At 38.9% G+C, this 60,948-nt stretch overlaps 1 protein-coding gene across 1 annotated transcript; it reads right to left on the reverse strand.

Moving 5' to 3' along the window:
- Positions 1 to 26,299: 26,299 nt before the first annotated feature.
- Positions 26,300 to 48,096, reverse strand: Fhl5 (four and a half LIM domains 5). The gene is given in 7 exon segments (XM_042055952.1): positions 26,300 to 26,553; positions 32,682 to 32,868; positions 36,937 to 37,106; positions 40,351 to 40,564; positions 41,341 to 41,367; positions 41,369 to 41,513; positions 47,951 to 48,096. Coding segments are annotated over 7 exon segments (1,053 nt in total). The 3' UTR covers positions 26,300 to 26,389.
- Positions 48,097 to 60,948: the final 12,852 nt, after the last annotated feature.

Genomic DNA, 60,948 nt, shown 5'->3' on the forward strand with positions numbered 1-60,948 from the left:
TGCATTTAGGAAGAACAGAACATGCCTCACAGAGACACCGTTTTCTAATTTCAGTTTTCCAAACAGGTAACTGAGTTATTTCATCTGCCTACAGAGTTGTAGGTGTGTGTCCGTGTGTGTGGTGTGTGTGTGTGTGAATACTTGAGACTGAAAAAACTATGTCAATATGTGAAATAAATATATATGTAATGAAAACTGCTTAACCTTTAGTCAAATCAGTTACAAATAGCAGAATAAAACACAGTATTTTATCTCAGGGTATGGCGATGACATTTCTTATAATAACAAGAGATAAATTTGCTCAGCCACTGGAACATGGCTCCTATGTTGTGGTCCTTATTCCCATAAGCAAATTTTGTAGCTACTATAAATAAACATCACAGGAGAACCACTCTGCCTTTCTTACACCCGTATCTGTTTAGTCACCGCAAATGAACTATCACTAATGTTGAGTTTAAGAACAATAGAAGGCAATGGTGAGAAGATTGTGGCAAGTATAGAGCCAGTCTGATCTACTTATCAAATCCCAGACAAGTCAAGGGTACACAGTGAAATTATGTCTCAAAAAACAAAAACAAAAACAAACCCCCAAAGAATGATAAGATTATTTTTTAAAATTATTTTGAGTATATCTTCAATGTAAATGTTGTTTGACATTCAGGGTAAAGCATTTTTCTATATGTCACCATGAGAGCATCAGAGGAATTTTTAATAGGAAATGTATCTGTGATTCCCAAGCACACATCCTTTCAGGCAAAAATGATGCATGTGATCTGGGTTAATTGCACCAGTTATGATTGTGCATTATCTCTGCATGTAAACCATTTAATGCTTTTAATAATTATAGGCTGTGCTGTTGGAATCACATTAGCTAGCAGAGGAAGAATTTAAACCTCTATTTAATGAAATCTCTATACTCTAAGAGTTGGTATAAGGGAATTAAAGCTACTAGTGGGGAGACTTTCTAGCAGTCATTTTCTGGGGCAAAACAACTAAGATATGGAGAAAATAGTTTGCCTCACTAGCTATTTGTCAAAAAAGAGCTCTTATATTTAAGAAATTCTTTTATCTAAAATGCTAGCAAGACACCACTCACTGTTCTGCCTGACATTTCCAACCATGCATTCATCTATGTCACCTGAACTCTTTAGAGTCTCCTCTTTTATGAATTGATGTAGTCCTTAAAAACTGCAGGCTAAACACCTACAACTCTACTTAAAAGAGATACTGACTGTGACAATCTGTTAAAGAGCAGTTTTATAGCATCGGAAATGAATGACCACTTGCCAAAGGAACATGTTTGTGTTTAAGTAGCTGTATGAGTAGACTTTGAAGGTTTCAAGCCATGTGGATAATGTATGAACTAAATAGTATAAAGACTCATGGTGTTTAGAGATGAAGTCACTTTCTGAATAAAACTGTGCCTTGGCTACTTGCAGACCAAGGCTGCTCCACTCTTGCTAAATGTCATCTACTCTAGACTGTGATTCTTGCCTTTATGCACGGTTCCAAATCTCGTAAAGAAAATTTTTGTAAACTTCCTTTGACTTCTGTATTAGCTATTTTTGTGTCGCTGGCACTACATACCTGACAAAAGCAATGTAATTAATATAGGAAGTATTTGTTTTAGATTTTCTCTACCCCTCCTGGCAGGGAAGGCACAGTAGTTAGATCAAATCGGTCAATGATGCTAACAGCTTGCAGCTTGTTCACATCTCAGTGGACTTGGAAGCAAAAATCTCAGGCTTGAAGAAGTTCCAGGCTATAAGGACTGAGAGCTTGCTTTCCGAAATGCATCCTTTCCCTGTACTGCCACCTGCTCATGTTCAAACACAAGAGGCCATAGGGGATATTTCCATCTGAAACAGGACAATCTCTCAGCAACGCTTCATTGTTGTTTACTCTCTAGAGGTGCTGGGACCTGGGAGAGTGAAGCCGATGACTGAGGTGGACTAAAGTTTCATCGATAGCTAATTTTATTCAGAGCATCCGACAATTTATGCTCTGAGGGTTAAGAGGAGTCACATGAGTAAAATGACTTCTTTACTCATGGACAATCACAGGGGCAAACTGCACATGATGGACATGCACCAAAAACATGTTATTTTTGATAGGGCAAATGAGCAAATAAAAGTAGCCAGTTGTAATGAATAATCTGATGTAAACTCACTCCTATCCGCCACACCTGGGAGGAGCACAAAAACCCATTCCAAGAACAGTTCCAAGTCTTGAAGAAACTGAGGTCACAAGATTTTTTCTATTTTTTTTTTGAGTTTTCTAACAAGCACTCAGAATTTTCATCACATGACTCCATTCTCAATTGCTTATTTTTTAAATGAAGGATAGCTAGAGTGGTTTTTGATTTGAGATGTTGTAAATCAATGTTGAGAGTAATGTAATTGTCACTTGATGCTTGACTATCCTATAAGCAAGCAAATTATAAACTTAATAATATTAGAACAGTGAGACCATTGTGAGTAATACTATGTCAGTGAGCAAGGAGCTAAACTATGCCCAGTACTATTGGTCACATTATATTGATCAGAAAAATCTAGAGAATAGCTTAAGAAGAGAGCCTTATGATTAATAGTTCTAGAATCTTGCAGAAAGTAACCCAACATTTGCCTTTTATAGGAATACAAATGCTATGACATTCTATGTAAATGGGAAGTGATTTAAATCCCAAAGAAAATTAGAAGCATTCCCTTCTTCAGATGAATGAATGAGTCTTTTGCGGTCCTATGATTGAGTCATAAATACAAAGTCATTAATAAAGATCACAGGAGCTGGATCCATCCAACATACAAGTTGAAACAAGGGAAGTTGGGGAACATAAGATCAATACACATGCTCAGAGGCACTTACTGCAGATGCATTGTCACAAAGCCATTCTCTAGTGACATAGAGCTCTGAGTATTTCATAGAATAACTTCTCCTTTGGTACATAGGGCTGTAATTTGGCCCCAGGTGGACAGACTGGACTTCTGATGATAGAGTCGATATCTCCTTTTGCCCTTGAGATGGAGGTCAGCTGTCTTTCTGGTGACTTCCACCGTCTCCTTACCTTCTACCATAATCCTTAATGACCCAGGCTGGAGGAGTTGAAGAGGAATACACAATGTTTCAGTGGGCCCATCTGCAATAACAGATGCATGGCCCTTCCCAATTTTCTTCTGGAGAAGTAAAAGTAGGACAGGTTAATTGTCTTAGTCAGTGTTTCTATAGTTACAACAAGAACACCATAACTAAAAAGCAAGTTGAAGAAAATAGAGTTCATTCAGCTTACACTTCCACATTGCTGTTCATCACCAAAGGAAGTCAGGGAAGGAACTCTGGCAGGATTTTGGAGGCAGGTGTTGATACAGAGGCCATGGAGGATGCTGTAAACTGGCTTGCTTCCCTGGACTTGCTCAGCCTACTTTCTTATAACTAGGACCACTATCCCAGGGATGGCACAACCCACAATAGGCTGGCCACTCCCTTATTGATCACTAATTGAGAAAAGGCCTTACAGATGGATCTCATAAAGGCATTTCCTCAACTGAGATTCCTTCTTCTCTAATGACTCTAGTTCATGTTGAGTTGACACAAAACCAGCCAGTATATTAATGCCCCAGTTTGCTTACTTTCTTCTGCAATAAAACCAATAAGTTAGAATGAGTCTATTCCTGTAAATAATCCTACAATAGGAGAAGAATCTGAAGCTATATTTGAGATTATGAATTAACCGTAATAGATGAATCAAAACAGCCAGCTCTACCTGTTGGGCTGAGGAAAAGGAAGTATTAATAAATTGCTGACTATCTGTACCATGAATTGACTCCAATGTTATTAGATGATCCTTCAATAAAATAAGTAGTTGCCTGTGGGATGCAAGAAGGTTGAACAATTTTTGTAATCACAAATTCAACTCATGAGAGAAATCCCATAGGCTACCAGGTAGATAATGATTTCTTATTCTTTCATAGTAATCTGCAAATGAAATTTGAAAATTCACAGAGTTCTGTACTGCTCTCAAAAACTGATTGTTAAGGGTAATATAATACATCAAGGATCAAATCCATATAATTATTGACAATGCTTCCTCCTTTCCTCAATTTACTAATTGAGCAGAAAGAGTAAGGTAAGCAGTTAGTCTTTTCTGGCTCTCATAGGAGACAATTTAGTGGGGAAAATAAATAAATTTAAAGGTAGTGAAGGATCCACATAAGAGACAAATGACTCTTTTAGTCTGGATTCAAATTACTGTTGTTCTTTTCTTACATCTTAGGATAGTATGTGAGGACTGTCGAATGCCACCTCTCCATCTAGAGTTTCCAACAGATTGGTTAGTACATTGGAAATACCAAGCCCAGCTCCTGAGGCTGAGGAGGACTAGGGAAAAGAATTCCTTTACCTTACTCTGTGCTAGCTTGCCTAGGCTGTAAAGTTAACATTTCCGTAAGCTCTCTCTTAAGTTCTCACCAAAAAGGAGAGAATTTCAAGTGAAATAAACCCTTTCCTCCCAAAGTGTTTTGGTCATGGTGCTTCATCACAGGAATGAAAATCATTCCTAGGGCACACCTAGTTACACCATCTTAGTTACACTAAGTCTTATGTTTTGTTTTCTTTACTTACCATTTTTCTTCTAGATTTCCTAATAGATATTTGCATTTTCTTCTTAAAAACTGGAAAATACATTGAAATAGCAACTGAGTATGTTTCAAGAATTGTTCTTATTTTTCCTAGAGATAACAGGGTTTATTTCCCCCAAACAAGAGTATTCTTTTGCAATTATAAAATCATATCATATTATAATTTTGCAATTATAAAAATAAGAAAATATAATATTAATATATTGTCAATATTTAATCTATATGTATATAGATAACATTTTAAAAACTTAATATATTTCACTTATCAACTGTGAATAGACCACAGCCTGTGGGTGGAGGTCAGAGAACAACTCGTGGGGTTGTTTTGTCTTTCCACTCAGGTCACTGGGCTTGGTACTACTGTCCACTAGCCAGCCTACACATTCAAACAGAACGGTTGTTTCATAAATGTCTTTTGTTGTCATATTTTTCCCAGCACAGGACAATTCCAGGATCATGTATTACACTTAGTTATCTTGTTCCTTAATCTAATGATTTTCCTTGGTCTAATTATTCTTTCCTCCCTCCCTCCCTCCCTCCTCCCTCCCTCCCCCCCTCCCTCCCTCCCTCCTCTCTCTTCCCTCCCTTTCTTCCTTCCTTCCTGACCACTTTAGTATTTCTTTATGATCAGTGGTCTCGATGTTAAAAAAGTACAATGTGTTTTTTTCTTAATACGATATCCTTCAGTGTGAGTTTGATAATCCTTTCCCGAATCAATTATTAGTAAAACATTGCAAACGCTAACTTTCTTTTTTCTTTCCCAGCTAGTAATATTCCCGTATAAAGAAGAATCTATCCGCCATTTTTGTGTATTTGCAGTATTAGGTATTTATATCACCTTATGCTTACTGGTTTTCTTTTGTTTAATAGATCATAACACTTCATTAGTGTCACTTATTTTGTTCTAACGTTGCCACTTGTAGTTGAGATTTTAGAAACAGTATTGCCTTTGCTTTGTTAGCCACTTAAGTTATGCAACCTGGAGCTAAAATGTTTCCATAGGTGTTAAAAAAAATAAAAACAGGTACACAGCAAGGAAATTGACTATTAGATACATAAAAATCAGTCATGAAAACCAGTAATTTTGCAGACCAGTGGCTTTGTTGTAATCAGATACATCTTTTCAAACAATCTACACTGTTTCCTTTTTGTTAGTATAGGGTCATGTGTATTGTCATCAATAATTCTGGCTATACCCACTTGAATTTCATCTTACAGCGTATTTTCTATTTTCTCTGTTTAAACATTTTTTGACCCCCCCAAAGAATAGCCTCTGCGGGTCTAGAATGAAATTAAATGTGTTTATAATAGTTTGTATGCTATTGAAATGTATAAAGAAACGTCTTTATAGCTCTCAGCAGTTATTCTCTTGGGTTCTTCATGGCTGTTTTTTTGGGGGGAGGGTAACTTCTATTCTGGCCAATCCCCCTTTGAAAACACAATTTTGTATGACATCTTCTGGTATTATCCATACATGTAGTGGAGTTGCAGGTTGTCCAAGGAACTCTACAACATACATATGTAAAAGCAGACAACCTATTGCTGTTTTCCTTGGTTCCCCCGCCCCCCCAAGAGATGGAAATGTTAAAGGCAACCTGCATTTCATAAACAGGTCCCAGAGAACCCTGAGCTAGAACTGACTTGAAAACTCCCTCCCTGGGGACTAGCTTTCATGGTCCCAGAAGGTGCCATGCAAGCTTCCAAATGAGGGAGGCAACTAATATTCCTCCCCAGATATGACACCACATCAATACCCAGCATGTCACAATAACCCTTCAGGAGCAGTAGTATCACATGTACTGTGGTGACAGCCAACAACCCTCTACTTGAACTTAAGACCTATTTCACAAGAGGGATTCCATGCTTGATACTGGTATCTGCACAGGGCTAGTGAAATCAAATTGGAGGAGAATCTATAACCAATCATTTACTTAACCTGTAAATCCCTAACACCAATCTACAAACCCTTGTCATTATACTAACAGATAATTGTAGTCTTCTCCTTTCATCTAGAAAACTCTCTGCAACAGATGAAGACGACTACAGAAAACCACAATAAATCAGAATACAGAGTTGAAGCGCCCAGTCCCAATGGACACATCTACAAAGGACTCCTGCACCTAAGACTTGGGAAACATTTCAGAAGAGGGGGCAGAAAGATAAGGGCCATGGGAGTCTGGAAATTTCCTGTGAGAGTGTGTCTCCTAGTAACATCAGAAGTTACACCCACAAACATGACTGACTGCCCAAACATGAGCTGAACAAGGATGATACCGTTAGACATGCCAAACTGCACAGAGAAAAGCCCATGAAGGCTCAACCTGCCACAAAGAACCATAGACAGAGGAGAAAAACTGGGAATGGCAGGAGTTGCCTCCCCAGGGACGAGCAGAGCAATTGGCTGTCCAGTGCCAAACAGTCAACCCTGAAGGTAAACATGCAGGGAGCAGTATATGGACTGAATGGGTTATATTATATGCATAATTAATAACAATTAGTTTATTTAAAAAAAAGAGGCCATGAATTTGAAGCAAGGGGTGTATATGGAAGGGCTTGAAGGGAGGAAAGGAAAGGGCAAAATGCTGCAATTAATTTACAGTCTCAAAAAATAGAAAATTAATTAGAGATGCACCTGTAAGCCTACGTGTGAACATGGCTATTTTTCCCCATGTTATCCTCAAACAAGAGTGGCAAGGGAGGCTACCATCACTGTTGCATATAGGAAACCACATGTTCAGACTGAAGAACACAATGAGGAAGATTAGAGGTTGTGTGAATTCTGATTCAGGTATTATGCACACAGAGCATATTAGGAACCCCATTAGTCACTAGCCTCTTCATGGGCTTGGAAAGCAGGCAGGGTCTGTATATTTCAAGAAGAAGCTCACTATGAGAGACACTGGAATAGGACTATCTATATATTCATTGGATTGTTTGCGGCCTATATTGGTGTTCATTGAAGCCCAAGTGAAACTTGGGTCAGTAGTTTCTCTGGGACACCCTTGGTCTTTTCTTTACTGGTGATATGTCTTGAGGTTAGTGTTGTCTCTGCAGTAGAAAGAGGCTTACTCTAACATATAAACTGTCTTTTTAAATGGCAGGACCACAGTGATATTAAACTTTACCATAAATGCCATGGGTGCACCAAGCCTTAGTCCCATAGAAATATCCAGTGCAAACTGAAGTTTTGTTTGCTTTCAGTTTAGAGAGATGGCGTTTGTTCGCTGTGTCCTCATTAAGCTGCCTGAAATACTGACATTGCAAACATGACATCCAAAGTTGGTTCATATTTGATGGAATGGTCGGTGGGAAAAATACCTGCATGCTACCATCCTAAATAAAGCATGGATTCAGATGGTCTCTGTTCATCTCCAAATGTGATAGATTCAATACCTCTCACATTGATAAAGACATAAAAGAACCCAAGAAACAAGTCAAAGTGTTGTCTGTGAAAACTGGCTCTCTGGTGTGCAGCCGCATGAGGAATTTAACCCTGCAAAGTTGACTGAGGGTCAGAGACAACATGCGGGTTCTGCGGGAAAGCCCCAGAGGGAAGGTGCACTGCCCAGTCATTTTGCTGCCAGGCCTGAATACTACACTGGCTGTTTCATTCTTTAGAACAATTAACATTTATATACTACTATTTAGTTAGGAACAAAGGTTCCTGCAAGGAGTGCACTGTTTTTATTTTATAAATGGTGAGCCAATTATTTCTTCCCTTTTGCATTCATTGGTGACTAGTTTCAAGTTAGAAGTAATTTTTTGTTGATGACAATTGTTGATTAAACACTTGCCAGTGCTAAATGTAGCATAAGGCTTGTGGAAGTTATTTCTTGTAAGAATTCATAATCTTATGATAGGACAGTCATATCTCTATTACTCTCTCTTAGAACTGAAAGGGGGAGGGGAGAGACCAGAGATGAAGCTGTCAGAAGCAGAGCGGAAGGGGGCCGGGGATATAAAGCAACACCTTCATAGCTCTTCTTAAATTAAGTCAACCTTTCGTTAATTAGATGATATTTGAGGCTGCTAGAAAGGGAAAGGGCAATTTATGCCAAGTGGACTTCCGGGACCTTTTTAAGCGATAGAAATGTCTTATATGTTAATTTTGTTTGTAGCTACATGAGGGAACATTTTTTCAGCACCCTAAAAAATAATTACCTGTTTTGAAAAGATACATGGATTTTAATATATTAAATTGTAGCTTGCTTTTAATTTATAAAGCAGACAAAGAAATAAAGTCTCAACTAACTAAAACATTATACAAAGCAATGAGCAAGAAGTTCACAGAATAGGAAGGCATATAGCTCAAAAAAGTGCTGATGCTAACCTCCTTAAAAATGATGGATGTGAACTAGACACACCTTTTTAACCTAGAAATTTGGAAAAAACTATTGACAATAATAATTTTTATGTGGGAAACATAACTTGTTAAAGTATAAATTGTCACCGTCCTATTAAGGATGGATTGGCCACAGTTAAAACATTTCTAATGCATATACCCTTTTTTTTAGTCATTATACTTTGGGGGGAGACTATCCAGTTAAAAATACTTGCATGTAAAATTACATACATACCCGTAACATATAGAACTGTCATAACAGGAGATGATTATTCAAATGTCAATACACAGGGGACTGGCTAAAAATTCTAGTGTATTCAATACATGTGGCTGTTGAAAAGAGAAAGCTTCTGAATATTATAGATATTCAGATGTGTGGGCCCTTGTGTGCTTATTTGATGCATATGTGTGTGTGTATCTGTAAATCTTAATATATAAATTCAAAGATAATATATGCTTTTCAGATATATCATTTTCTCTAATCTTCTTCCAAGATACAAATAAAATCCTTTGCATTACATATGCAAAAACAAAACAAACCAAGACCAAAAAAATAAAAGAGACTCAGGAGGAAGGCAACAAGGAGATTGTATTTATAAACTGTGATTCTCAGAACCACCATAAAATGTTAATCTAATTAATCTTAATCAATAAACCCTGAGTCAGATATCAGGGTAAATACCTGAAAGATCAGAGAAAGAGAGGAGCAGACACCAGTGACCTCTTACCTCTCTGATCCTACAACCTGAAGGGCTGAGATCCTGTCTTCACCCCACCTTGCCACTTCCTGTCTCCACCTCCAGAGTGCTGGGATTAAAGGTCTGAGCCAACACTGCTCAGTTTCTATGGCTAAATAGTGATTAGCTCTGCCTTCTGATAACCAGGCAAACTTTGTAAGAACACAACAAAATATCACACAACACCCTAGACACATGGAATGAACATATTTGGAGGTTTTTTTGACTGATTCATTGAAAAAGTTGATGTCTTAAAAATACCCATGAACTCAGAGACAAAGTGGTATTGGGAGAGTGTCTCAGATTTACAAATATTTGAAAGAATTATAACTACATCATTTCCCTCATTCTTCCTCCAATACCTCCCATGCCTCTCAGTCTCACATTTGTGACCCCTTTCTCTTCAATTATTATTGTTACATATACATGCAACACACACAGAGACATTAATGAATAAGCATATAAATATTGCCTTTTAATCCATTTAGTTTATTTTATGTTTATATTTTTAGCACCAATTACTTGGTGTTGGATAACAAATTAGTGGGCTCATCCCTGAGGATATTTAAATTTTATTTTCTCAGCATTCTTTAATTATTTGTAGTTTTTCATCTTGAGGTGGGTCCTATTAAGATTTTCTCCTTCTTCGTTGGCATGTTACCTGGTGTTGTCATTGTCCAGGTTGATCCAGCAGTCTTATTGAGATTTCATGGGTATAGCATCCTTGTCATATCTTGAAGACACAGTACTGCAGTACACTTTGTTCTTTGGCTTTTACAATCTTTCCACCCACTCGTCTGTGATGTTCCCCGAGCCTTGAGTGTAGGGTTGTATTGTAGATGTATAACCTAGGGTTGGGTACACAACAGTCAGTTGTTCTATGTGAGTTGACCAGTTGTAGCTTTTGGTAATGACCTTTGCTTTGAAAAGAAGCTATTTGAGAAGGGGTGAGGGCTCCACTTATCTGTGGATATAAGGATTTTTTTATTTTTATGCATGGGCAATCCATATATGATGGGTCTGTTGAACTTGTCCATATTGAGTTTCAAGGTCTAAATTGATGAGGATGACTGACCAGGTCTCTTCTCCAAGAAGGCACTAGATCTCCTTACAGATGGTTGTGAGTCACCATGTGGTTGCTGAGAATTAAACTCAGGACCTCTGGAAGAGCAGCCAGTTCTCTTAACCACTGAGCTATCTTTCCAGGATATAAGGATAGATACTGATAATCAGTTAGAAATTAGTAGATTTCTTTTCTCTAAGATCTAAGACACCACTAACCATTGGCAAGTTGGCTAGGTTTATACAACTAGGGAAATGTAAATTAAAACAATTTTGAGATTTCATTTTGCCCCAGTCAAAATGACTATGACTGAGAAAACAATTGACAACCAGCGTGGTGAGGATGTGGGGAAAAGGGAGCTCTTGTTCCATGTGGTTAGGATTGCAAACCGGTGCAGGCACTATGGACATCAGTGTGGGGAATTACAAAAGTAAATCTGCCGAAAGACCCAGCAGTACTCCTAGGCATATACCCCAAAGACTCAACAACCTTTTCCCGTCATGTTCATGGTTTATCTATTCATAATAGCTAGGAAGTAGAAACAACCAAAATGTCTTCCAACTGATAAAAAAGAAAATGAAAATCATAAATAAAGTATATATGTACACAATAGAAGTATTTAGCTATAAGGAAAAATGAAATCATTCAATTTGTAACTAAATAAATGTAACTAGGTAACCCAGTCACAGAAGGACAAATTCTACATACTTTTTCTGATCTGTGCTTCCTAGCTTCAAATATTCAGATATAAGCATATAACCCGGAGTAACTAAAGAGACAAGAAAAGTGAAAAGTGACCATGGGGGATGAGCTCTCAAGACGGGAACGGCAGTATACAGATATATGAAGTAAGAAATGGAGAAAACAGGGTAGCAGGGGAGCTTGAATTTGGAGAGAGGAAAGACAACCTAGAAGAACAGGAGACAAAGGAGTAATAAATACCATTAAGGGTTTTTGAAAAGAACCATGGGGAATTTGTATTATTCTTATACAACACAATGTATACACACAGTTTAAAAACTTCATTTTACCATCAAAAGCCATTAACTATCTAACAAAAGCCTCAGTACTAGGCGCAAAAAACCTCCTTGAGGGAAGTCCAAGAGACTGCCAAAACAATATAGGCTAGTGCTCTTGCCTCTGCTTATCTGCCAGAAGTTGAAATTAAGTCCATAATGCTGAAGATACCAAACTCTTTGGACACAGCATATGAAGGATTCAAGCTGGATCTGCCTTGAAAGCTTCCTGCCTAAGTACCAGCTTTCATAGTACTGGGAGATGCTATGCCAGCTGCCAAGGAAGGAAAGCAATCAATAGTCTTATCCAGCTGTGTTTGTGAACAACAATCAGCTCTGGCTGCTGGGTAACTAAATATCCTAACTGGTTGATCAATGCCCATTTCTCTGCTGTGTTGATTCGACCATTTTCTCTGTTGCTTTCTCTGTGTGTGCAGGCATGTATATGTGTCATAAATGCACATGTGTGTGTCTCTATGTGTGTGTCTGCGTGTGTGTGTGTGTGAATTTTAGGTAGAATCAGTAAAGAGGGAGGAGAATGGCACATTGTCTTAATTAGAATTATTATTGCTATGATTCATTTTGCTATGATGAAGCACCATGACCAAAGCAACTTGGGGAGGAACAGGTTTATTCTACTCGGCTTATGCTGCCCTATCACAATTCATTATCAGAGGAAGTCAAGATGGGAAGTCAAGCAGGGCAGGAACCTGGAGGCGGGAGCTGATACAGAGGCCATGGAAGAGTGCTGCTTACTGTTTTACTCCCTTTGCTTATCCTGCTTTCTTGTAGAACCCTGGACTACCAGCCCAGAGATACCACTACTCTCCATGGGCTGACTCAAAGAAATTGCCTTATAGCTGGATCTTTTGGAGGCATTTCTCAGTTGAGCTCCCCTCCTTTCAGATAACTCTAGTTTGTGTCAAGCTGACCTAAAACTTGCCGGAACACACACACGTCCTATCACTCTGTCTTTGACTTCTATTAATTTCTCACTTCACTTTCTACCTCAGAAAGTTCACATATACTAAGCACATGCCAGATTTCACTTCCGTGTTTTAATGTGTTCCATTAATCCTTCTAAGAATGCCCTGAGTAAAGGGTTATTAATGCCATGCCCCATTTTGTGGATGAGGTAAATAAAGCTGGATGAGGTATTAAGCTTTACAAAATCATCACCGCTTGTGAGAGGCAGAACTAAGATTTAAATGTAGGTAGGTCTGTTGGATACATCTATGCTCTTGCTGTTCTTGCTTGACGGACTGACAGCATGATATAGATGTTTGATGCGGGCAAGGGTAGCCACCACTTCTCCAGCAATATGATGGGCAAAGAGGTGAGGTTAGAGTAATAAACGTCCATACTGTGGTAGCTTAAGAACTCATTAGAGCACCACAGGCTTTAGAGACAGGAGAGCAGCACTGCTACTCAGTGGGCACAACCAAGTCAAGATATCCAATTACAACTCAGTGACTGTGGGTAGAATAGTGAACATTTTTCTGCTAAGAGGAATTCTGTGTTCTCAAAAGCACATACATGAAACATGACACCGTTCAAATGAACTTGATTTAGCCATGTTATATAAACTCCATGCATTTCACTATATCATGTTTACTCCATAACAATATAATTTTATGCATCAACTAAAAATAAGAATAAAATAAAGCCGGGCGGTGGTGGCGCACGCCTTTAATCCCAGCACTCGGGAGGCAGAGGCAGGCGGATCTCTGTGAGTTCGAGGCCAGCCTGGTCTACAAGAGCTAGTTCCAGGACAGGCTCTAAAAAAGCTGCAGAGAAACCCTGTCTCGAAAAACCAAAAAAAAAAAAGAATAAAATAAATATTACAAATGTGGTGATATATTTTGGGGAACCTTTATGATGAGATGAATCATTGAGTCAAGTGCGTAAACCCCACCACCTCTTTCCACTCCAGGAAACTGAACATGAGAGAAATGAGCAAAATGGTGGAAGCTTTGTTTTGGTAAAAGCATTATTATGGTTGTGCTTCTTACTAAGAGAGATTGGGAGTAGGATTACATGGATGAAAAAGAACAGGAAGATGATAATCTAGGGAGGCCATGCTTGCATAACCGAGTTCTTCTGGACTTGCTAGTCTTTCCGCTAGAGAACAAGGATGAGAGACGTTGGTGATGGAATGTGTAGCGCATGTGGAAGTTGTGACTCGGAGCAGTTCGAATGGCCCAGTTAGTTTGGTCATCTCATACTCGGGGAGGAATGGACTGTGTTGGAGCAAAGGCTACAAATCCAGGCTTCTGAGGATAAGTAGAGCTGACCACGAATGTGTTTTTGACAGCTCTGAAAGAACTTGAAAGGAAACACCAGCTGTTTAGGACACGGCATTTCACTGTGTTGGATTATTTCAGTCCACGACTTCCAGCCGATTCTGGCCAATGCAAATATCCCCTCCATAGAGTTTGCCTTTTCTCACTTCTCCTCATGTTTGGTTCTCCAACTAAAAAGTGCACTCCAGGGACCAGGCCTGCAGCCAAGTCTGCAAGTCTGGTTCTAACGCTGACATTAGCCACCACAGCCCTTGGGGAATCTCAAAGATAAAAAGGTCGTCATGTTTAAATGTTTTCTTTCCCTTTCCAGAGCCCTGCACTCCTGCAGGTTTCTGCCTGGCTTTTCAAGATAATTGCTGGAATGTTGCCAGTCCTGAATGGGACGATGGCTTAAAATCAGTTTCTCATTTGTCAATTTTAGGGAATGACTTCTTGCAGAGGCTTGCATCTCTCAGGCTGCACTTTCATAAGTACTTCGTTCTGTGTTCACATTCTCTGGGCTGCCATAGCTGTTCTGAGGGGTGGCAGTCCAAATGCCTTCTCTCCAGACACCTCCTTGAAAGTCAGTCCCATTTTGTGGTGCTGTGCCTTTCTCCACCAGTTAAAGCAGTCATCCCTCACTGGTGAAAACAGAGGCAGAGACCCGCATCGAAACACTGGACTGAGCTCCCAAAGTACAGCTGAAGAGTGGGAGGAATGAGGATATGAACAAAGAGGTCAAGACCATGATGGGTTTACCTACTGAAACAGTTTATCTGAGCTAATGGGAGCTCACCAACACCAGCCAGAATAGGAAGGAACAAGCACAGGACCAAACTAATCCCTCTAAATGTGAGTAACAGTTGAATGGGAAACTGAGGGGCCACTGGCACCAAGATTTATCCCTACTGCTTGTACTGGCTTTTGGGGAACTTATTCTTTGGATGGATACATTGTTTAGCCTAGATATAGTAAGGAGGGCCTTGGACCTTCCCCAAAGCAATGTGCCTTACCCTCTCTGAGGAGTAGATTGTAGTGGGGAGGGGGTTATGTGAAGGGAATGGGAGAGAGGGGAGGGAGTGGGAACTTGGTTTGGTATGTGTAATGAAAGAAATTGTTTTATTTTTTTAAAAAAATAAATTAAAACAATAGTCATCTCTTTGGCTCATAGCTTGGCGGCTGACAGTTGACTTCTGGGGTTAGTGAAGTGACTGTATTCTAGTATCTAGACTCTTCTAGACTGCTGACATTTAATGTACACGTTTTTCTAAAAATACCTTCAGAAGAGATTGCAGCCATTGGACAAGAACAGTGGGGTCATGGCGATGCTTTTTGTAGCCGTCTTCATGAAGTTTCCCTCCTCAGTTACTGTCTGGAGATTCATTCCTCAGTGTCCACTCATACTCCCCGGGGCCAAACAATTCAACAATGAATTAACCACAATGATTTTTTTTTAAAAAAATATATTTCTTTAAATTAATTCAATGCTTTTTGTCACCTTAAAAGATTTCTTTAATGAAAATATTTCCAGATGAATAATGTGATGATAACATGCTGTTGCTATGATATAAACCATGTGTGAGGAAAAAGGAAGAGGTAGGGGTGGAAATGAAAGATTAGCTTGGATTAATAAGATAACTTTGGCAAGTGGGGTTTGGATGTTTGTTGTGTCATCTATTTGCCTTTGCATTTGTTAAGCAGCATCATGCAGTGGCTAACGGTAGAGGATCTAGTTTTCTTGAACATTGTTATCCTCATAAAATCACACCACGAAAGTTGTCAAGTCTGCACCTTTCTCACCAGTTCCCTGCGTCCCAGGTGGTCTTCAGTGAGTCCTGTTGGCAGAAGTCATAGCGACTTCAAGAAGCAGCCACATGTGGAATAGCAGTCTGAGAGATGAGGGAACACAACTACCTCCAGCTGCTCCTGAGGAAGCCCTTCTCTCTGGATCCAGAAATCTGACAGAGAGTTGGGAAAAAAGTGAGACTCTCAACGGGAGGAGAGACTAGAGCTATGTGTGTAGCCTCTATGTCTAAGAGCCCTCGAGTCAAATTTATGCTCATAAAGGCTTGTAGGAGTAAATTAACTGGAAAATTAATCAGTTAATGGAAAATTCTAGTAGGTGCATTTTATATTCTGTTTCATTTTTCTTCAAAATACTGGCCAATCTTGTTGAGTTTAAACACAACTCAATTCTAAGATATAGGTATGGTTTTGGAGTTGGTCTGTCCTAGGATTTTTTTTTTCCAACCAGTCTATCAGATACAGAATAAGGCAGGGAGGATAGCAGCAGAGAGATCATTTTTTATGTAGACAGACAGAATGGATATAGTTCATTAATCAACCAACAATTTATGAGCAAATTAGGCATAACATTGCATTCTCCAGCTTCCCATGTACTTGTGAGGGCACCAAGGTAAACTGTGAAGCATTCCTTTGGCCTTTCCCAGTACAGTTTTACCAAATTCTTATTTATGGGAGGTCTAGAATGGGGGCAGCATTCACATTCATGACACTCACAGTAATAAACAGAGGCTTTGGTGCCACCTAAAACATTAGTGCCGTGTTAGTATACTGCTGTTTGTGCTTGAGGGCTGGAGGTGGAATCCAGTGAAGTATCTGTCTAGCTTGAATGAAGTTGTGGGGTTCAACTTTAGCACCAGAAAAAGAAGAAAAAAGAAAGGAAAATTCCATATTAAGTCCAAATATAAGCAGCTTTCAGAGAGCGGAGCATGAAAGCCAGCCCTCATGAGAGTTCAGAGGATCAAGACAGATGTTGACCATGACCCAGGGTTTTCCGATTGAGTCTTTCCAGCACCAGGATGGATAATGCCTCTGGTCCCTTCTCGTGGATTTGTCTCTATTCTGCAAGGTGATATTCTGTGCACTCCAACGTATCATTAGTAGGCTCGTACTTAATACTTATTGCTCTGAAAACCCTCTGATGTATTTCCCAGCTTAAAAATAGCGGTTTGCTTTAAAATGGCATGTGTGGAAGGGCGGCATTGCTAGGGGTAGAGTGGAGAGCGATTTGCCTGTTGCTGGGGTTTAGAACCCTGCCTGTGCTGATCCAGTTTGTGACCTCCCTCTGGGCAGCAACAATTTTCTGCCATCTAGTGGATAGTTCAGAGAATGAACCGTGGCTTTACTGAATCCCTCTCCAGCTGGAAGGAAAGGATTTGTGTGAGTAAAACAATTTTCTCATTAACTGAAATACAAATTAGGTTTCACAATAAAAATACAATTATTTTTATTAATGTTTAATGTGTTTTATTACTTCTATTAATTACAGATACAAAAATCAAGACACCCCATTTCTGAATATTAGTGAGATGTGTGTGATATAGGCAAATGTGGTTCTATTTATTTTTATTTTTTTTCTTTTTCGTCTTGGCAGTAATAATGTCCAGACAGAACAGCCTTCTTCACCTTGACCTTCTGACTTAAAATGCTGACTCTTCTTTAACCCAGCTGTGGGGACATAGAGAATGAATACAGCTCCTTTCTGTTTCAGCTTCTCCTTCTGCTAATGACAGTGTACACCTCCTAGGTTTACTGGGATGACTTTATCACAAAACACTTAGTATTCAATATCATTGTTCCTACCAATGTTATTTAATGTGTGTTAACTTTTGCTACTTGTGACAAAGATGTTTAGCAGTGGCCTTTCCTGTGATAGGAGCCAGTTTACATACATGTATATAACAACACTTAGTGGGAAAAAAAGAGGCCATGAATCTGCAAGAGAGCAAGGGAGGATAGATGGAGGGTTTGTTTGAGGAAAGAGAAGGGGGAAATGATGTAACTGCATTATAAACTCAAATATAAAATTAAGAATTAAAAGCAAAACGAAACAATGAAAATGCAGCCAGCAGCAGAGCATGATACCCCGAAGATACAGAGGGGGCAACACCTCGGTGCTCACAAGCACCTCCAGTTGACTTAGGGTCTGCTCAATAAGGGAAATGGTGCCTGGTACTGGAAACCTAGCCAACTACCCACAGCTGGTAAAGTCACGGATACTGGAAAATTTACAACCAAAACAGCATAATCAGTAGCTATTCTAAATAGTTCTCTTTATTCTTTATACGATGGTGGCAGAACAGGCAAAGATTCGATTCTCCAGAATGTGCATTCCAGTGTGGAAACTGCTAAGAGGGTGGAGTTTGGAAGGGAGATAATGGAGGTAAAGGGGAACCAGCAAGGCAAGATTGGACCATGATCAAATATGAATTAAGAAGCATCGTCAGGGAAGAATTACCCGTGGAAAGTGCATACAGGGTATTTTATATCACCGTGGATGAATACTCAACTCAGGAAGTTTGAAGCAAATGATGAACCCAAGACAAACTTACCTGGGCCTTTATGCCTGTGTTTATATCAGGTATACATGGAGGGGAAGTTAGGAGATGATTTCATATATGGAAGATAGTTAGCAGAGAACTTGAAGGATTACTCCCCCTCATAGTCACCAATTCAAAGCTATTATTTGGCTTTTACATTTGAGAATCAGAGTAGTTGTTGGCTTTGATATTATTCTCCCTACAAAGTGGCAACAGCTTTATCTTGGCAGCTGGAAACATGCCGGTTAAGAGGGAGAAAAGACTTTCTGAAAAAACCTAACTAAAAGTGGAAAGTACCCGTATGTAGCGTGTTTCCTTTCTAGCAGTGTTGAGACTTCGGATTTGTGTTTCTCAGCCTCGTGGTTCCATGTTGAACTCATTGTAGAAACATTTGGCAGCAGAAGTGCTGAGAAGGTAATGACTTTCTAAAGTAATGAGCCGTTTACTTTCTGGAATTTGCCAGGCAAAGTAATTATGTAAATAATTTGAATGTCCGACCCACAAGACTTAGTGCACATTCAGAGCAGTAGGATGGGAGCCTGGAGATGTAGGAGCAGGTAAAACAGAGGAGGAACAAGAGGAAGGTCCTGTCAGTGAATCCTGTTCCATTTGGCAATCAAATTTAAGATGTCCAAGTCTGCATACTCACCAGTGGGTTAAAAAGCATTGTGTGTGCTTTGGGGGACTCAGTAAATACATGTTGCAATCTGTTCTGGTTTGATTTGCATTTCTGTGAGAAACACCGTGAACAATAGAATCTTGGAGAGAAAAGGATTTATTTTAGCTTATACTTCCAGGTAACAATTAATAACTGAGGGAAATCAGGGCAGGAACTCAAGCAGGAATTGAAACAGAAACCATGGAGGAAGGCCACTGGACACAGAATTCACGGAGGAACACTGCTTGCTGATTTGCTCTCTGGTTCTCTCTTAGCTAGCTTTCCTATGTAGTCCAGGCCCATACGTTAATTGTTGGTGCTGCCCACAGTGGACTGGGCCCCCTCAATTCAATGACTAACCAAGGCCGCATTCAGATCTGCTTGAAGCAATTCTTCAATAGAGATTTCCTCTTTCCAGGTGACTTTAGGTTGTGTCAAACTGACAATTAAAGATAACCAGGCTGTTGTTAGTTAAGTAGGGACAATTATAGTTCCTGTTATCTACAATCACATGATGTGACAGCTCTTGATTTGGGATGGTCTGGTTTAATCTAAAAGCTGTCTATATGTAATAAACCTTGAGGTCCTCTAGACATCTTCAGGTACCCGTATGAATGCTGTTTGGAAAGAGCATCCAAAGACACATGGTCAGAAACACGAAAATGAAAGATTCTAAGCAGTTATTTGAATTTGTAGGAATAAATTTGCCATTTAGCTGCTTTTCACATGAGCATCTCCATACAGAGTGATTGACATGGAGGGCTGAAAATACTTACCCATTAATCATGGGTATTGCCTGCAGTATATCTATAGTCCCTCCACAGCTACAAGTAAATTGTGTCCTCACTGGGTGTCAACCAAGTGTCAGACATTTACACAAGTGCGAATCTTATGAAATACAAATACACAGATGATCCAGCACTCAGCAGGGACTGGGAAACAAACATGGGAATAGCGACTTAGAGAAGAGATTCCAGGGAACAGCTGAGATGTTGTGGGCTTAACTGGGGGATTTGGGGAAGAAAAATGGAGACAGGTTTTTAAAGCTTTATTGATATAGTTTACATATCATAGAGTTTATTCACTTTAAGTGTACAAAGAAATTATTTTTACTAGTTTTGCAAAATAAATGCAATCATCACCATGAACCAGTTTTTGTTCTACATTCATCTTTCTTTGCATGTATTTATTGTACATGGTAACGCACGAGGACAGTATCATATAAGCACATATTGTATGCTGAGCATATTTACCTCTACACTCCCATAAATCAGTTTAAGAACATTAATTTTTAGAATTGTATGTATGTGGATGTTTTGCCTATGGGTATTTCTGTACCATGTGCCCATGAAGGCCAGAGAAGGTGTTGGATTCACTAGAACTGGAGTTACAGACAGTTGTGAGCTACCCTGTGAGTGCTGGGAATTGAACCTACATTCTCTGAAAGTGGAGTCAGTGCTCCTACCACCGAGCCATCTCTCCACTCCCGTGAATCAGTTTTAAAATGTTTTCTTCTCCATCAACAAAGATCATTCATGTCCATTTATAGTGAAGGGACAAGGATAGGGAAGGAGAAGATGCTGGTATTATGGATGCCATCAGAAGAAAGGATTTGGAGGACTAAAGGTCAACAATAGCACCTCAAAGGAGTATGGAAAGAGATCAGTGTATCTGCTGGTGGTATCTGAGGGATTTCCATGGAAAGGAAAGAGATATTAAAATGTAGATATCGATCCTAAAATTTTATTAACTTTTTGTTTATATAATTTGGTTCCTTTGAATTTCATGCAATTCTGGTAGATTTTTACTATATTATACAAAAAACAGTATTCATTGAAGTTCAAGTTTAGCCTACATTTTTAAGGATGCCATTTTTAAACCACCACTCTCCTTTTCCTCCTACTCACCCTTTGTCCACACTCCTTCATTCATTCTCTGCCCAAGACCTCAGGGTGGAGCTACCAGGAAAGTCTGGTCAACAACATTACAGACACAACCAAGCATTTAAATAGAAAACTACTGCATTCCATATGCACCCTTCCACACACATCAAACTCAAGTTTTCTTTCTGAATGAGGTAGAACCAGCATTTAATGGCACTATGTCACTGTGGGGATGTCTGTTGAGCTCATTAATGTTACTCAAACAACTTTTATACACATCTGCCTCATAAATTCATGTCCATTGCTGGGAAAATACTTTACCTACATTCTCATTTTCTCTCGTGTGAGCTATAATTCTATCAAAGTGTGCTGCTCATCTTCCCAGCCACAGATGTATCCAGTCTTGTCACTGAGGATACACACAACTGACTTTTCTTTAATATGCTCAAACTCTGTGTTTGCTTTTTACTCTTTATGATTCCCAGTTTTAGAAATAACCCATTTACCTACATCATTCAGGAGTATTCCTGACCCTAAAGCTAGTCAATCAACAAAAGTTAGAATTGTTCTAATAAGAATATTCTCTATTTCTGGATGCATTTCTTGGGCTATCTAAGAAGGCATGTGGATGCCTAGGTGGTGGTGTGTATTTATATGTTCTCTTAAAAATATGGACTGAACCAAATGTTACCAATGTTTGTGTTATCCATATAACTCTGCTTTTAATATAATAGATAAGATATCAGCACACAATACTTCAAACTAAGAAGAAATGTGTATGGTTTAAAGGAAGAGTCTTTTACCATCTTCTCCCATGGCATCTTTCTGTTGGGTTGGTAATATATAATTTATATAAAATTCAGATTTTGTAATTTCTCAGTTGACATCTGCCCTTGTGGTATACTTTCTTAAGTTGTATAGGGATCAGTGAAGAACTCAAAGTTTTGTGACAACGCTTTCCTCCTTTGAACCATGTCTTACTGTGTTCTCAGCCAAGCCTCAGTGCTCTGGTCTCCAATTATCCTTTTCTATCCTTTCTCTGGATTTCAGGAGCTCCCACTGTACCCATCCTTTCTTTCTTTTTACTTTTTAAAATGATTTTTTAATTGTGTGTGTGTGTGTGTGTGTGTGTGTGTGTGTGTGTGTGTGTGTATGATCATTGGAGTGCAAGTTCTTGCAGATGTGAGAGGCACTGGATCCTCCTGGAGCTCGAGTTATAGTTGCTGATGAGGAACTAGACTTCCTTGTGAGATGCCCAACTCTGATCCTCTCCAAGAGTAGCATGTGTTTCTAAAGACTGAACCAACTCTTCAGCCCCCACACATTTCTTGATGGTGACACTATATGATGTGTTCCTGGTACTTTAATGAGATCTAAAGGTTCAGTGTTCCTTGGAGTGGGGGAAGTTCAGGATGAAGGCAGTGTTCCTAGCTCCAATAATATCCACAGATAGATTGAGTCTAGTTGAAGAAACAATACTTGAAGACATAAGACTTAAGTTTTAACTTTCATATATACATATAAATAACATGACTTTCTTTCTTTTTTTTCTTTTCTTTCTCCTTCCTTCTCTTTCTCTTTCTTTATTACTTCCTCCCTTCTTTTCTTCCTTCTTACTTTTTTCTTTCTCTCTTTTTTCCTTCCTTCCTTCCTTCCTTCCTTCCTTCTTCCTTCCTTCTCCTTCCTTCCTTCCTCCCTGTTATTGGTTATTTGTGACTTCACATCATACATTCCAGCCCCACTTATCTTCCTGTCCCCTCAGGGCTCACAATCAACATGACCTTTCAAAATCATTATATCAAAGAAAAACTTTAAGTATCTATTTAGAGGCATTTTCCCAAATATTTATTTGTTCAATTACTAAGCAAATTTATTTTCTCGAGTAATTATAGAGTGAAACAGTGTGGATTTGGAAAAGTGTTGCTTTACAGAAACTTTGATTTTAATAAAATAGATAAAAGCCTAAAACTACCAACAGTTTTAACATTTCCTTTGACACAGAAAAAAATAGCAAAAGAGTCCGAGCTATGGCAGGAAAATACAAAGTGAACTCTTCTCCTGGTCTCAGAGAGAGAAATTAGAAATAGGTTTTTAAAATTTACTAATCTTCTAAATCTGACTACTGTAAAAAAGAGTGCAGCAGCACATAGTTTATTTAGCAGTAGAGACGTCCCATTCAGATCAATACTTAGCTAAGGTATTTTTCTATCTGTGACTTGAGATGATCCCCCGAATGTAGTAATTTAGATATTGTAAAAGTGATAAGGCAAGAAGCATGAAATAGAAGTAGAAATTCTAAAGAAGTTATTCTATATCTGTTGTGTTTACAGCCAATGTCAAAAATCCCCAAAACCCATTTTAAGAATATCTGCCATGTGAAGTATAAGTTTATTCAATATAAGAAACTTCTGAAAACCACCATTTGTAAAACAAAAATCTGTATTATGGCAGCTGCGGATATGAAATATCCATTAAAGCATTAGAGAATAATTTATATGCTCAGTTAAATATAGCCATATCATAGAGTAACATTCATTTTTAAATTTAATACATGAACTATGTCAGCATGTCAAGTACTTTACAAAGTACTTTTACACTTACATTAAAAAGTGATATTACCAACATCAACAATGTTTTGAGGCTGATTTTTCATGATGGAATTCTGCAGTGGTTTTTGATGAAGGTCACTTGTGCTCAGAGGCACACATTTTTCACCATGCCTGACCTCTTTTACCGCAATGTACAATGAGATGTTCCTAAAGTCATAACGACTGAGCTGTGAACCACGATTCGTGATATGATCATCTCTCAGTTTTCCACTGGTGCTAATTTATCTCAGTCAAAGTTTTTTTAATGTTTTTGTTAATTAAAACTTGAGTTCTTGGGCATCCTACCCATCTTCCTTAACAAGAAAAATTCTGTTTTATCAACTTCAACCCCAAATATAGCAATGTCGAGTATCTTGATTTATTGACATGTACACTCACCTCAGCAGCCAACACAGCCCTAAGTCTGAACTTCCTCTTGGTCTCTCCCTTTCACCAATCACTATGCACATGAGGAACAGTGGGAAACACCTGGTGAACTCCTGTGTACTCTGGTCCTATTCCACACAATATACATGTAGATACGACTGTCCTTGAACACTGTCATAGCCTTTTCCTGTCTGTGCTAGCCAAGAACACTGGCAACTTCCATGACCTATTATATATACATCTATACCTTTTATCCTGACAGCTCACTTCCCCCTTCCTCTGACTTTTGCTTGTAGTAATTTCATTTCTCCTTGCTCTATACAGCACAGCCCCTCTGCAACTTCCAAGCCATCTGGTGAAAGACTTGCTTCTAACTACTTCCCTGCCCATGCAGATGTCACCCTGCATCATGAATGTCCACTGCTTACTGAGGCAGTACATGCCATTTTTTAATAAGCCAGTAAAGACAATTTTCCACTTATAAATCAAATAAATCATCCATGTTTTTTTCACAGTTGTCTTTGTGTGTGTCACTGGGAAGAAGTCTTTCTAAATTATTTTTCATATGAATGCTGTATCTTCAGTGGTGCTTTCATTATGCATCACGGAAGGGTCTTTGTAGTGAGACTGTCATAATTTTGAGCCCAGATCTGCCCTCCCACCACCTCAATGTCCCAGGAGCCTGACCTATAACTCTGGGCAACACACATTAGATATGTATTTGGTTACTAAGCAATACAAAAATTGGTAACTATTTCTATATATTTATGAACTATAACTAAGAGGGCAATAAAATACTTATCTAGCAAATGATTTTATGCATTTAATTGCTAAGATTAAGTGCAAAGAGTAGGGATGTGTAAGGTCCTAGATTTGAACTCCAGTGCCGTAAAAAGTTCAAATGCAACCCTTACCCTATTCATTCCCATGTATCATGACAAACACATGATCTATTTAATTGTTTAATCAGGGAATATCATGTGCTACATGATTATCTGTAATTGGTTAATAGAGACAATACCATATCTTGTATATCTATTTAAATTTTGAAGAATTTAGATTTTTATAGTTGTGATGAATTATTTTCTAGATCACAAAATAATCAGCATGCTTAATTTTACCTATGCAATTTCATTTAATAATGATTGATTGGTGCTTGAAACAAGGGTTGTTTATATCTTAGTAGAATTCCCACTAAAACTTCCTTGCTGACAGAATAAATGTTGATTTCTGGATTGACTGCTTAGGGTTTGGAAGTCCTGGTCATACCTAGATTGACCTCTGGGGTTGGTTGGCTTCAGGACGGGGGTGATTGAATCATGAAAGAACTAAGGAGGGTTTTTCTGCCTCCCACTTTTTTATATTGTGTTTGTTTGCAGATCCTGAGTTATCAACAGTGAAATATTATTTGTAAGTTATTACTTTTACTAGGTTGCTTTTTAGTTCACTTTTATGTTTGACCATTAGTTATCTATATAGTTTTCAAAGGCAAAATGTATAAGGCTTAGAAATAATTATGCATCCTATTATGCCTTAGCTATCTGGTTAAAACTCGTGTTCTAACATTGAACTGCTTCCCTAACATTCATTTTCATGAGTGAAAATCTAATAATTCATTTACTTTAAAGCTTTGCCTTTGGGATCAACAATTATTTTGATTAAATTCATTTAAAAGAGTAGATGAAATCTGTAAACATTTAGAAAAGCCATGTGGGCTTTGGAAATATAACTAATCTAAAATGTATTTGAATCTGTAATCTAAATCTAATGAAAATCCATGCTTGGCTCTGCTCAGATAGGGATGATGGCCTTTGTGTCTAAATATAAAGGTACCATAGTTGTCCAATTTCATTGACTAAGGGGCAGCTGAGGGTGGAAGCCTTGTGTACGAGAAAAATTGCAGCTTTGTTTCTCAGCTCTTATTCAGTACTGGCGAACAAAGAATGATTCTAAAATGATAAGGTTGTTAAATGTGATGATTGCTAATTGATTTTTCATAAATCTTGTTCTTCCACTATTCATATGCAGTCTAACATGCCATATATAACCAGCTAGTTTAAAATGCAAACATTTGTCTCTTGTGTACTTCTCAATTGGATCTTGTTTTCCTTCTATAGTTTTGAAAAATGTCCTTCAGCAGCAGTATTCACAATTATGAAGTACAGGCCATATACTCAATAATGAAGAGGTATTATCCCATGTTTCTAACAGCAGAGTGCAGTATTTTGCAAGGAGATAGAGCCTTGTGGTTTAGTAATTCATTTTCCTATTAGACTGTGTTTTGTGTGTTTCTTATTATAGAGTTCAATTATAAAGTATACTAGCCTTTTCCTGCTATGCACCCTGCACTAAACTGCTTTCTAAAATACAAACAAAGAGTATTACTGCCACCGAGTTCCCCTTTTAGTGAGAGCAAAGGCAAAGTGGGTTTCAGGTCGGGGAGAGACCGTCTCTTCCTACGCGTCAGCGTCTGCCCCAGAGCCACACTTGCGGCAGAAGATTTCCATGTTCTGAGTCAAGAATCCTTCGCCCACCAAGGAGACAGAGCACTTCCCACAGTTGAAGCACTCACTGTGCCACTGGCGGTCTTGAAAGCAGATGAACTTGGCACCTCTGAGACCTGGAAGGGAATTGGAGGCAAAGAGTAATCTTTTCAATGAACAGATTGAGAAGTCAGCTAGAAACTATTGAATAGAGTGGTTAGCAAGATGATGTGTACACATGTAACTCCATAGAGTGTGGCCCTTTGGCCTCATGTCCAGCTGAGAACTTCAGCCATATAAGATTCTTGGCTCAATTCTGCTGTAATCTAAGGAAGAAAAATAAATCTTGATATGCATTGTTTAGTTTTAATTGTTTTGGGGCGGAGGCAGATGAAAACTACAAGAGTCAGGAAACCCATGTGCAGTGGGAATATAGAAACCCACAATGTGCAAACATGAATGCATTTTGCCCCACTCTTCATTTGAGCAAGTTTGCTTAGCTGCAAATTGAAAATGTCATAAAAGAAATGTATACTTCTGAGCCTAAGGCTTGATGTTTTAGTGACTTCAATTTTCATTTTTCCTCATTTTACTTGGAGTAAATCCTATTTGGGGATATTTGAGATACAATTTTCCAAAGACCAAGTTGAGAATTTCTTCTAGACTTTCATAGAGCTATTCTCCAGGAACAAGTTTAGTGCCTGGCTCTGCCGCAGCTCCTGTTCGGAGTTCTAATGTAAACGGAGGAATCTCTTCACTCTAGATACCTGCTCGCCTTACTCAAAGATAAAGTCCAAGAAGGCCTTCAACCCCCATCACTTTAACTTTGCCTTTACTTGAGCTAAGTTGCTTCTTAAAGCACTCACTAAAGCACTGACACCTGTTCTGTCTAATATAATTTCAGGATGCAGTTCAACAAAAGTATGCTGAGTAGCCATAGGAAAAAGAAAAGTTCCAGAAGCCGAGAAGTGATGGGATGTTACAGGTTGGCTCTATACACTTCATTTGACAAGTGGACAAGGGATGTTCATGTTGTGAGTTACTGGTGCCTTGCTCATCACCTCCGGAGGCAAAAAAGTGTTTCCTGTGCTGACCCCACACGCACTGCCCAATTCTCTTATGAGATAAAGAATCTCAAGGTGTGACTATGAATCTATTTCAGGTTAGTTCTCTGACTAACGTCTTTTTATTTAAAATGTTTATATATGTGTCTATCTGTGCACATGTGTGTACAGGTGCCTGAGTATGTCAGACAAGGGTGTCAGAGCCACTGGAGCTGAATTTACAAGTGGGTGTGAGTTATGCAGTGTGAGTGCTAAGATCTGAACTCTGGTCCTCATGACTGAAGCTCTCTTAACCACTGAGCCATCTTTCTGTCTTTATACAGAGTTTGGCTCATAAAGAAAAGAAGATCCTACCTCATTTTTCTTTATTAAACATATAGTTTATTTATCCATGATAATGTAATTATTATCTTACAATGATAGTAAACTTGTCCTGCTTGGTTTTATGTCTACTTGACACAAGCTAGAGTCTTCAGAGAGGAAGGAACCTCAAAAGAGAAAATGGCTACACAACGACCAGCTGTAAGCAAGACTTAGTGACTTTTGAGTGAGGTCCCTACCTATTACAGGTGGAACCATCCCTGGGCTGGTGGTACTGAGTTCTATAAGAAAGCAGACTGAACAAGGCATGAGGAGCAAGCCAGTAAGCAGCACCCATCCATGGCCTCTGCATCAGCTCCTGCCTCCAGGTTCCTTCCCTGCTAGAGTTCCTGTTCTGACTTAATCCAGTGATGAACAGTGATATGAAAGCATAATTCAAATAAACCCTTTCCTCCCGAATTTGCTTTTTGGACATGGTGTTTTATTACAGAAATCAAAACACTAACTAAGACAAATACCAATTAATTATTTTCTTAAGTTTTAATAACTTTAAGAATAAGGTTTTAAATAATCTTTCTCAATAAAACTAACTATTAAATGTATAGGACTTTGAGGCTTATGACTTATTCTCAATTTTATTAGCAAGCCACATACAAGTGGCAAATGTAAAAATAAATATATAGTTTAACACAAAAGAAAAATGGAAGCATATAGAAGTAGGACACAAAGGTCCAGACCAACCCTTGGGTTTTTTGTAAATTTTTTCAAATTTGGTTGTGTTTTTTTATTTAGGTCAACAGGGTCATTTACAGTAACAAAGTCTTTTAGGAAACTGATCTGTTGATGGGTGTGGTGGTGCACATCCTTTATCCCAGGTACTTGAGGGGCAGAGGCAGTCAGGTCTATGTGAGTCCAAGGCCAACCTAGTCTACATGTTGAGTTTCAGTCTAGCCAGGGCAGAAGAAGAAGAAGAAGAAGAAGAAGAAGAAGAAGAAGAAAGAAGAAGAAGAAGAAGAAGAAGAAGAAGAAGAAGAAGAAGAAGAGAAGAAGAAGAGATGAAAGCAAACTGATCTTTGATACCCACTTTATCTAGCTTCATTTGTACCTGGAAAGTCAGTAAAAAGGTAGTTTATTGAGTTCTAAAGTTTGTCACTCTTCAGTCTAAGCCCAAATGTGTATATATAGCCCCATCTAACCTTCATAGAGTAAATAGTAGCATCATCTTCAATTCATAGACAAATATCTACCAAGGAGCAGTGAAGTTCAGCCACTCATCTAAGGTCACCAGCTGGCAAGCTCTGACTTAAACTCTGCAGTCTGGCTTCCCAGCCCATGCTATTAACCTCACTAAATTAACTTTATCTTTGTGAAGAACATAACTGGGAACATTAGTGCTTCCTTCTGTAGAAACTTTAGAGCTTGAAACTCCATTTTCTCTAAATAAAAAGAAATGAAGGGAAGCCAGTCCTTTTCCAGTCATTTTGTATATATGGCAAGAGCAGGCCTCCAGTGGGGAGGTATTTACCCATAGTCACACAGCGGCTAACAGTACAGGCACAAGGTCTGTTAATGCCAGGTTCGGAGCACTTTCGCTAGGTCAAGCTACCTCATCTAGCTTGGATAGTTCAAGAGGTAGTGAACATCTTAAAAAGGGAGAGATAAATGTTGTTATACATTCTAAGTATTATACTCACAAATAAGTGTACTTTCATCTCTTATCAAAGAAGCTTCTGTTTATAGCAAATGGAGGCCATTGCAGAAAACCACAAATGGACAAGATGTGGAGATCAGCCCAGCCTCAACAGTTACATGTAGAACATAGATCCTGCACTTTAAATCTAAGGGAACGTCTTTGAAAAAGGGATGGAAATATTATAAAAAGGCAGAGGACTGTGAAGTGGATGAGATTGTGTCTTCTAGAAATAGCTGCATTAACAAGACCTGGAGGGATAAAAGATCTCTCTGGTTCCAATGCCTAAACAAAGAAACATAAGTAACTAATGACTGCCAAAAAAGGGAGAATTAGCCTCTCCCAGGGATTCCTACCCTAATTGGTTATACAGTACAAAGTAGTCATCTCTGAAAACATATCAAAAAACAATAAAAACAGACTCAGTAGACTATACTTATTATATATTTGCATGTGTGTGCATGTTGCAACAATAAAGAAAAAGAGAGTATCCAATTGAGAATGAGGAAGAAAAGGGGAGGAGTCTGAGAAGAAGAAATGGGAAGAGATGAAGGAAGGAATGTAAATGGAAGAAGTGATATAATTATATTTAATTAAAAAAAAAACTGAGAAAATAAAATAATAGTTATAGCTGTAATCAGTTCAAATGAAGACAATTCATTGTAATAGTATCAGCAAACTACATTAAACCACCTCTGGGTAGAGTTAGTTAACATTGGATACTATCCTAAAAGCATTCTAATAGAAATAGCTTCTCTTAAAATATTGATTCTTAATTGTATATGTTTGCAGTATGTAATAGGATGTCATGATATGTCCAACCACTATGGAATACCTAAGTCAATCTAATTAACACGAATTACTTCAGATAAAACTTTTAAAATTCAGCCTTTTATCGATTTTCAATGATACAATGCATTATCACCCACTGTAGTCACCACAATGTACAGTAAGTTTCCTGAACTTGAACTTACCTGTAAGAAAGCATAGCTGCTCCGATGGTTAAGTGTTTGGCATGAATTCACAACCTCTGAAGATAAACACATAGCATTCCTCGGATTCCCTATTGCATTAACTCATATGGTTTATTTTTAAAAAGCCTTACTTTAGGGCTTTACATATATTTAAGAAACATAAGAATGAGCTGGCAGTTTTTGCAGTCATTTCAGTCTTAAGACAATTCTTAGAAATTCCTTTATCCTGACTCTTTTCCCTTAAATACTGTCACAAAAGATTAATTTGGGGTCTGGTCTTTTATGTTTTGTGTAAAACTGTTGCTTTCTGTCTATACTGTCTATACTTGGTGCAGTTGCCTGAGGAAACATTTGCCAGAAACACCATTTAGGTACATGGGTCCGGGAAGGATCAGAACTTAATCCCATTATGATCATGGAGCTTGTGTAGGCTCCATGAGATCCCTGTTAGCTGTTAGAATTCTTTAAGCACTGTAAAATATTTTTAATTATTTAACCTCTCAGTTTCCTCATCAGAGGACCTTCGTTTCTAGCCCAGCTCAAGTGAAATTAGAGCAGACTGTGATGGGAGAGTTTCCTGAGTAGGTTCTGGAGTCCGATGAGTTTAAACTTCAGGACATCCCATGTTCTAACTAAAGGTGATGGAACTGGTAGCTGCCTCTTTTTGTAGGAGCTGCCAGATGAACAGAAGACAGGAGAGCAGAGTGGTTAGGAACACATGCTGAGAAGCCCAACAGCCTGGAACTGTTAACATGAAACCTTGGAAGGCCAAGGAGGTAACATAGTTGGATGTCGGAGGAAGAGGGTTTGTTAGGAACAGAGAAGACCTGGCTGGTGCAAAAGGGCAGCCACCCTGCTGCATGGAAGAGTGACTTGGGAATGTGAAGGCAGTCAGACCAACTGTGGCGAGCTCTCAATGTGCTTTCAGTTGCAACAATGGTTTTCATATTAGTCTCCTCCCTGACCCTGTAAATGAAATATTGGCCAAGGAAAACCTGTCTGCTAGCCAAACAAAATCTATGGACCAGTGTAAATCTGAAAAATATGGTGCCCCCTGGGTAGAGAAACATGACTGTGCTTAAATAATAAATAATAAATAATAAATAAGGAGGACCACTTCCTCCCTTTTCAAGTAGGCAGAAAGCCTTCAAATTTAGATTAGCGGAGAAAATATTTTCCTTCATCAGAAAATTCATGTAGATCCAACATACACACTCACACACAGGAGGAGAGAGAGAAAGAAGAGAGGGGGGGGAGGGGGGGGGGGAGGGGGGAGGGAGGGAGGGAGGGAGAAAAGAGTGGTGAGATCAGAAGAGGAATGGGAAGAAAGGGAATAACCTTTAATATGGTGTTACACAAACTGAGCTAAAAATGACATGAGAACTAAGAATACCGAGGACAGAAAGTGGAAATACATCTCTGTCACATTATTAATGACAATAAGTTGCCTGGAAGAACAGTTTCTGGGTTTTCCAAGTCTCATGCTGGCTTTGGCATCTTTACCACAGGATTAATGCTTTAGAGATGGTTCTGAGGAAAACACAATATGCTCCTCCAACCCTGCGAGAAACTGCTTAGCGTGGACTGATTTGTCACCTATGTTATTTTTCAAACCATGTCTCATGCACTTTATTCTTTAGTTGAATACTATATTGTTTTCTTTCATAATCAAGTTGCTGCCAGTGAGTACAGAGAAGGCAGTAATATGTTTGTTTAAAGCATCTTAAAAAAGAAATTAAATTAATTCCTGTTCAATGTTACTCTAATTACAGCTTTGGTTATTTTATAGAATAGTTTAATTAAAACCTTTTGTGTTTTAAATGTTTGACTTTTGTTGGAAATAAGTAGGATTCTGATTCTGTAATAGTCCTCTGCCCTCTGAATTCCTGAGTCTCAAATTGGGCCTCCTTACTGGGGCCTTCTTTGACCTTTTAGCTTACCTATTTTCCTTCCTTGGACTATGACTGTCCTTAGAAACTATACCATTCAGTTAATTACTTTTTACAATGCACAAACACCCAAATTGTATCCTGTCATTTCCTTGAGGGACCCATGTAAAATTTAAATTCATAAATGAGTATCTATTTGTGTTTACCTCAAAAGGAAATGTAGTAGATAAAAATATGTTTTTACTTGCTTTTCCTAAATTAACCAGGTAGCATTTTACATAGTTCTAACCAGATCATGGAAGAACCATGATGAGCCGAAGCGCTTACCAGTGATGGGTTTGGTGCAGGCTGCACACTTTTTTGCATAAAGATGGTTGTAGCAATCCAAGCAGAATGGGAAATCATCCCTGGACATAAATGCCTCCTCACAAAGCTCTTTCCTGCAGCCGCTGCACAGAAAGCACTCTTTATGCCATAACTGGTCACGGAAGGTTATCCCACCGGAAGTTATCACCTGCCAAGGCATTAGCAGAAGGCAATGAGTGTGAGTACCCTTGCAATTCAGACAATCTCACAATGCTTCTCCATGCTGACACTTGGTGCACTGAACTCTCTATTACCTTGCGTTAGGATGCTTGTTCCCTTGGAAACCTCTTTAAGTTTTGGAAAACAATATGAGAAAAAAATGTTACAAGAATTATACAGAACCTCAAAAATGAAAGTAAGTCCAACTTTCTTAAAGAATGTACCAGAAAAGAGGTAGAAATCCCTTGGACCTGGGAAGATCATGAAGGAAGCAGCGGCTTGATTGACTTTACCTTTTTGTAACTCTTTTTATTTCCAACTCCAAAGATCTTTTGTTAGAGTTACCATAACTCTACTCTACACATTTATAACAATATCTGACATTGAATAATGTTGGGAAACATGATAAAATGAAACAGAAGTCAAGGTACTTTTTGTGAAAGCTCACTGCAAGTCTGAGAAGACTCAGTTGTGGACATCCTGGGTGGAACTGATGAGCAAGCACCATCATTGTGAGCAACGACTCACTTTTTACCCCATCCCCAGTACTGGATTAGGAATGACTATTTCTGGATATTCTCAACACCTCTACATGGCATAGACTTGGTCCTTCTGTAGATGGACAGCCCTTAAGTGATGGATGACGGGGTCACTTGCTACCCCTACTGAGAAATTGCACTGAACTTGCACATACTGTACCATCTGTGTGTTCAGCCATGTGTGAAAGCCATTCTAGTACTGCACTTTGAACATAAAAGGACTTGAATCTAATGGGTGAGTTTTTTACTTCAGGTCTCAAATGGCGTACAGAGTTCAGATTCCTAGTATGAACATAAAAGCTGGGCATGAAGTCATGAATCAGTAAGGTGTATTGAGGCTCAGATGCTTATTTGTTCTTTATAATGCTGGCATGGTGCTGGGGGATTAAACCCAGGAACCTACGCATTCCAGGAAGATATTTTATCACTTAACCCATAATACATTCTTTTAAAAATCAATTTATTCCTCAAGTCCCTTGAAAGGTGGAATCGTCTTTTTTTGAGAATCAGGTTGATAGATACTGGTTAAGCATCCCAGTGTGGCTGCTTTACAATCATCTGTTCCTTCAGATCCATGGATGGTGACCTCACACAGCTGTGGCGGACACTGGAATGTGTTCGCGTCTGTCTCTTACAAAGACCAAGGAGATGGGATGATGACGATGGCTGCTACAGATCTCTATTAATTTTACTAGATTTTTAAAAATGGAAGCATACTTTAAGCTAGCTTTCTTTGCTGTCAAACATAGACATACTGTTTGTCTCTTATACAGGTCTTTGAAAAATATTCTAAACACAGTTTAACCTTACATCAAGTTTCTCAGAAAGTAAAGATAATTGATGGGAGTCAAATTTTCTAGAAGGAAAAAAGCTTACTATACTTTTCTGCATAAGTAAATGAGCAGCACAGCAGTATTCTATACTGTATACTGTACTGTTCTGTATAAGTAAATGAGGAGCACAGCAGTATTCTGTACTATGTACTATACTGTTCTGCATAAGTAAATGAGGAGCACAGCAGTATTCTATACTGTATACTATACTGTTCTGCATAAGTAAATGAGGAGCACAGCAGTATGTGGGAAAGAAAGCAATTTAAAATGCCTCCCACTGACATCAAACGCCCGACAGCAGGCACAGGCGAAATCATGCTTCCTTTGATTTGTTTGGTCAAATGATTTGTAGGCAGTGCTTAAAAGATCTGAAGCTTGAAAAATGGATTCCTAGCAAAATAATATATCCTAGAGCTCGGGAACATTTGGGAAAAAAGTTTGCTGGTGATTATATTCCTTTTGAAGAAACAGACAGGAAAGATGAAGTCTAATATTCAAGCCTTGGTTGACCATTAACTTAGGACAAGTTTCTTCTCTGGTGTGTGCTTATGTGGTGTGTTTGTCTGTACATGTGTGTGTGTGTTTGTCTCTGTGTGTGCATGTGAGTGTGCATGTATATCTGTGTGCATCTCTGTAGAGGCTAGACACGGATGCAAAATGTCCTTATCTATCATTTTTCCACCTTTCTTTTTGACAAAGGCTTTCTCATTGAACTTTGAGTTCTCCATTCCATCTGACATGGCTCTGCTTGCAGATTCATGCCTCCAGGCCCAGCCTGTATGTTGGTGCTGGGATCTGAACTCTTCTCAAACTCCACAGCATGGACTCCCCACATAGTACCATCTCTTTAGCCTGACAGTGAGGATTGTAGACACAGTAGAGAGCAGTTAAAGAACTTATGGACACATTTAATTTTATTTATATCCTGAAGAATTTGAATCTGAAGCACTTACAGTTTGAACCACCAGTTTCTAAGTAGAAAGTTCTAGTATAACAAAACAAAATTGGTGAGGGAAAACATAAAAGTCTGTTCGACAATAAGTTTGGGGTTATCTAAGCCAAGTTCTGCTTCTGGGTTGAATCAAACAGAATATTTCTTTAGCTTTGATCACAATCATTTATATCCAGCTTTTCTTAAAGAGTGTGTAGTCTAAAAATTAAATAGAAAATAATGAGTCATCATTTGTCTACAACCCAATAAGAACATTTCATAAGCTTCTAATGGCTTCAAATCCCATCCTCCATATAGCTACAGTCTTCCATAGCCTGAAAAATCCAGCACTTTGTCCCAGGTATCTTGAGTCTTCATAACAACATTGAAAGGAAGACTGTTGTGACCAATAAATTATATGACACTTCCCACAAGTTTCATTAATGTGTTAGCCTAAACTGAGACCTAAGTTTGAAACCTCTCAGAACAAGAGAAGCCTACTCATTTTGTTTCCAGCATGTGCTGTAAATGCCACTGACTCTGGAAGTCATGAGGCTTCTTATGTTGTGTGGTCATGGCACAGGGTTTGATTGTTGCTTGAATCATCCTTTTCAAAGCCAGCATTTCTGGAAAGGCAATAGAGACTTTCAGGTAGGAATGATCTCCCATCTTGTTACTACTCACTGTAGCCCTCAGCTACCATTGTGGTGTAATAGAATAACTATAAGTCTGATGAGTGTATTGGTTACTTTGTTCCATGGGTAATACTGGTATTACCAATATAAGCAGAAATTTGCCGTACTATGTATACATACATCCATGCTTGTGTATGCACATGGAGAAAATGTAATGAGCTGTCCAGATGGAAATACACAGTGGTTTTGAGAGCCATCAAGGCAGTTAACAAATCACAGTATTCAGGAGTAAGCACAATCCATTGTCATAATTCAGCATTATCCTACAATCCACAGTGCCATTTTAAACTCATGGTGCTTCACGTGGCAAGGCTTTCCTTGAGAATATCAGTATATATTTTATGAGTACAGACAGGCTTCATCAAGATGATGGACATGAGTCGCTTTTCACATAAAAGCCTGGAGGATGAACTGCTAGGTCATGTTTATTTCTAAAAATGGCTTTTCCCTTCTGGAAAGTATGCTTTGAATGGGAAAGCGAGTGAGAGGGAGCTTGCTTTTGTGCTGGAGTGGGAAATGAAGGAAATCACAGTTCTTGGGCTTTTTGTGTCTTCAAGAGAACTGGATTTCTATCATGATCTGCCACTTACCTACCAGTCTTCTCCTTGATAACACAAAGCCTCAAGATCAGAAGAGATTTTAGTAACTAGAAAATAAAAGGTAACGTTTCTAGTACTTGTTCCTGTCAATCATTCTGAGGGGCAAATCCATATTTCTCTGAAACAGTTAATACTAAATGGATCCAAATTGTCGTCTAGGAAGCACAGGGAAATGTAGCTGTCCCAGAACAAAGTTTCTATACAACAGTTAAGGTGACTGGGAGGTCAAGTCACCTGTGTTATTGAACATTAGATCCATGATTTAAGGTGGAATTTTATAGCTACTCCAAGAGCAAGATATCTTCATTATGAGAATTTTAGTTTGGGCTGTGTTGAAATTTAAAGGCTACCTCATGCATGATGGGGGTCACTTCATTCCAAATATATAAGGCATCCAAATAACAAAAACAACAACAGTGTTCTGGAAGTTCCCATAGCTTTACCCTCTTTAGATAGCTACCTTCTTACAGAAGTTGCAGTAGTGAGCGAACTCCTTCTCGAAGCACGGTACACAATAATTGCCACTCTCCTTCGAGATCAGAGGCTTGGTTCCTATCGGCTGTCGGCAGTGCTCACACACAAAGCAGGTTTCATGCCAGTAGTTGCCCTTAAATTCCATTTTTCGAGAACCTGGATCCCAAAGTAAGACTCTGTTAGAACAAGCTAGGCATGCTTTTGTTTTCTTTAAGAAAACATGCCTCAATTATTTAAAATATTTTAAGTACAATCATAATAAACGGTATTGCTGTATAAATAAATAGTAAAAAAACTTTTAGAAAAACATTTTGTAGTTTCTGAGATATTCCTTAGAGAAAAGAAAACTTGCTACAGTTCTGCAAGGATAAGAGTAGATCACGCACAGAAAACCCGTGCAGCTTCTGCAAAAGTTATGGGGAAGCCCTGCATGTCGAGATTTGGACTGGTTCATGGTTCAGACAGATTGAGTCATAGCTGTCATTAGACACATAATTATACATGCTCAGGGCACTACTCCTGTGATATGGGTTATGGAAATGGCTTCTGAATTTATTTGACTTTATATTAATAATGGTGGTAGTAGTAATATTGATTAGAGTGCTTCCAGGTGGGGTTGACTGATTCATGTTCTTATGCTGCTGTCCACAGGGATAGCAAAGGAAGAGAGAGAGAGAGAAAGAGAGAGAGAGAGAGAGAGAGAGAGAAAGAGAGAGAGAGAGAGAGGAGAGGAGAGAGGAGAGAGAGAGAGGAGAGAGAGAGAGAGAGGATTTAAGAGCCAGAGGAACAAAACTCTGCCGTGAGATTAGTTATGAGTTATCAGTTATGAGCGCCTTTTGGTATGAGAAGGTAGCTACACCAGTGAAATCTCAACAGCATGGCCGCCTAAACAAAACCTGAACAATTCCAACAACAGCTCATGTTCTAACACAGATGGGGAAAATGTCATGGGGCCCCACCACTAAGTAAAGAGCTATGACTAACAGCTGCTGAGATGTGGACAGAGGGATTGTTATTATTTCTTAGGGATGAGCCCCTGGTCAGTTACCTGATCCTACGTGGTCAGTCCTGGAACACACAAACCTGCAGGAAACCCTGAAAACCTTCAACAGGCTGTATTTATATACCTGTTTGTGTTTATGTCTGTAACAACAAAGGTTAATGACAAAGAGATTGCAAATCTGAGAGAGGGACAAAGGTAGGAGGGGTACGGAAGTAAACAGAGAATTTTCAACAGAAGAATCCCAAATGGCCAAAAGATATTTAAGGAAATGTTCAACATCCTTAGTCATCAGGGAAATACAAATCAAAACGACTCTGAGATACCATCTTACACCTGTCAGAATGGCTAAGATCAAAAACACCAATGATAGCTTATGCCTGGAGAGGATGTGGAGTAAGGGGAACACTCTTCCATTGCTGGTGTGCAAACTTGTACAACCTCTTGGACATCAGTATGGAGCTTTTCGTCATGAAAACTGGGAATCAACTTACCTCAGGACTCAGCAATACCACTCTTGGGCATATGCCTAAAAGATGCTCAATCATACCACAAGGGCATTTGTTCATCTATGTTCATAGTAGCATTATTTGTATATCCAGAACCTGGAAACAACCTAGGACGCCCCTTAACTGAAGATGGATAAGAAAATGTGGCACATTTACACATTGAAGTACTAGTGAACAGGTAAAAAAAAAAAAAAAAAAAAATGAACACCTTGGAATTTTGCTATGTAAATAGATGGAATTAGGAAACACTATTCTGAGTGAGGTAACTCAGACCCCAAAAAGAATGAATAGGGTATATACTCACTCATAAGTGGAAAGTAGCTATAAACAAAGGACATTGAGCCTGTAGTTCATGATCCTAAAGAATGCTAATTAATAGGGTAAACCCAAAGAAAAACAATATATAAATCCACCTGGAATTTGGAAACAGACAAGATTGACTGACAAAATGGGGAACATGGGGGTGGGGGGAGAGTAAGGGAGGGTTGGGAAGGGGGAATAAGAAGGGGTAAGGCGAAAGGGGTAAGAAAAACTTGAGGAAATGGAGTAGTTCGAGATGGAGGAAGGTCAGAGATGAGAGCAAAGAAAGAGATATCTTGATTGAGGGAGCCATTATAGCAGTTAGCCAAAACCTGACTCCAGAGAAATTCCCAGAAATCCACAAGGATGACTCCAGCTAGAACCTAAACAATAGAAGGGAGGGGGCCCAATCTTGACTTGGCCTGTAGTCAGAATTGATGATATCTTAAAAACCACCTAGAGCATCATCTAGTAAGTGGAAACAAAAGTGGAGACCCGTCAATTGGAGCAGGGGACTGAGCTCCCAAGGTCCAGTCTGAAGAGTGGGAGGAAAAAGAATTGTGAGCAGAGCTCAAGACCAATGATGGGTTTCACCCACTGAAAAGTCTACCTGAGCTAGTGTAGAGCTCTCCAAATACAAGACAAGGACTGGGAAGGAAACAAGCACAGGAACCAAACAGTCCCTGTAAATGTGTTGACAGTTGCATGGCTGGGGCAGACTGAGGGGTCACTGACAGTGGCACCAGGATTTATCCCTACTGCAATGTACTGGCTTTTGGGAACCTATTCTCTTTGGCTTGATACCTTGCTCACCTGGATATAGTGGGGAGGGCCTTGGACCTTCCACGTGGCAGTGTGCCTTGCCCTCTCTGAGGACTGGATGGGAGTAGTGTGGGAGGGTTAACTGGAGGGAGTGGGGGGGAAAGGGAGGAATGGGAACTTGGATTGGTATGTATAGTTAAAAAAAAAGGATAGCATCTTTTCTTTTTTCATATACACATGAAAAAAGAAAGGCAAAACTGGTAAAAAAAAAAAAAAAAAAAAAAAAAAAAAAAAAAAAAAAGGGGGCTTGCTGCTATGCCTAATGACTTAAGTTTGATCCCTGGATCCCACTTCATGGAAAGAGAGAACTGACTTATAAAAATTGTCCTCTGACACTCCCCCACAACAGAAAAAAAAATAGACACAATGGAATAAATGAATGAATGAGTGAATGGAATAGATTGATTAAAAATGAGGACTATCCCCAATGTCTGATAAAGAACGATCCCTTTTAATGCCATTGGTTATGCTCAGGACAGAGCATTTTCCGTTGTGTTCCTGGTACAAGGTTTATCCCTTAGAGTTGTCCTCTGGCTCAACATGTTTTCTATGAATTAGGTTATAATGAAAATAAAACCTTGAGCACTGTAATAACATTACAGAATTAAAGAGCCCTGCAATATACTTTGATCAAGAAGAATAGATTGGGAATTAGAGAAAACAGGCAAGAACATTGACTTTCTCAAACCAGTGTTGGGAGGGCGCCGGTGCGGGAGGAAAAGTGATGAGGGCTGTTTTGGGCAGAGCCAGAGCTGGGTTTGGGTCTCACCTGGCATGATGTTTCTCTTGCAGTGGAAGCACTTGGAGGAACACCTCGTTAGAATAGCAGTTCTGTGCAGAGCAGGGCGCTCATCCTTGGCAACAGAAGGGCTTTCCACCAAAGAGTGGTCGCATTTGGTACACTTGAAGCAACCTTCATGCCAATGACGGTTTTTTGTAGCAAAGATCCGTTGGAGACAGTAAATAAAGTCAATTTAGACGGGCTTGCAATGAAAACAAGCCATTTTCTAAGACAAGTTGGGATACCCTCGGGACCCTAGTAGCAGTAGGGGTTGTACCACCAGCTGGAGGGAAAGGTTGTTGATATCGTTATCTACAGAAAGCCTCTCTGGAGTAATTAAGAGCAAAAGCCTGGGGCCTGTTGATTGGTCCTAAAGGCCACTGAAAAATAAACCTCATTGGAATTTGTTAAGTTTCTCTGTTGTTTCTTTTATAACTTACAAGAAAACGTTACAGGATAATTTTAATTTTTAGGTTACAGAATATTGTTATTCCTTGAGCCTTCAAGCAAACAAATGACAATACTCAGTTAAAGCAAAGGCGAGAAAGAAAGCAAATAACAAGCCCAGAGGAGGAAGTGTGCAGTACAAAGGAGCAGTCTCAGGGGCTAGAGGAGACAAGGCAGATTTTTAAGTTGGAAAGCACAGGCTTTGAAATTTTTATGCTTCCAAATTCTTTTTTTAATGTATTTTTTGTGTATATTAGCTGTTCCAGAAGTGACTCAATATTTAGTTGTAAAACTCTGGGGAAATAACTTCTTAAATTTTTGCTCATCCTAAAAACTACCACACTTGCATATACTAAAAAAAAATTGTCTTAAAGGATAATGTGAGATCAAACAGGCATTCCGCAGAACTACACATCGGGGACTTGATATGATGATGTGGGTAGAAAGTCAACATGCAGGAGAAAAGGGCCACTCTGAATCAGTTACCCACCATTCATGAGCAGCGACAGTGTCAACTGAAGTGATACCTACCTTAGAATCTGATTCAATTGGCTCTTTGCCACTGCTCACAGCAGTTAGAAAAGATCCGATCATAGCAGGAGACGCAGTAGAGATGATCATCCTTGAGTACGTACTTCTTACCAAGAAGGGATGTCGTGCAGTATTGACATTCAAATTGAGTACTTTGCCATTTCTGTTTGGTCCTGTGGATAAGAAAATCAAACAAAGTTTCCTTACAAATGGTAAGTCCTTTATAAAATGTGGCTCAAGCACTTGAATTTATATATTACGAGGCAAAATTCCTAAATTCACAAATTTAGTAAGCTGTTTGCAGTTATGGTGATTTAGGAAAGGCTACTCCTCCATCTTGGGCATTCTTTTGTATTCTTTTTCTCTTAGAAGTAAAATCAGCCAAGTTGTGAAACAAAAATCTTTATTCACCATGTGCCAATGTGGAAATCAACAAAATGCAATATCTGCAGGATATATCACATCAAACATGATAATATGACCTGTAGACTGGGTGTTTAAAATTGGCATTATGTAACTATCTCAAAAGAGTTCTGGAAGTGGATTTGATAAAAGTAACAATTCTTTTTTATTCAAACTTGAATAATTAGTACGTTGCTATATATTTGCTGCATTTTTTACTCCTAAACTCTCATTGGATTCCTAATAAGGATTCTGTGTATTAATCCGAAGCCTTTCTAGATCATATATACATCTCTACTGGGACAACCTTAGCTGCTTGTTCTAATGACAGCTCTAAAAAAAATGCTTTCTGATACCTTTAGTCACCTGGAATTCTACATTTGAATGTCCCCACCAAGCTAAAAAACACAACTGCAGGTGAGATTCAGTCCACATGCTAGCTTTCAAGACTTTGTTTGAGCAATGCCCCAGGTATGGGGATTCCAAGAAAACCCTTGGGATTCTTTAAGCTTTGGGGTGAAGCCAGCACGTATTTTGGACAACGCCACGAAACAGCCTCCAGCAGAATGAAAACTGACAGCCGGGCGGTGGTGGCGCACGCCTTAATCCCAGCACTCGGGAGGCAGAGGCAGACGGATCTCTGTGAGTTCGAGGCCAGCCTGATCTACTAGAGCTAGTTCCAGGACAGGCTCCAAAGCCACAGAGAAACTCTGTCTCGAAAAACCAAAAAAAAAAAAAAAAAAAAAAGAATGAAAACTGACAAAAATACAAAACAATGGCTAGAGTAAGATTTCAGATTATTTTATGAAATAACCAAAAAAAAAAACAACAGCAAAAAATAGAACTTGCAATCTCTAGTTTTGTTGAAATGTTTCTTATTCTCCAATTTATATTTCTTTTATTTGAAAAGACAGCAGATCAGGTAATTAATATGGTGCTTTAGAATATTTTGATGCTAATTTGTATCTAATCCATGTAAAGTGCTATCCTAAAATATTTCTATTTTATTTTAGTAATGAAGCCTGCAGCAGTTTCTTGGCAAACCCCCACTGCCATTAATTCTTTGTGTATTCCGTCTGCATTGGCTTCGCTTTCCGCTCTTTACAGCTAAGTAGGGAAAGAGCGAGGATCTGGAACACAGGGGTCTTTCCCAGGAAAGATACAAACTCAGCCTAGAAATTCCCAATGGGATATGGCCAAAATTATCACAAGGAACATTGAATTCCCTATTTGATTAATTTCACAGAAATGTCCATTCCTAGTGAGCACAAACATATTCAAAGGGCTCTGAAAACAGCAGGAAAATAGGTCTGAGTTCCCTGAAATGATAGAAAATACATTTTAAATTACATTTACAGTGATCAGATCAAGTGTTTAGTCTCCACAGTAGATATGGTACTTTTAAGGGTCTTTCACTTAGTATGGAAATGTAATTTTCATTGTGAATATGTATTCAGTTTAAAATGCACACAGGACCACCACTAAGAGTGGGTCCCTCCTGGATAGGGAATACTCAGAAAGGATTCTTAGAATTCTTACTGGGGTAGATAAAGCATACAGGAAGACCTTGAAATTTTAGAGTTTTGGGACCTCTGATTAAATGGGGTGAGGTTAGATAAAAAGAGGAATCTTTTTATAAAATTTTACCCCCCCCCACTTTTTTTCTAGGCATGATTTTGTACTTTCTTTTCTTTGTATATGGAATCAATATGTTTTTTTTTCCTCATTTTTTATTAAAGATTTCCATCTCCTTCCCTCCTCCTACCCCTTCCCCCCCCTCCCTTCCACCCATACCCCCACCACTCCACCCCTCTCCAAGACAAAGAGCCATCAGGGTTCCCTTCACTATGTTAAGTCCAAGGTCCTCCCAGCTCCCCCTAAGTCCAGGAAGGTGAGCATGAGGAATCAATATGTTTTTAATGGGAGAATTGTGTTCATACACAGGATAAACAGCCAGTTTGTTATTCTGTCCAAAGGGTGGAGGAGGGTGGAGGAGCCGAGTACCCTTTCTCATTACTACTTGCCAAAGACACCAGGAGTATTTTTTAAAAGATTTTAAATGCTAGAGCAAACCTGATTTGTGATTAGGAGCCTGAAGAACTATTAGTGTTACTGATGTGTCCCACAGGTTATGATCAACCATCCTCCAACAGGGAATGCTCAAGCCCCACCCTATGCCAATACTTTGTAAATCAGCCATTGGAAGTAATATGTAAGCAGTTTCCTAAGTCTATAGCCTACCATTACATGGATGACATTTTGTTATCTGAGTCAAATGCAGATACTTTAGAAAGTATCTAAATGCCTAAGTGGGGATTATAAATTGCTCCTGAAAAGATTCAAAGAGGAGATTCTGTTAATTACCTAGGTTACAGAATAGGGTTACAGAAAATTAAAACACAAAATGCACAAGTTCGGAGAGACCAGTTGCGGACTCTTAATGAGTTTCAAGGATTATTAGGAGACATTTCCAGTCCTACGACTGGCTATTGGGAATAACATCTGATCTAATAATTCATTTAAACAAACCTTAGGTGGTAATAAAGACTTGAATAGTCCCATAAAATTAACAACTGAAGCAAAAAAAGAATTGACAATTGTTCAGAAGGCACGTGTGGATAGAGTGAATACAAATCTTAATTGTATTCTAGTCATATTACCTTCCAGAATTTTACAGAAAATTTAATGCAGAGGGATGATCATAGAATGGACTTTTTACCATATAAACCAAGTAAAAATATTAAAAACTTATGTGGAAAAGGTCTCTAAATTAATTATAAAAGGTAAATTGAGACTTCATCAATTAGCAGGTATAGACCCAGCAGAGATTATAGTGCCTTTCACTACTGATGAAATAAAAAAGTTACGGGAAGACAATAACCATGGCAAAGGGCTTGTGATATTTTTTGAGAGAAATTAATAAGAAATATCCAAAAGCAATAGACATACCTTATAAAGAAAACTTTTTGGATTCTTCCCCGAACTGTACATGATGCACCAATAACTGAAGTCCATACATTTTATACTGATTCAAATAAATTAGGGAAGGCAGATTACAAATCAGAAGATTTCAGTAAGGTGGAACAAAGCCCTTATAATTCTGCCCATAAGGCAGAATTTTATGCTATTCTTATGGTACTAACGGATTTTAAAGAACCTTCAATATAGTTACTGATTCACAATATGCAAAAAGAATTGTTTTACATATTAAAACTGCTAAATTTATACCAGATGATACAAAATTGACTTCATTATTCATTCAGGTACAAGACATAATCAGGAATAGGATTTGTCCTATGTACATAACACATACCCGATCCCATGTGTCTGCCAGGTCTTCTAGCACAGAAATTGATCAATTATTGATTGGAAGTATGTTTCAGGCCTCTGAATTTCATATTACATGGCAAAAAGCTAAGGAGATTATAAAGAGATGTCTTACTTGTTCTTTCTATAACCAAACACCATTGCCTGCAGGGAGAAACCCAAAGGGTACTCAAAGAAATGAGATCTGACAGATGGATTTGTTTCACTTTATGGAATTTGGTAAATTATAATATGTGCACCACACCATAGGCACATATTCAAGTTTTCAATGGGCAACTGCCCTGAGCTCAGAAAAGGCTGATTTAGTAATCACACATTTATTATTTATTATTATTCCTACCTCTGATCAAGATAAATTATACATTGTTTATGTTCTGAAGCCATTGTCCTTATTTGCTGCACATTTGTTTACAGATTATTTAATATTCTGACATGAAGTCTTAATCTTTAAGTTATACATGTATTAAATATTATAGGTCAATTGTTCACATTTGTTATACATATACTCAGATTGATTAGGTTCTTAGATACATAGAGATTATATTCTGCCTAGATAGGTAATCTTCAACCATTTCAAGGATCTGGAACATGGCATTTAAATAACTTAGGGTTCTGTTGATGAGACATGATTGCTTCTGACAGCACCAATCTATTCCCAAGAGAATGTTGAGCCCCAAAGACACTCCACTCGGAGTTTGTTTTCTTCTTGGCATAATTGATCTTTGGGACCCATGCCTTGACCACTGAATAAGGACACAAGAAAAAGCACTGCCAAACCTTGCCAAGACAGGGTAAGACGGTTCTGAAAATTTTCCTGCCTCTGAAAATGGTCTGTCAGTTATGCTAGGCCTTATCCAAAGTTGGTTTTTTTAGCATTGCAAAAGAGATTTTGGGTGATTTCTCCAGTAGTCAGTTGTCTCCGTCATATATTGCTCGCTTTGGAACCTGCTTGATTGTACTTCCTGCCTGCTCAAGTATTATTATTTCCCTTCTCAACCCTTAGATGGGGTTGAAGATAGTTGTAGTTACCTTTCTCTCATGATTTAGCCAAATTTATTTCCGATACAAGATTTAGACTCCTTGAAATAAAATATTTATTAAGACATTTGTTATATATTTCTTGCTTAATATTGCTTATGTTGTTTGTAATTTTATATTTGTTATCTGTTCCTATTGGATACAGTTTTGTATTGGGTTTGGATTGCTCTTGTTTAGACAAAAGGGGGAGATAATGGGGAAACCTTGTTAGCCAACTATTTTTAAGAGGTGGATCCAAGGATGAGGCATGCCTTTCTGGGACCCAGAGAGAAAAACATGCGCATGAACCAGGTGCCCTCTCTCCATGTGGTTCCACCGCAACTGAGCAGAGCCTGTGACATGAGTTTCCCCTTATAATAAATAAAAATATAATTGTTTATCCTTTAAGGTAATCTGATTATTTTACGAATTGAGTTCACACCTACAGGTGTGCACTGCCAGCCATCCATGTGTGATACATATTTGAGACATCTGTGTCAAGCTTCTAAATTCATCCCACAGTTGATATGAAACCAGTCCAATATTTTTATCATTATCCACTATAGATTTAGAAAATGGGTTCAGAAGTTAAAGGATGTACCACAAGGCATTGGAAGACAAACAAGGCTTTATTTTCCTTATACTTCTTTTTTTTTTTTGGTTTTTCGAGACAGGGTTTCTCTGCAGCTTTTTTAGAGCCTGTCCTGGAACTAGCTCTTGTAGACCAGGCTGGCCTCGAACTCACAGAGATCCGCCTGCCTCTGCCTCCCGAGTGCTGGGATTAAAGGCGTGCGCCACCACCGCCCGGCTCCTTATACTTCTTTTAGATTTTAAATTTGTGTATAAAAATATGTGAGTTACCTGGCTGAGGGTGCTATTAACTGGGTGCTATTTTCAAACGAAGACTATTTTTCTGTCAAGTTACATTTAATGGTGAGATACTGGCGAGAAGGCTAAGGCTGTGAACGGCACATCTACTTAAATTTCACTGTGCTGAGCAGAACCAAGAGATTCGCCACAGGCATACTTGACAGTGCATGCGAAGGAGGATGGCAGGGAGATCCTCCCTGAGGTCCTTTATCGGCTCACAATGTATTTACGGATTTTCCCTTTATCCATGAATTCAATAAATATGTAAAGTATGTTTTATTTGCAAGGTAACAGCTAGACGTTGCGAAGGCCTCATAAAACACACGAAACTCGCATCACATTGGCGGAGAGCACACACATAGCCACTGAGAGGGTGAGGACACTTTACAAACATCTGAATAAAGTTCAGAAGCAGCAAAGAGAAATGAAACACTGTAAAAGTAGAGTAGTGCTCTATGCGCGACCAAGTTTTAAATGTCCGAAGTGCCTCCTTAACCCTAATCAGAGTTTCTAGGTATGGAGACTGAAGAGAAGTATTTTTCACTCCTCACAGGATGTACGGTGCAGTGACAGCTGAAAATGACCTCCTCGAGGAAGGAGACAGACCCTCAAAGTTATTTCCCTCAAAGGTTCAGGAACTACTCGGAGAAGCTGCATCTGTGCTTGTGTAATTGGCATATTATAGTCTGCAAACCTTGGCTCTATTCTCCTTCTAGGTGGAAATATTTTCTTGGACCTTCTTCCAGTGCATGAGTGTTCAGGAAGTTCCCTTAGCCCTGCTAACCAGAACACTGGAGGGTAGATATATAATGAAAAAACTGTTCCTACTTCTTGGTTATATAGCAATTTCCTGAGTTGATAATTTCCATTCTACAAGGGAACTGCTTAAAACCCCTGAAGTAAGTAACTATGACACCTCATCGTGTCTCAGGAAAAAAATTCTATAGGTCCCTTCATCTCCAAATTGTAAAGACTCTCAGATAATCTAAGTTGCCTGGAAGAGGCTCGGATGAGCCCAGCTGCCTGGAAGACACACTTTGACCTATAGCCGCCCTCAAATTGTGCAGTGCACTTCAGGGTCCCAGCTTTCCTGAGATGTGGCTCAAGCAGGCTTTGGAGAAGCAGCTCTCTTGGAGGCATTTCTGCTCCCGTAAGTAAAGCTCTCACTCATACTCTTGTAAGAAACCTCAGTAATCTAATTGGTTCATCAAATTTGACTTTGGTCATATTCTTTTTGTAGATTCCCTATTGGAGTGAGCCTAGCAATAGTGCCACACATGCTTTATGTTGGCAAGTGGGTTGGGAGCCATGAATGTTCACTACCCATTCTGGATCCCTACAGTCAGTTTCTCAGGTGCTAGAAGTAGCTTTTGGCTGTGAATGGCAGTTGTAATGGTGAAGCTAGAGGCAACAATTGGCCAGAGGTAGGGAGCTGACTTATAAATCATAGGGCAGAATGGACGTGAACAGTGTCACCTTCGGTGTAATAGAAACAGGAGCAATTATACTCCATGGAGTCTCCTGAAAGCCGCATACTATTTTAACAAATGCATATAGGTTCTTTACATCTTCACTACAATAGCCCAAAGCCCCAAAGCCTATTATAAATTTTCCTCATTTGGTAAGTGGAGAAACTATTTTCTGGAGCCAAGATCACTTGGATGATGAAATGCAGGATCTAGAAACTCAAATCTTTCAGCTTTTAGAACCTGGAGCTGAATACCTGCATAAACCTCTCTGTCTTTGGGATTACGGGGAAGGGATGACACAACTGGGAAGCACACTTGTAGCTATGAGGCATTTTTAGACAAGAACAAGAAATGTATGCCAAGTGGCATAAATCATATGTATGATTTACATAATCGTATCGTTTTACAGGCAGGGATATGTTCTGAGAAATGTGTCATTCATCAATTCCATTATTGCAGTAATGGCTAGAGTTTGTTTATACAAGTGTAGATGGCACAATCCATCACACATACAGGCTATGTGCTGTACCCTGCCAAATGTGCAGCCTGATAAAATGGAGAACAGGAGAGGGTGAGACAGGTTTTTAGAGATTGGGAGAAGTAATACAATAGCACATTCACGTACCTACTTCTGGGATTCGGAGAAGCATGGGGGATGAATGACACAAGCGGCAGTTAGGGAGGGACGGGAGCATTTGTAGTGCTCAGGCTGGAAGGGATGTCCATCTGACTCAGAAGAGGACAAAGCGAGGCGTATGAACGTGAGTTACAATGCAGTAGGACCTCACCATGTCTTGAGGAGTCAGAAAGAACCATTCCGAGATTTCCCACCTGGGTCCTTCTAGAATTAGTGTGTTACAGAAGATTGGGCATGGAAGAATACTAATTGAAAGGCAAGATTAATTCAAATTGATGTAAACTGATTTTGAGGAACTGGACTTGAGAGGCATCAGGCTGCCTGTCCACAAACTTAGAGTGTTGCACTAAAGCAAGTTTGGCTTTGTCATAGCTGAGCCATTTGATGGCGGATAGATTGTTGGTGAGAGGGTGCGATATTAAGGTATTGGAGGAGGCTATCAGAAGAAGTTGCAGCACAGAAAAGGAGAAAAGGTAAAAGGTTTGTGGATAAACACAAGCTGCGGTGTGTGAAGGGAACAAAGCAGGCAGGGAAAGCCACTGTACTGTGGTAGACAAAGAAAATAAGAGCATTACAAGGGAACATAGCTTGGCAGGTTAAGGACAACTTCAATGGGGCAAAAAGGCACTTCCAAGATAGTTTTTCTTTAATACTAGTTGATGCCAGGTTTCAGAGTTAAAACTTAATTGCAAAGGTGATCATTGTTGAAAGTTTGGAAAATTGCATGCACAAATGTTCTTCTAGAAATAAAAAGCAAAATAAAATGCATTTTGGACCTGTCAAAATAAGAGCTCAGAGTTACAAACAGTAAGAAATCAGCAAGCTAGTAAAGGAAGCAGCTCAGGAGAAGCCGCTTCCTCACAGAAGGCTTCCCAGCTATGGTGATCATGACAATTAGTGAGGGCTGACTTCTCCTGAGGTCTTCCTTTGGGTTTTGGTTTTAAAGAGTAAGGTCAACAATGAAATTTGGTAAGTAGTGCCCAGGACCTGGCTTGAACACACACACACACACACACACACACACACACACACACACACACACACACACACACATTATGAGGATTTTTCTGTCACTCCAGACTTGAAAAGTTCCAAAGATAGAATAAAATGAAGGGCAAAGAGAGAATAGGAAAGAAAGACATTGACTATATCTTAATTAGTCTTGTGACTCACAAACAAACAAACTTTGGTTTTACAAGACAAACTAAAAGTTATTGAGATTCAAAGTTTGGTTTAAAACCACTTCAATCAAAATCTCACTAGATTTTCTTCAAAAACAAGCAAGGCAAATTGTTTTGTCAACCTTAGTTCCAATTCAGGTGTGAGTATATAAACTGGAGGAATGGCAGAAACCAGGAAAGTAAAAAGGGATCCTGCAAGTTGGGGAGAAAGAACAGAAATTAGCTAAGAATGCCCATGGCATGTACTTCTGTTCAGCTTCATCATAAGTCATAAACTGCATCAAAGTAAGTAAAGGAAAACAAGAACAATGACAGCAAAACGAAGAATGGAGAGAAACAAATACATTGCTTATTGGTAACCTGACTGGGGAATCGAGTGTTCTAGTATGCCTTCAGGTTATCAGAATGCATAAAATGTGTAGGTGAAAAACTTATTCTATTATCATTCAACAGCAATAGAGAGAAAAAATATCAAAGTGATTTTGAAGCATCATAACTTCTCACTTATTGAACCATTACATAGAAAGTTATAAAAGCTTTGAGAGACTATAAAGAAACTCCCCAAAAGTGGAAGGATAGAAGATATCTATGGAGTTGAAGATCCATTGTTCTTCATCTGCTGCTTTTTCTCTACTTGCTCTGCAGGTCAAACTAAAACAGTGTTGGGCTATTTTTGGTAGCATTTATGAACTTGTTCTAAAACCCACATAGGAACATGAAGCCCAAGAACGATCAAATCACATTCACTCAAGGACAAGATGGGAACACTTCCAGAATCAGATGTAAGGCCAGTGCAGAGCAATTGCACCCCACAGTGTGGCACAAACACAGTGTTAGCAGCACAGATCCTTGAGGGGGGCTCAGAAATTAACCCCACACATACAGACATGTGACCGGAAACAGTGTTACACACAAGTTGGAAAGGTCTATTGACCACGATGAGTGACAAGGGACAATATTTTTTTTCAAAAATGGCCATGGGGCAAGTGAACTTCCAAGTGAAAAAACAGGAAATTAGACAAATACTATTTCCCTTCATGTGAAAATATCATTTCTGCCATACTATAAGGAAGGAGAAACAAAAACTTTGACAATAGAGACTGTCTCATGGACATGTCAATAAGAAAATGCTCTTAAGACAGAAAAAGTACATTCATGGAATCCATGTTAAGTTACATGTAAGAACTTCTGTTTGACAATAAGTCAAATTAGTGAAAATAAATCATAGAATCAAAGAAGGTCTTGCAAGCTGCTTATCCATTGAGAGCCCACATCTGGATGTGCATATAAAGGAATCCTACAAACTCAGTGGAGAGGAGGTGGGCAGCTGAAGACAGACCCAAGAAAATGTATTAAAGGAGAGCCAAGAGTGCTACTTGGAAACATTATCAGTTTAATTCACAGCTACTGAAAGAGTTCGGCAAGCTCTACTAGACCAATAGATAAATAATTACAATTATATATGTATGCTCAGTACAATATACTATCCATATATCAAAACACAGACTGAGCGTCCAGGAAGGACAAAAGGACAAATAAATAAATATATGTTTCTATGCCATCTTACCATATGGGAGTAAAATCAGATGAGGCAGATTTCCTCCCCAACCAAATTTTACATTCTGTAAAACAGGCAAGTAGCAAAGATTCCATAAATGATGTATCAGTCACATAAGTTTCAACTAGCCAAACGCAGTCATCAGGAAACACACACACACGCATGCATGCATACATGCACACACACATGCATGTACACACTCACAAGCACCAATGCATGCATGCACACACAATTTGATAAAAACAATTTTTAAGAGTATGGTGGTGATAAATATATAGCATCAGGGTTCAGTTTAAATTTAACGTTTGATATTGAAAGAGGATAGAGAAGTTAGAGAAAATACTTTGAATAAACAATGAATTCTACTTTATAAAGCTGATTTGTTATTTTTGTATTTTATACACATATTATGTTCTTTTCTGTACATGTAATCTTTATTTTTCTTTAAAAGAGCAGATGATGACTAAGGAGGAATAGGAATACTAAGCTTTCTGTCTACTCTACTCTTTATATCAACAGTGGCAATAATCTAGATGAATGGAGCGTAACTTGGGAAGGGCTTTGTATGCTCTTGGCTCTCAGATGGTGTCGTAAGAACAGGGAAGATGGGGAGAAGTTCGTTGAGGACCACAGGAATCAACTACTGAAAGAATAGTTGTAGATGCCAAGACAGGAAGAGAAACAAGATGCTCTCTCCTCCTGTCTCCACGTTCCTTCTCCTCTGCTCTCTTTACCATACCTCCTCTCTCTGCTCTGTAGAAGAAGCCCCCTCTAATCTCTTTTAATACTGAGGTACACCAGAACTGTGCAAAGAACTTAATTCCAATATTTAAAATGTCAGCTAATGCAGTGTCCTACAAATCAAGGACTATTATGTATATACATGTGTGCTCCTACTTTTTAAAATCAGAGATACAAGATTCTAAAGCAAGAGAGCTTTAACCTTTGTGGTAGAGTTGAAATCAATTTGAACCTTTGAATCCCATCAACAGCACTGTGTTTTTAAGGAATAGCATTCCATTTGTTCTCGCTTGACAGCATTGAATTATCATACATCCTTTATTAGAAACTCAATTAGAAGTTAACCCCATTGATTTGATTATAGATTCACATTTACCATGTGGGAGGTTAGGAGGGAGTAATGCTGTTTAAAAATAATCATAGTGATTGCATGCCTTATATAGATAATGCACAGCAAACGGTATTTAGGAAGACTTTCTTCTCTAACGCATGGTCCATATGTTGCTCATAACTTACTTGTATATAGATGCAAACATGTACACACTTTAGATTCTGCTAGGATTTTTAGCTTAATTTTCATTTTTTTTTTCCAGAATGGTTTCTGGAGCTGTGGGTGAACTTTTCTAGTTGCCCACTAAGGTCTTTCATGGATTCATTTATTTAGAAATACACATTACTCAAAAAAGAACAATGTAAACAATATTACAATGTTTTTGGAAAATGTTAGTAAAAATTTCTGACGTCTGAAGTGTGCTTTGTGTATGAAACTTGGGGAAGGAGACTAGACGAAGACCGTGAATTTAAATTGTCCTTCATTTGATTGACTTGCCTTTTTCTCATTTAGCGTTTTAATTTTGAAAACCTGCTGTGAGGGCAGGCAGCTGTAAATGAGCAGCCAAGAGCACTCTGAGGCCGCACTGATCAGGGGGCAGCTTGCACTACTCTCTGCAAAGCGCAGGAACCATCCACGCTGCATAATTAAGGATACACTGTGCTTGCTGAGGCAGATGTTTTAGGTGCTCTCATATCTTCTCTGCCTCCTTTCAGACTGTGCTCTCCCAAATAAAGCTAAACAGTTTGCTCATGTGCTTGCTCTCTGCTGGAAAGAGCAGTTTTCCCAGAGAGTTCAAGAATGTCTTCCACAATGTCCAAAGAAGGTGGCTCAGACTCAGGATCTTCTCTCCTGAGTTACATTTTATTTTCATAGATTTTCCTTATTATAAAGTCTAAACTCACTTAGCATAGAAATCATTGACTACAGTATGTCATTTTCTTATTATGTCTCCCCCTTTCTAGCTACCTCCCATGATTCCCTCCTCTCCATATACTATGTCCTCAGGCCTTTGAACTTCTGTCCATGACTCTCTGGGATGTAATTCCCCTCTTGTGTCTCTGATAAGAAAGTAAAATAAAACCACATACATATAGCAGTCCTTGATTTGTCCACCCTGATGATTCTCTGCCCCGATCATGGTCCAGTTAAAAACACACTCTGTGTGAAATGTTATAATCTCTCAGGACAGAAATATCTCCTGTGTTCATAGTTCCACTTCTATTCACCACATTCTGCTCATTTCTTTTTTCCAGTGTGCCTTCCTGGATTGTTAGCTTCTCAGGGGACAAGCATCTCACTTCATCTGTGCCATCTCAGAAGGCACTGTAGGGTCTCAACAGATATATTGCAGCTGACTAAATGAATGGGAAAGCTGGAGTCTAGGACAAGGAGTGAGAAAGGCACAAGTGTAAAGAGGATTCCATTTGATGATGTGTGGATTCATATATGTGATATGTACGGTAGATATGCCACAGGCTCAGCAACAAAGACTAGAGAGTAGAAGGCCAAGCCCTCCAGGTCTGATAGGGCAGGGATGGTTCTACTGCTGCTTCTACAAGGGTGGCTAAGAAGACTTTTCAAGTGTCCTTTGAACAATGACTGATAAAGTTATTTTTATTAAAACAGCAGAAGCACATTATTACATTGAAAAACTTCTTTTTTTTCTCCAGTGAGAACGTTTCTGCATAGTTACATTTTAGTTCTCTGTCATGAGGCCTGCACAACTGACCTTGAAGACCCTGTGAGTGGGCCAGAATTGCAAGGTTATTGCTACCAGGTCTAATAGAGTTAGTACAAGTGTTGTCAGTGTTGATGAGCTGCTTCATTTGGCAAGAATTAGGAGAGTTAAATGCAATTCATGAGAAAAGTAAACCTTTCAAATTTATAATTCATCCACACTAGGGCAGAGAAACAAAGGTGCTCTTAAGCAGAACAATTCACATATATGTGCTTTATTTAGGTCTGTGCAGGGGCCTCAGCAGTGAAAGGCCGTGCAAAGTTTATGACCTCAGTCTGATGCCCGGACCAACACAAAGGCAGGAGAACAAAAAGCACTCCACAAACTTGTCCTCTGACATCTCCATGTCCCTTTGGCTTGTCAGTACCCACACATATCATATACATGTGCGCACACACACACACACACACACACACACACACACACTAAAAGTCCATGAAAGAGTTAGAAAAACTAGTAAGTTCTCCCTTTAGGTTTTTCTTTAATGTTTTTCTCTGATCTGAGAATGGGCAAACCTATCTGCAGTTCTTTATATGATTTTTTTCCCTTTGTAACCAAGACATAAGAGGAATGAATGCTGGCTTACAAATCACTCACTGTAGTGCAAACTTTTAATGTGCTGTTACAGAAGTAATTTGGTCTTTCCGGCCCCCATTTTTTTAACTACAAAATGAGACTCCTACTGGCTGCCTATGATCATACCCGAAGTACATGTAAAAACAGAAAACTCATGGTAAGTCAGAGGCAGGTTGCTTCGCTTGATGGAGACCCTATAAGTAGAACTGCTTCACATTTTGAAGGAGTAGCTATTTTTTTTCCTCCCCTCAGAATGCTACTGAAAAAGTAAAAGCAACTCAACAATCTTAAAATAACCAAAGCCATAACTTTGGGGCATCAATCAAAAATAATCTAAAACGAGCAGCGGAGAATTGTGGTGGAATGTTTGATATTAGTCTCTAGGGAACCCTTGCAAGCCCAGATTGTTGGAAACTTGATGTTTTGTGTGGAGAGTTCAAACATGAATTCTCCTGAGAGCCAGGGAAGTACTCTCCCATGAAACAGAGCAGCTGACTAGACCGTTCCATCTGTTAATTTATTCTGTGGAGATGAACAAAGAGTGAAAGGCACTTTGTATGTTTCTTGGAGAAATCACTTTTAGAATGGTGCTGGGATGGTAGCCGTGAACAGCAACAGTAAAAATAATAGCATTCTCACCACGGCAAGTGCAAAACATTTTTCAGACATTTCACTCTTCGGGAACAAAAGACCGTAACAATTTATAGGTTTCATACTACCCTTGATTTATACACTGGTGTATAAACAACTCTCAAGATCAGAAGAATCTTGTCCTTAAAGCAACTCCATCTTCATGTCCAAACCATTTCCCAACTTTTTAAAAAATACACCATTACAAAAGGAACAATGGAGAGTTCAGAAGATGCAGTGTTAACCTGTCCTTCCATTCCATGTATTCTTGCCTGATCATTCCTGGAAACGATGTTTTAGAAAAGCAAAACCAGTTCCTGGCTTGTCTTAGTCACTTTGAGGACTTTTGGGGAATCATAGCATCAGGCCTCGTTAAAGACAAGAAGCAATTTAAAAAGCTGATTTATCTAATAGTATCACACAGGCTCAGTGTCGATCAGGGAAAATGCAAGGCTGTTTCCTAGTGATAGATTCTATTAGAACAAATCTAATACACACTAGCAAGGGTCCTCCATCTCTGTATGCTCCTTGGATAGTCAGCAAGCAATCTGTAAAATTTCAGAAAGCTATTAATCATATCAGGGCTTTAATTTTGACTTTGTTTTTTGTCATCCTTTCTAGTTGGAAATTGCTTCATCGTATTCCTAACAACTGCCAGTTGGTGGCTGATTGGAGCAGTGCTGGACAGTCATCAATCTGCCTTCCCAACACTGTTTAATGGTTTCCCTTAATGGTATCCCAATGCCAAATGCAAGCTTGCCAGTGAGAAGTATCATCTGACACTGTAGAAATTAAGACTACCAGGGCTATGTCTGCATCATGCATTAATCATTGGCATAACCCTCACCAAGACAGACATTTATTTGAATGCGTGGGTCAGAAGAAGTTGCCATGGTCTGTGAAAACAGAATCAGAAAGAGAAGCTATTGCCCTTCCATGAACTCGCTATGATCTCAGTTATCAGCCATGAAGAGGTGAGGAGAGGAGCACTAGGAAATCAAGGGGTCACTTCATTTCCCTGATGTTGAAATACCTTTACTCACTAGTGAGTGATAAGCAAAGTTAATCCTCCTTCATTAAGTCACCATAAACAGACGACAAATGTATTCATCTTAGCCATTGCTCCAAAGCAGACCCCGTAAATTATTTCTATTCCAGGAAGTCAGGGTGTTGGTCAGGGTTCCAATCACTAAACTGTTGGTTGATCCTAACCCTGTATAATCTTTAGAAAGTTAAAAGAAACTCACAATATAGAACATTAAACAAAAATTATCTTCTGTGAGTTTCTTTTAAATAAATATGGTTCTAAATATAAGAAATGGTTTCTACTTTTGTAATATATGGAGAGTATTGGAAGCTGTTAAGTCAAATGAAGAATGTATTTAGTCTGTAGTAATCTTTAATGATAGTTTGTATATTATTTATTTAATATTGTCCACAGAATATTTTTTCCTTTTTTATTTTATTGGTTTTTCAAAACAGGGTTTCTCTGTGTTAACAGCTCTGGTTATCCTGGAACTTGCTTTGTAGACCACGCTGGCCTAAAACTCACAGAGATTGCCTGTCTCTGAGTTCCGGGATTACAGGCATGTGACACCACCACCTGGCTCAAAAAACAGTTTTTTAAAATCTGTAATTAACATAAATGACAACTCCGGGTTGAGAAAAAAAGAGCGAGGAAGAACTTTCAGTCATTCGACAAAAAGCAATGAATAAGCTCTTACAGTCAATCACACATTCTTCTCTGAGCTTGCAGCAGACGAGACAAATACCATTTCCTTTTACATCTCCTGGTATTGGTGTGTACAGTAGATCCTCCTGACTTGAGGTCTTACCGTTAAACACAAAGATCAAAGAAGAAATCATTTCTGGTCCTTCTAAGGAAAGCCTTTAACATTTTCAGTTTAAAGATTTATGAGAACAAACTCAGAAATTGTGATCTGAGATCTTTTTAAAGTTATTTATGATTCTCTCATCTATTTATTTATTTGTATTTTTAAAAAGAAAACAAACTATCTTTTATCATTATACATACCAATCCAAGTTCCCAATTCCTTCCCTCCTCCCATTCCCTCCCCCTCCCTCTCCCCACCTCATCCACTCCACAAAGAGGGTAAGGCACATTGCTTTGTGAAAGTACAAGGCCCTCCCTGCTATATCTAGGCTGAGCAAGGTATCCATCTAAAGAGAATAAGTTCCAAAAAGCCAGTACCAGCAGTAGGGATAAATCCTAGTGTCACTGCCAGTGGCCCCTTAGTCTGCCCCAGCCATACAATTGTCACCCAAATTCAGAGAAACTAGTTTGGACCTATGCTGTCTCCTCCCTCTCTGACTGGAGTTGGTGAGCTCCCATTAGCGCATGCAAACTGTTTCAGTGGGTGTATCCATCATGATCTTGACTGCTTTGCTCATATTCTCACTCCTCCCACTCTTCAACTAAACTGTGAGCTCCAGGCCAGTGCTCTGGTGTGGGTCTCTGCCTCTGTTTCCATCAGTTGCTGGATAAAGGGTCTATGGTGACATTTAACATGGTCATCAATCTGACTACAGGACAAGGCCAATTCGAGAACCCTCTCCTCGATTGCTTAGGGTCTTAGCTGGGGTCATCCTTGTGGATTCCTGGGAATTCACTAATCCCACATCAGACAGAGGACTGATCCTGTATATATATATATATATATATATATATATATATATATATATATATATTTATGATTCTCTTAGAAATGTTAAATTTATGCCTTGTATTGCACATTTTCAGTGTGGACTGCATGCCTCATAACCAAAGCTTAAACTCAGGATACATGTAAGTCATGTCTACAACATTTGATATTACTCAAAAGTCAACCAATGTTTTACTTAAAAACGCAGCCATTATTGAAACCACAAGGGGCAGTGAGATGTCAAAGCAGGGAGGCACCGGGTTTTCTTTTTGCAGTAGATTGTATCCGTGCAGGAATTTCCTGTCTCAAGATTCTCACTTAAATCTCAACACATATCTCTCACAGTCTCTTGGTCTTGAACATGGAATGTCAAAACTCAGTTCACTTTAACGTCACCATGTTATACACAGGAATTAAGCTACGAAGACAGCATTTATCCTGCCTCCAGACTTCTTCCCAGTCACATCCGGGAAATCGGAATGCACCTCTAAATCAAGTTTTGCAAATAGTTAATAGGACAGCTTCATATTGTGACTCCAAACTATTTTAAAAAACCTTGTTTTACATTACAAATTCTCCATGTCTCCATATTAAAGGCATGGTGGTGGTGCGTGCCTTTAATACCAGCACTCAGGAGGCAGAGGCTGGTGGATCTCTGTGAATTCAAGGCCAGAATTCTACAAGAGCTAGTTCCAGGACAGGTTCCAAAAGCTACTGAGAAACCCTATCTCGAAAAACAACAAACAAACAAACAAACAAACAAACAAATCTCCACGTCTGACCTATTGAGGTCCAAGCTTAGTTAACTGACGCGCTAAGAATGGAAGGGGTTTTCTTTAAGATCAGCTCCAATTAGATGTTAAAGTCTATCTTATATTTGTTACTGTTTTGGTCACTTTAAACAAGTTGTTATTTCACTTTATTTGTGTGACATCATTTCCTCAGGAAAGAATTTCCACTCTGGAACAAATTAGTTATATAGTCAATCACTAGTCTATGTAATACCATTTCAAAAACCAAACGAAACGAAACGCCAGACTCTCACTGCAAAGATGAGAAGAGAGTCGGCAATGTGGGGAGTGCTGAGAGACTTGATGGGAGACTCCTGGGTTGGCTTACAAGACTGAGACGCAGCCTCTTATGGCTCCTTTTATGTCCCCACTCCCTTAGAGCATGCCTGGGACCTCCTTTTCACAGCCCCACGAAGTCTGGAGCTGAGATGGCTTTGAAGTTCTTGGTTTGTTCTGTTCTGTTTCATCTAACAAGAGGAGAAATTGGGTTCAGAGGAACATGCTGGTATTTATGCACTTTTTTTTATGCTGACAGAGGGATTACCGAATAATATTTCAGTATAGTTCAGGTTCCTGGCACTTAATAGATATAATTTATTTTGTGTTTTTTTTCCACATGGCACACAGCTATTTTTTAAAATGTTGGCTTTCATTACAGATGTATTTTCTGAAAAATGAAAACATTTTCTGAAAACATGAAAAAGCTGCTATTTATCTGTCTCCCTCTCCGGGTTTTAGTTACTGCCAGGTAACAGCACCCTACCCATAAATGCAGAGGTTTGTTCTGCACCTGAAGCCAACCTGCTGGCAGCTGCACAGAGTGAAGCATTGTCTTCCAAGGAAAAAAAACAAGCCTCATAAAATCTTCAGTGCAAGTCAATATTTGTTTTTGTTTATTATGAGAATTATTGTATTACTATCGCTATTGGAAATAAGACACAAAAAATTGGGCTTGCGCTAATTTCTGGCTCATCACCGAAAATAATATGGGTGTGACATGTGTCCATGATATGGGCAATCTACTTCCCACCAGAACATGATTACACATAGCACATGTTATTGCATGGTAGCAATAACACTCATTGATAGTTGCAAATTATCTATTCTGTTGGTCATTTCAGTTTGTTGATTATAATGATAGTTAAGTGGAGAGCAATATTTAAAATGCAGCTTTAAGCTTTATCTGTTCTAACTCTTAAAGATTTAGACAAAGTTGGTCTTCAGCTTTGGTCATGGTGTTTCTCATAGCAGTAGAACCAAACCAGGACAGAGACACGTCTTTCCCATTCTTTTAGACCAGTCTCTGGCTGTACATGCCCATGGCTCCCAGTATGTTACCACCCACAGCTCTCGTCATCTCTAGTTAATAGACTTTCCTGTTCTGCAGAAAATGCAGAGTAAAACCTATTTTCAGCCAGGTTCCTAGTGATTGTTGTATTATCATCCTGCAACCAGCCTGAGCAATATCTGCGGATGAAAGGGAGTGTGAGAAGAAAGGAACACGACTCTTTGAAAATGCTTTGAGGTGTGTACAGGGTGGTCGGGGAAGTCAAGTTTTAGACAGGCAAAATTCAGAATTATGTCTTAAAAGCTGAATAGCAGAAAGGCTCAGGAAAAGTGAGAGTTTCTGCAGCCAGGGCAGCTGCAATCCAGACTGTGGAATAGAGGGGTGGG

The sequence above is a fragment of the Arvicola amphibius genome, chromosome 11, assembly GCF_903992535.2.
Source record: "Arvicola amphibius chromosome 11, mArvAmp1.2, whole genome shotgun sequence".
Lineage (NCBI taxonomy): Eukaryota > Metazoa > Chordata > Mammalia > Rodentia > Cricetidae > Arvicola > Arvicola amphibius.